Source organism: Bidens hawaiensis, unplaced genomic scaffold, assembly GCF_021521415.1.
Source record: "Bidens hawaiensis isolate Kalapana, Puna unplaced genomic scaffold, B.hawaiensis_p1.1 tig00021501_1, whole genome shotgun sequence".
NCBI lineage: Eukaryota > Viridiplantae > Streptophyta > Magnoliopsida > Asterales > Asteraceae > Bidens > Bidens hawaiensis.
This window is the reverse complement of record NW_027493338.1, coordinates 247,489-319,577: the sequence shown is the minus strand read 5'-3', so window position 1 is coordinate 319,577 and position 72,089 is coordinate 247,489. Positions and strand designations below refer to the sequence as shown.

At 38.8% G+C, this 72,089-nt stretch overlaps 4 protein-coding genes across 5 annotated transcripts; all 4 read right to left on the bottom strand.

Moving 5' to 3' along the window:
- Nucleotides 1–20,301: 20,301 nt before the first annotated feature.
- Nucleotides 20,302–26,580, bottom strand: LOC143563611 (shaggy-related protein kinase eta-like). Its single transcript, XM_077051109.1, has 12 exons — nt 26,510–26,580; nt 24,954–25,136; nt 24,758–24,850; nt 24,618–24,677; nt 23,694–24,041; nt 23,547–23,603; nt 22,755–22,895; nt 22,606–22,656; nt 22,419–22,514; nt 21,446–21,529; nt 21,248–21,350; nt 20,302–20,608 (listed from the first exon to the last, which is right to left on the bottom strand). The coding sequence occupies exons 1-12, from the start codon at nt 26,570–26,572 to the stop codon at nt 20,547–20,549; spliced, it is 1,341 nt and encodes a 446-aa protein (XP_076907224.1). The 5' UTR covers nt 26,573–26,580; the 3' UTR covers nt 20,302–20,546.
- A 12,907-nt stretch (nt 26,581–39,487) lies between these two features.
- Nucleotides 39,488–61,035, bottom strand: LOC143563610 (putative pectin methyltransferase QUA3). 2 transcript variants are annotated; one of them, XR_013140701.1, is made up of 7 exons: nt 60,628–61,035; nt 58,428–58,631; nt 58,134–58,344; nt 57,415–58,051; nt 57,251–57,346; nt 56,229–56,622; nt 39,488–39,590 (listed from the first exon to the last, which is right to left on the bottom strand). XR_013140701.1 is itself a non-coding variant. In XM_077051108.1 (6 exons), exons 1-6 carry the CDS (start codon nt 61,033–61,035, stop codon nt 56,400–56,402), a joined length of 1,779 nt encoding a protein of 592 aa, XP_076907223.1. In that variant the 3' UTR covers nt 56,092–56,399. The 2 variants fall into 2 exon arrangements, 1 of the variants encoding a protein (XP_076907223.1); XM_077051108.1 differs by lacking the exon at nt 39,488–39,590 and having other exon boundaries at nt 56,092–56,622.
- Nucleotides 61,036–65,604: 4,569 nt separating this feature from the next.
- LOC143563618 (zinc finger protein ZAT3-like) lies at nt 65,605–66,453 on the bottom strand. Its single transcript, XM_077051114.1, has one exon. It carries the CDS (start codon nt 66,451–66,453, stop codon nt 65,605–65,607), a length of 849 nt encoding a protein of 282 aa, XP_076907229.1.
- Nucleotides 66,454–68,792: 2,339 nt separating this feature from the next.
- LOC143563608 (uncharacterized) lies at nt 68,793–70,688 on the bottom strand. Its single transcript, XM_077051106.1, has 2 exons — nt 69,691–70,688; nt 68,793–68,945 (listed from the first exon to the last, which is right to left on the bottom strand). Exons 1-2 carry the CDS (start codon nt 70,678–70,680, stop codon nt 68,919–68,921), a joined length of 1,017 nt encoding a protein of 338 aa, XP_076907221.1. The 5' UTR covers nt 70,681–70,688; the 3' UTR covers nt 68,793–68,918.
- Nucleotides 70,689–72,089: the final 1,401 nt, after the last annotated feature.

The window sequence follows — 72,089 nt, the reverse complement described above, 5'->3', positions numbered from 1 at the left end:
GATCTAGTGTTTGGCGAGGGACCCTCGTTCGTTTTTCCAACTGGGCATCAGTGAACCCCAGTGGAATATTTACTGCACTTGCCCCGGCTTGGGTAGCCGGGGTAGTGTTCGTAAGATTTGTATAACCGCCGGTGTTCCCAGTTACTGGGGTTGTGGTCACCGGGGTTTCTTGGTCACTTACTGGTCTTGGGACCGGAGTAACGTTAACCATTTCTTCAGAAACTTTGAAAAAACTAAGAATTGGTTCTAGCTTTTTATGCACGGATGACGCCAATGAAGAAACACTAAGTCACCCTGGGCAGATTAGGAGTAATCTGGGGGTTAACTAGGTATTTCCCACGAGTAAGAGGTTCTACAGAGAAGGTTGTTCTTCTGGATACCTGCAAAATAGACACCGTAAGCTCGTCACTGAGAAGGGGGGGTTCCTCCTTGTGACCACCCTCCGGCGTGAGAATCAGACTAGATTGCTCTGAATATAAGTGTATATTAAGAGATTGCTAGATAAGACTGAGATATCAGATGTCCTTACCATTCCAAGGTGTTGGAGTATTTATAGCCGAAGGTAGGTTTCCAAAGAGGTATAGCCGGCTGAATAGTATTCCTGTTCTACCAACAGTGGGCTGAGCATGAGCCATGCTGGTTGGTGGATAGGCTGCGGCTGACAGCAACAAGGACGGCTGTATACTGTTCCTTTACTGCCAGCTATGCACTGTTCCACCAACTGTTGGCTGCGCACGTCCCACAGTGATGGTTGGTGAGTAGGCAGCGGCTAATAGTGACAAACAGCACTAGAGGGTGCTCCTCCTCGTGCTGTTGTCGGTGAGCTGTCACCCTGTGATTGGTTCATGGGCTGTTCTGGTCAAACCATCTGTTCTGTCCATACCTTAGTAGGTATAGTACAAAAGATCCTCCAGAAGCATGCAGACTGGCTCACTTAGGCGGGATCATTCCCGCCTTGCTCATTCCTTCATGTGACTACTGAAGTAGCTAGTGCCTTGTGCGTGTAGCCTTGCTGTCAATGCGGGTAGCCTTCCCTGATGGCTTGTATCCGCAACTGCGGGAACAGGCGGGGTACTTCACCATTGGGAGGCTTTCCCTGCGTGTACAGCTGGCGTACTGCGCATAAGGTTCTCTGAGCATGGTGGGTCCTGCAGGAGCAGTTAGTCGTTGCGCAGACGTCCCTGTTCAAGGTGAGTCTTGCGGGTCCAACTGAGCTCTGCTGGGACCTATCTCTTCAGTTTCATACGGAGATTATTACCTAATATAATATCTAAAAACACATTAATAAATAGAGGTATAAGCGTCGGAGATGACATTTGTGTTTTTTGTGGTTTATTCTCTGAATCATCAGAACATTTAATGTTACATTGTCGTGTGCCCAGACGGATATGGTCAATTATCCATAGTTAGGTTAAGGTACATGGCCTGACTTTGATTTGGTAATTAAAGGAGCTACTGGATTATCTATGAAACTCAAAAGAAAAAAAAGGATGAATGCATGTTAATACAAGCTATCTATATGGTGACGTGTTGGTTGATTTGGAGAACGGAGAATGACAAAACCTTCAAAAATTTGGAGAACGTGTTAGTTGATCATGTATTCATGTGAAACGATATGTTGAAGTCGTGTCCAAGAGTATCAAGATGTTAAAGAGTCATCCATTCAAATCTAAAATCATCAATTTGGATTAGAATCGTGTGCTAGACTTTGCTTTATGTTATATATTGCCATGCTAGTGTTATAGCACTAAGCAATGGTCAATTGCATATAGTAGCTAAATTGAGCAAGGAAAACAAGTGTCTATGAGAGAAACCCTTTCATAGACCCAAGGCACGTGTGTTGCGGTTCTTGGGTAAAACCAAAACTTCGGTTTTTAGAGTTTTTGAAACCATTAGATTTCGGGTTTTCGGATTTGTTTCAGTTTCGATTTATGCCATTTAAGCTTAAAAATATTTTACCAAAAAAAAAAAGTTGGGCAAAAAATAATTAATACGTGTATAAATAATTTTGTTAACTGTAAAATAATAAACTCTTATACATTTAATCAAAAATATTTTAGTTACATATTTATTAAATTCTTATAAATTATTTAATATAAATCATAAAAAACAAAATTTAGGAATTCGGTTCAGTTCGGTTTGGTTTTTATTAAATGCAAAACCAAAACCGTCGGTTTTTACTTCGGTTCGTTTAAACCGGCATATAAACCTTTTACTTGATGATAAGTTTTAAGCATTTTTCAACTACTATCTTAGTGTACAACGTAGCTGCATATAAACCACAAACACCATTATGGTGAAAGCCAGTACAACCAAAGAAAAACTTAGGTAGAAGTATTAATTTTCTGGCGTAACACATTTATGTATTATCTATTATTAAGTACTATATATATTAGAGATCGGTTTGAAAACGTAAGAGTTTTAATATTTTTAATGCACAAGTGGTTGGACGTAAAACCCTATCTAAATCTCCTCGTCATCATTTGAAGCGGGGCATTTGTGATTCAAAATTCAAACTTACAAGCTGTATTTGTTCACTGAGTTCGCTTTGGAGACCTTGCTTCATTAGTTCTTGGGTGAACCATGTTTCCTTTCCTTCTTGATCTCATAACCTATTTTTAAGTAGGGTGTTAGATTTTGGAAACCTTAAAAGGGCAAAAGCACTCCGCCGCTTTGGGTTGTGTTTTAAGCGTCTATGGTCGGTTAACAGTGATGCGATGTCGATGTAGGTATAATTTGATTATGCTTATTAACCCAAGAATAATATGAATTTGAAATTCTATTTTTGTTTCATATAATTCTGGATTTTGTCTAAATACGTAAATTCATCATGGATATTATTCTCATCATGAAGAGCTGCTTCTACAAACCCTAAAAACTCGAGCCTGGCTCGGTTTTAAACTAATTTGCCTCAGCTCAGTGTTGAAACTAAGCTGAAAGTTTATCTTGAGCTTGGCTCGGTTTTGAACTAACTTGGCGCAGCTCAGTGTTGAAACCTAGCTGAAAGTTTGACTCGGTTTTGAACTAACTTGGCTCAATTTACTGTTCAAAGTGAGCTGAAAGTTTGACTCGACCTAGTTTAGCTTGGTTTTGAACTAAGCTGGCGCGGCTCAGTGTTCAAACTGAGCTGAAAATTTTACTCAAGCTTAGCTCGGTTCTGTACTAAGCTTTGTCGACTTGGTTTGTTCCAGTTTTAAAAAACATAATCAAATAAATTTCAACCAAGTACAAAATAAGTTCCAAACGAGTTCAGCAAATACAAAAGGCTCTAATGATTGGTTGTGCATACTTGCAATGTTCTATTATGATTCTATTCTTGATATTAGAATATTATTCTTCTTTTATTTTTGAAAGTGATAAATTTATGATTGTTATTGGTGAGCCTGGTGTTGGGAAAACGGCAATTGCTGAAGGGTAGGTTAAATGGAACATGATGAACAAGGTATGTACATTTTAACATTTAGGATTTTAGTTTGTATATTAAATGTGCAATATTGTTATGTTTTGATATTTGTAACAGTAAATGGTCAATGGTGGAACAGCCAAGAAACGGGTCTGCATCAACTTTGCACAGAATGTTCAAGATAATATTGCCCAGCGCGTGTAACTTTTGTACCGAGCTTGCAAAAAGGTTTACTACTTCTGGCATGGTATTGTTGACAAGACTTCTTTTACTTTAAAGTCACCTGGTTGTCTTCAAATTTTAATTTATTTATCTAATCTTGCAGGTTGTTGGCGGCGGTAAAAAGAACTGAACGTTTGGTGAACGGTTTGATGGGAACTTTGTTTACATGTGTTCGTTTATTACTATTATTATCATACGTGAAGTCTATAAAGGCGATGATTTATGCTCAAGTTGACACGAAGAGGTACGCATATCTCTTAAATCATTTTACTCAATTCTCTAGACTATAATTGTAATCATGTTTTTGCATAATCAATACACTAATCAATAATTAAACTAACTTAATAATCCTTTGCTAGTAACCCGACTAGAAAAAGACTCAATTTAACACTTGTTCGTTAAGAACTGGATGAGCTTCTTATACAAGGCTCAAGCTCGGGCTCGACAATTAAACCATGTTCATTTGAGGCTCGGGCTTGGCTTGAACTTGAAAGCAGACAAAAAAACAACGGGTTATAAAAACTCATAAAATCAAACCGTTGGTTTTTAATATGGACAAAAACACGTCTCATTGGGTGAAAGCGTTTTTTCTTGCAATTTGTTTGATTGATAAAAAGGTTCTTGCAAGTTGTACCTTGTGTTTCAATTGCAGCATATGGTTCAGTGACTGTGGATTTGCATTTTCCCATTTGAAAAGTGTCTTCGCATATTCCGAAAATTTGTCTACTTTCGATTAAATAAAAACATCTTCATTTGGATGAGGCCTGCAGATGCTCTAATTTATAGACTGTCAAGTGATGGATGCTTAATATGCTGCGGATTTCAGGACTTGATTTGATTGGTGACCTTTGAGGTAATTTATTCAGTGTTTGTTCTCGATTTGTTGTGGCGTTTGTGAAGGTTAATTAGGTCTAAATTGTGTGATTTGAGCCTCAGTTTTTATTGCAAGATGGCAGAAACCGCTCAACTGTTGTTGATCGATGGTGGTCAAGGTTTGGCGAGGGTGGTTCAAGCTGCCTTCTATTATATTGGCGAAGCCATTGAGCACGAGGTTAGTTTTTTGTTTGCATATTCTATATTAATTTGATTTATATATATAGTTTTTAAATAAGCTTTGCTTATTTGTTAAATTTATAAAGATCAAGGAACTTGCTTAAAAGACCAGAGCCAAGAAGCTTTAAGTAAATATATTTTATGCATCATTCAGCTTTAAGTAAATATATTTTTTCGATTTTGCTGGTTGGAACATTTGGGCTGCTATTAACAACCATTCAATGTTGTCCTTTAGGTTTGAAGCTATAGGAACATATCTTTTGCGCTATAAAATTACATTGAAATAATACATATTTTAAAAGAAAATGTTCTACGTTTTTTATCTGATCAGTTACTTTTACTGTATGAACTGATAAAAATACAAAATCGAACCATTAGTTATTGTTTGGGTTAGGTAATGCCCGGTTTGGTTTGGTTCTGTTTTTTGTTTGTGTGCGGTTTATCAATTATTTAATTAATTTGCAAACAGTGAGATTCAAGCCCAAATAAATTATCTTAGGCTATTTTTTCGGCCCAAAGCTTCTAATACCAAATGGTAAATCCGGAACCAAACCAATCACAAACTGAACGGTTTCCAAATACTCAAAAACCAATTTCTATTTTTTGGCCCAAAGTTTCCAATACCAAATGATAAATCCTGACACAATCCAACCCATACACACCCTACGACCTGCTATCTTTACTTATTTATTTACTTGTCTTTATCAGTTTTTAGTTAATGATCACCTATCTTTCTACATGTACAATGTAGCACGTAGTTCAAACTCAGAGCGGAAGCCCAAACAAACATGTCTTTTGCTAATAAAGGTGGAAGACGAACCCGCTGCGCATAATACACCCCCTCTTCCGGTAATGCTTTCGTTTGTTAGGCCAGGTACTTACTATTCCTTTTTGTTGCGTGTACATGTCGGTTTTGGGCTAAATCCAAAAACGCGATTTACAAGTAATTGAAAACTGCTCGCTTGTCTTTTGGTTTGTTTGGCCTCTGTTTTATCATTTGGGCTGAAAATGAAGTTGGCTGCTACAAATAATGAAATTAGTTAATAATTAATTAATTATTATACATATGGGCTAAGTAGAACTAAAAATTGAATTTCTGTTTTTGAAAACAGTTTGATTTTGGTTTTCAGTTCGAGTTCGGTTTTATAGTTTCATCAAGTTTTTGGGTTGAAAAGAAGTTGGCTAAAAATAATGACTTTGGGCCTAAATCTTTTTGTTAGTTGATAATAAATTGATTATTATGTATTTGGTTACAATATTTTTTTAATTCTTATGTTACATAAGTTTTGGACTTTAATATAAAAATTTCCAACTTCAGTTTGTTTTTTTCACGGTGTGGAATTGGAGGATGTCTTTCCTATACAAGGTAGATCTGAAGTGTGAAAATGCAATCAGCAACTTCAATATTCATGAACAGAATGGAAAATGTTATTAAGTTGTAATACAAATGAGAGGGGTAGTGTTGACTTTGTTAACTGTTTGACTTGTTTCTATTAATCAGTTTATAATAAACTGCATATCGTTTGGATAGATTCAATAAATATATGCTTTAAAATTTGGTATTAAAAATACTAATATGTTGAATGTTTTTTGCTTCATTTACTGAATGGTTGAAATTATTTGTACTTAGATTGTTTGATACACATAGAAAACGAACATAAGATATGGAGATGATAAAATAAGAAATTAAAAAAACTATTATACAATATGTCACAAGTGATCCGATAAATAGACAAAATTTGAGTAACGTGTTGTAAATTGTCGTCGCATCGCACGGGTTTTCCACTAGTTATACATATATTTATTTATAAACCGAGCTAGCCTTGCATGGGCTTATTATATATAAACCTAAAGTAATAGATGGTTACCAGTATAATCATCATCGATCAATTCGTATAAGCAAATAATTAAAAATACCTTAAGTTCTTAACGTATTTTCTAATTCTAGCCGAAATCAAACATAATATGTTTCCCACTTGCAGTTAGATCGTCAAGTAGCTCGTGATTTGATATTCGCTAAAAAAGTTATGGCATGTAGGCAGTAAACAAACAAATTGTTCAAGAACTGTCCGGCAGAAAGTTCTTTATGTTTGCTTATTTAGTTAAGCTAACGAATTATAGGTAAAGTCACTTTCAAATTTTTTATTTGAGTCTGTGAACAAATTTTATGAAGCCGGTATCAAACATTTATGTTAGTTTGTAGATGTGGACAATAGGGCACAGTCACACAGTCCAAATTCTAGGTAAGGTCACTTTCGAATCTCTTATGTGCAGAGATACCAACACGACATTCGAGAAATGTGACATTCATTTCATTTAATTAATATATTTGTAAGTGAAAAAATAGCCCAAATTTGATTTTGGTTACTAACTAAAACTAAACGAACCAAAAAATTATCCGAATAAACCGAAAAAGTTAACCGATTGGTTAATTTGGTTGAAACTAATAACCAAACTGAACCGTGCACACCCGTTGGTCAAAGGCAGTGCCTGTTTGGTTACACATCTTAATGGCCCGTGGAGCCTCCTAATTATTAAGTTTTGGAAACATGCTGAATCATTTAGAGATTACCTCTCGAGTAGTCAGACCTCTTATTGATTCAATATTTACCGCCAAACAACCCCAAAGATTTTTGTAACTTGTTACAATTAGACAAATACCAAGAAATAAACACATAGCTTAAAGATTGAAATATCCAAAATCGTACGTAACACTTATATACCGGATATCGGTACTTAATACACAAAATAAAACTACCAAATACCAACAAAAAAAATGCTGGTACTAATACTGATAGTGAAAATATCCAATGCCAAATTTGAGAAAAACTTGAATGGAATAATGTATTGTATATATCGATTCAATATCGATTATGGTACTGGTATTTTGACATTGATGGTCACCGGCTGACCTGTGATCATGGACAGCTAGCATTGATGGTAACCCGCGATCAACCCCAACTTCTGTAAAACATCAACCCGTAGTTGATTTATGTTAACTCAATTTGCATAAAATTAAATATAATTACACTTCAACTTAGGTCAGTGGTCTTGAATTCATATTAGCCATAAATGCATTTCAGGAATAGAAAACCGTTTTTTTCATAAAGTTCAGCACTTTCAATTTTATTTTATTTAGGAATACACACTTTTAATATTATTAACCATATTATATTTAAAACTTTTCAGTTAGTATACTAATTAACTCTTTTTAATAATATATTACCGGGAAAAAGTGACCCGGTAACCGAATTGTTTAAAGTTCGGGTCAAGTAATTAGCTTTTCGGGTTTAGATCTAAAATGAGAAAAATGTTTTTTTTTTCTTTTAACTAAATATTGTCAAAGTTCATCATGTAGCTAAAAAACATTATCAAAAATTAACCATCGTTTGACAAATATGATACTAGAATGTCGAGGACGCCCACGTTGGCGCTCCCTCTCGGCGGGAGGAATTCCTTTCCACAGATTCTCGTGGCATGTATCAGTTTCAGCGAACGTGGAATCACGATGCAATGACCATTGCGGGAGGTATACTGACGGACCCTCATGATGCTGGGAAGTGGATACTTCAGGCCCACGGACAACAGTACTGGGCCCCTCTTGATCCGCCGTGTGCGGAGGGGAATGAGGAGGCGAAGAGATGAGAGGCTCTTTAGAGGCATCATCGAGCACACCTTTACCAAGAGGAGTGTCCTCTATGGTAATGGGGTCCTCAGTGGCCTTTGATGGAGATGTAGGCGGAGTTGTCTCTCCGCGACCAGATGACTCCTTGACATGTTCCTCCGAGAAACCTACAAAACACTCTACTCCCTCAAAAGGATGTATTACTAAGAAAAATAATCAAAGCGTGCAATTATCAAAAATCTCACTAGGTTTAATAGATGTTGGTGCAAGCTGCTGGATGCAGTCCCACAATTTCATTATCTTGCGTTTTTTGGGAATAGAAGGTTTGGACGATTTCGATTTGCCCTTCCCAGCAAACTTAGGGGCATCCGCATCCGCACCCTGATGTTCATCCTCATCAGTTGCAACTTCAATAATGTCTTTCCCCGCATCCGCATCTTTGATAGTACATGGGTTATGCTTTCGTTTGCGGGTTAGACCTGTAATTGCATGCATGATACTCTCGGCGTCAGTAGTATCAACAGATAACTCTTCTTCTTCTTCACGGGGTGATGACTCCTCCCTAGAAGAAAGAAGCACTATCACCCCGCTAGAAGTGAGTGCAGTTAATGGACAATGTTTTAGAATTCCCTCACCTTTAGATAACATTTCCTCGCCTCTCGCAAACATAGCCTCGGACACCATGGGTTCCGGGCTCAAGACGGTGGAAAACAAGAAATTGTTGCGGGTACGCTCGAGGAAGGGCAGATCTTTGGGGTCTATGGGGCGACACACAATGAGCCCTCCCACGCGATCCAAAAGTGTGCTTAGAATGGATCCTTCACCTGCACAATCAACGAGTTAGTACCTAAACAGATTGTTAGTAAAATGAAAGCAAACTCACTTTTGTCAGAATTGTCGTAATATGGCTCCAAATCCGGAGAAGGCCATAAACGACTCATGCTGGCGCATATCAACGCCCCTTCGTGTATCGCACGCATAGGAGTGAGCGCTTGAGTCAATGTCTTGAACCACGGAAGGTCCACCTGGATGGTAGCGCGGACCTCCGGCGGATTTTCGGCGAACTTGCGATAGGTCATCTCGAAAGAGACAACGTCCTCCCGAATCCAAAAGAATTTGGACTTCCACTCATGTAAACTACGATACCATTCGGGACCGATAGGACCTTTTCCGGTGGTCGCCCAGCTATACCATCTACCGCGACCGGATATTTTGTAGAAAACGGCGAATCTGCTAACTGTAGGTTACATGTTGTGGGCGTGACAGCAGAATTCGAAGTGCCGAATCCTCATAAGTCCAAACGGATGGCCCTGTGACAAGTGAATGTCGAATGATGTGAGGACGTTTTCGACGAACTTCGTAAACGGAAATCTAAGATTCCCGGTGGTAAAGTCCTCCGCATGCACGACCATTTTCTTCGCCGGAGGCTGGGAAGCAATAGATCCGACAACGGGATACTCCGGTTCCCACTCCGGTGCTAGGCCAAACAAGTTGACAATATCTTTAAAGTCCCTCCTCTTCCAATTAAAAACAACGATGTCAATAGAAGAGGTGTTCTTCTTTTCTCCAACCACCGCTTCAGGAAGGAACGAATACTAGTAAGTGTTGGTAAACTTAGATCTGGAGATTCGAGAACACAATCGGAAAAAGAGAGAAATTGGGAAGAGATAAGGATGAAAAGAAGATGGAAACACCCTATTTATACACATCGGAATTAATGTGATGGATGGGTTGCCAGCGAAGAGAGAAAATGTGGCCCAATCAAAGGGTGACATGTCAGGCGGGAAAGACGAAAAAACAAAAAGGATTGCAGAAAGACGTCATACACGTCTTGTCAACTTCCCTGTGGTAGTTTCTTTTTTCCGCCACGTCACTGCTTCCTTCCCACTTGCAAAATTCAAATATCTCAAAAGAAAATATCATAGGTATAAAATAATACAAGATTCACAAAATGACAAAAATACTTCTTTTAGAAGGACAAAAATGACAAAATTCAAAATTTCAAATTTTAGACTGAAATGGTAAAAGCAGCAAAGCACATGGACGAAAATCATCATTAACTCTTTTTAATAATATATTTAGCTTCTTGTACTATATAGTAGCTTTTTAAATCAACTAAGGTTCTCCTGGTCTACTCTACTCTTTCACTTCACCTTAGGCTGAGGGGTGCGGAGCGCGAGAAGGGGCGCGAAAGCCCTTCCGCTCGCGCCCCGGGGCGCGAGCACCACACCACCGAGGCGCGAGAGGGGCGCGAGAGGGGCGCGAGCACGCAGACCAAGGCAGGCGCAAGGGGGATCACGCCTGAAAAAGGGCGTAAAGTGGCTTGGGAATTCGTGCATAGCCGTTGGGTGTGGATAAATAGAGCCGTTGGCTCTTTAAAGTTTATTAAAAAAAAAAAACTTTTTCTCTATATAAACCAATATCAACCCAATACCACATATCACATACCAATATCATATACCATCAACCCATTTTAACCATATCAAACACAACTTCAATCTCCAAACTCATATATAATATCCCAAAACCAATTTTTTTTTTTAAAATAATGTCGTCGTACTCGTCTGATTCCGACTCCTCCGAAGAGGATGATTTGCTTCTTCATGTAGGGGGGTTTTGACCGCAACCGTGGTCAATCTCTTGCAAAATCAAGCCCATCAACCCCGACTCCCGAGGGTTAGAGCACCACCTCGTGATCGTGATCGATCGGGTGCTAACGATACTTTGATGAGGCATTATTTTAGCCCTCAACCGGTATACGCGGAGTCGGATTTTCGAACTCGTTTTCGAATGAGCAGGCAATTGTTCACGCGTATAGCGAGTGATTTAGAGGCACGGTATCCCTTTTTTCAACAAAGGGAGGATGCTAGGGGTCTTCCCGGTTTTACCCCTCTTCAAAAATGCACGGCTGCTATCCGTCAATTAGCGTACGGCATCTCGTCGGACGCTTTGGATGAGTATTTACAGATGTCGAAAAGGGTTGCACGTGAATCCCTTCATTTTTTCTGCCAAGGTAAAAAACATTAATTTTACTTTTTATTAAATATTTATTACATTTTGTAATATATATTGTACGTAGGAGTCATATCGACTTACGCTCGGAGATATCTGCGTAAACCTACAACGTATGACATCCAACGCATATATGAGGTGCACGCAGAAAAACATGGTTTTCCTGGGATGCTAGGTAGCATCGATTGTACGCATGTTGGATGGGCTATGTGTCCAACGGCCTGGCGAGGTCAGTTCCACCGTGGTGATCATGAAGGGCCGACCCTCATACTTGAGGAGGCGGTGTCACAGGATCTTTGGTTTTGGCATGCTTTTTTTGGTGTTGCTGGGTCAAATAACGACCTTAATGTTATCGATCAGTCACATTTGATCAACGACCTTATCGACGGGGTTGAACCACCTCAATCTTTTCTTGCAAATGAAGAACTCTTCAAGTACGGGTACTATCTGGTCGATGGTATTTACAACGAATGGGCTGTGTTAGTTCAAGCTTTTACAGATCCAGTCGCCGACAAACGGAAGTATTTTACGAAGAAGCAAGAGTCTGCTAGAAAAGATATTGAAAGAGCTTTTGGAGCTATAAAAAAACAATATTATGTTCTGGCGAACCCGATACGTTATTGGACTCGGGAGAGGATAATGGACGTCGTCTACACGTGTCTTATCCTACACAACATGACGTTAGAAGACGAGGGCAAAGCTATATGCCAAAACTACCAAGGTGACATTCCGCCACAACCGTCCACAATCAGTGATCAACAAAAACTTCATAACATAGCAAATATCAAGAGCCGTGAGATACACGGGGATCTTCGACATGAGTTGGTTGAACATTTGTGGGCGAGGCGACCAGATGATCTTGTATTAGATTAGTTTTATTATTAAATATTATTGTTTGTTTAATTTTTAGTATGTTTTTTTTTATTATGAATTTTCAAAAAAATGTGTGTTTTTTTAAATAATTTTTGAGTTTTTTTAATAATACGTTTTTTTAATACATTTATAAAAAAATAAAAAAAAAACCGCTCGCGCCCCTCGCGCCCCTCCACACCATGTCCCGGGGCGCGAGCACCACTACCAACACCCATCTTATCAAGTTTCTCTCTCTGCCACACGTCACAATATTATTGGCTGGCGCCCCCACTCGCGCCTAGAGGTGGTCAAAAAAACCGGTTACGGAACCGGTTTGGCCGGTTTAACCGAAAACCGGTTTTTTAAAAACCGGTTTTTTTAAAAACCGGTTTGACCGGTTTACGTAACCGGTTTACGTATCGGTTATAAGTTTTGGACCCAAAACCGGTTTTATAACCGGTTATAAAAAAAACCGGTTTTTTTTAATAACCGGTTATTAAAAAACCGGTTAACCGGTTTTTAAAATAACCGGTTATTACCGTTATAAAAAAAACCGGTTAACCGGTTTTTTAATAACCGGTTAACCGGTTTAACCGGTTTTCGAACGTTACCAAACGGCCTTATAGCCGTTTTTTTTGTGTTTTTGACCGTTTTTTAGCCGTTTTTTTTTTGTTTTTTTACCATTTTACCCCCACAAACATCTATATATAGTTTAGGTTGGGTATTGGTTAGATCACACTTGATTATACAACTCCAAAAGCTCTAAACGTTTATTTCATACGCGATTATACAACTCCAAACGCTCTTCTTTCGTAGTCGTTTATTTCATACTCGAGTATACCACTCTTAATTCGTAGTCGATTATCATGGCCTCCCAAAGTGCTGCTTCATCGGTCAACATGGGTGCCTCGAACACGGGAGAAACCGTCGTTCGGGTCATCCCCACGAAACGAAACCAAGATATTTGGCAACATTTCGACCTATGCGAAATGTCTAACGGAACCCAAAAAGCTAGATGCAAACATTGTTTGAAGTTTTATAACAAAGAAGCAAACTCCAGTTTAAGAGCTCATGTAGAAAAGCCCTCTTGCAAGGTCTTGAAGGACGAATCCGGAAGTAGTTCGCAGCCGGAGATGACGAATCAAGGAACGGTGTTTACGTACGACCTTGAAGCGGTACGTCAACAGTTTGGCAACTTTGTGATTCAACAATCACTTCCTTTCAACCACTTCGACAACCCTCAATTCACGCAGATGATGCAAACGTATGTTCAACCACGCTACCAACACGTAAGTCGTTCGACCCTTAGAAGAGATATGCTTAAAGCATGGAAAAACGCTAAATCCGAACTAATTTCATACTTTTCAAACTTACAAACTGGTGTGAACTTAACCACGGATGTGTGGTCGGTACCTAATGGTTCGCCCGACTCATACATTTGTGTGACGGCTCATTGGGTTGACCCCCGGTCGTGGCAAATGATGAAACGAACCGTTGCGTTTCAATTGTTTGATTACCCGCACACGGGTAGAAATATTTTTAAACTCTTGGATAAAGTCATTCGACAATACAAGATTGAAGATAAAATCTTTTCAATATCGTTTGATAACGCGTCCAACAATACGGCCGCGGTTGGCCATTTAAAATTAAAGTATAAACCTATCTGTGATGGAGCGTTTTTTCATAGCCGATGCATTGCACATATTATCAACTTGGCCGTGCAAGATGGGTTAAACGTGATCGAAACGCAAAGAAACAATTTTAAAAGAATGTTACGAGATGTTTTTAGCAACAATTCAACATTTTCAAGATACAAAAAATTTTGTGAAGAAGCTAACTGTCAATGGTTGGGGCCTAACTGGGATTGTCCAACAAGATGGAACTCGACTTGTGAAATGTTTGAGAAAGCCATCCAACAAAAACAATCGTTAATTGCGTTTCATCAAATTTTGTCAAATAGGGGTAAATGTGCACCGTACGATCCTAGAAACTGGTTATTGATTGAGATCGTTACGGAGGTTCTTCAAATTTTTAAATCTTGCACAAGTAGTTTATCCGGGGTTTACTATCCAACAAGCCCCATTGCTTTACCAAAAATTGCTGTCATGTGCACAAAGTTGAGTGACCTTCATTGTAGGGGTGCACCTTATTTTGATATGGGTGTAAAAATGAAAGAAAAATTTAAAAAATATTTTCAAGAACTACCCGCTGTTTTGACCTGTGCTGCTGCGTTAAACCCTTGCATCAATGTTGGTGGTGTTGAAGCTTTAATAGAAAAAATTTGTGATGAGCTAGGGTTAAACGACGATCAAAACCCCTATTATAGCCAAACTTTAAAGAATGATTTCAACACCACCTTGGCAAACATGTATGATGTTTACCTTACAAGATACGGGTCGTCTTCCCAAATTCATGACTCGTTAAGAGCTGTTGCCCAATCCCAATCCCAAACCGACCTTGAAATGGGGATGTACTACATGATTTGGGAAGACGCCGGTAAACGTCAAAGGGTAAACACCCCAAGCAGTGAACTTGGAAGGTATGGTGGTACCAACTTTGTGAAACACATGACTCCGGATGAATTTAGAAGTCTTGATTTGCTGGCTTGGTGGAGAGGTAAGGAGGATGAGTTTCCGATCCTCGCCGCCATGGCCAAAGATTTACTAACGGTCCAAGCTTCCACGGTAGCTTCGGAGTCTGCTTTTTCTGTTTCTGGCAGGGTTATATCGATTAGGAGGACTCGACTCACTCCACCAGCTGTAGAGATGTCGATTTGCTACAAGGATTACTTGGACTCTTTAGACAGGGCACAACATCAACGCTCACTCGAGGGGGAAATGGACTATGAGGCGGCCTTGTATGAAGACGAGGTCAATCAAGGACACACTCAACCAATGACCGATGAAGAAGCCGCGTACGACGATTACCTAAGGAATAGCTCGGGATCGGGTAGCGAAGAAAATGAGTAACAAACATCAACTTGTTAATGTAATCGTGTCTAAACATTCTTTAATGTTTGTATTTTTGAGTTACGAATATGCGATAACGATTTAATGTTTGTATTTTTAATGTAAAAGCTATAAATGAAAGTTATGTGTTTTTAATCTTCCAAGCAAAGAATGCTAACAACGAAACCCTAAACCCTAAAGCAAAAAAAAAAAAAAAAAAAAAAAAAAAAAAAAAAAAAAAAACCGGTTAACCGGTTAGACCGGTTTTTAAAAACCGGTTATAAAAAAACCGGTTTAATAACCGGTTCTAACCGGTTTCTAAACCGGTCCAAACCGGTTTGGCCGGTTTGAGTTTTCAGCAATAATAACCGGTTAATAACCGGTCCGGTTATTAACCGAACCGGTTTTTTTCTGGATAAAAAAAACCGGTCCGGTTAAAAACCGAACCGGTTTTTTCAAAAAAACCGATTTGTGCACCTCTACTCGCGCCCCCTCTCGCGCCCCCCACACCCCTCAGCCTTATTGTAAAGCAACTTTCAAACTGCTTCACTTTCATTAACGTGTAAAAGAAAGAAAAAGACTTCACCCAGTGTCAATGCTCAGTCACTTTCAAGCTTTAACCATAAACACTCAAGATAAATTTAACCCTTCTTCAACTACTTCACTAACTCCCTTTAAATCATCTTCTTTATCTTCACTTATATTATTACTTTTACTTACTTTTTACTTCATATTTTTCGAAGAAACCAAACCATCTTCAACAGGAAGGTAAAACCTCATTACTTTTGTTTTAACTTCAAGACATGTGTTAATTGTTTAGGATCATTTCACTTTAAACTTAATATTTACTATGTTGAGAATTAAGTAAAGCTGATTTGTGTATTTGGTTTTACATATTACACATTTTGAGTAGCCATGGTTCTAAAGAGTAAAGAATTTGTCTTAAAAGAAGCTTGGTACATGTAGGGGTGTTTGTCAGGTTCTTTAATTTTCGGATTTTTTTGGGTTCTTGGGTTCGGGTGGTATAGAGGTAGGGTAATAAAAAGACCCAAATACCCTTAATTATCACCTGTGGGTTAGAAGACAACCCCTAATATACCAACCGCGGAACAAATGGATCACCCGCATAACTCAATAAAGGAAGAACGATGATATGTCCTAGAGACTATGCTCGAGAAGACCTAGACGCCCCTATGAGTCACCCGCAGGGAAGTATCATCACTCGCAAAGATGGCCTGAATGTGACGTCATAGGACAACTGTAATTAACCAAATACCTTCTAGAAAGATGTACCAAGATCCTTTCTTGAAGAATACGTGGCCCATTAGCCAATGAATGGAGGACAATTGGCTAGGCTGTTATAACCGTGCACATGGTCAGGGTTATTTCGTCCTATTATAGAGAGACACGTGTCTAGGTTGTTATAACCATGCACATAGGACGTATAGCTCAACCTATTGTATAATGGCACGTGCCCAGGCGGTTATGAGGCAACTTTTAAAAAGGGACAGCTGGCCCAATCATATTCCCACATCCTTCGGCTATAAATACCATCACAATCTCCATGAGGTATTCATTCACTCCCAACTATATACTCTAAATACTTAAGTGTAACAGTATAAGTAACCGAAAACAAAAACCGTAACGAAGTAACAGAATATAATTTATACTATGAGTGACAGAAAACAAAAACCGTACTACGAAGTAACGGAACATAATTAATACTATGAGTGAAAGAAACCAGAAACCGTACCTTAATTTAGCAAGGCAAAGTAACACAATGGCAACGTCCTTAAACTGTATTAACACCTACACTTTAGTCATCTTGATTAGGATTTACCGTGATCCAATTCGTTTGTTGATTGATGTTCCGGCGACGAATACTTTATACTTAAACATATATATATTTTACTATTGTTTAGAATTCATAATTACTTAGTAACTTGCAATAACTTTTAACAATACCAATTATTTTTGTTGCTAGTTAGACAAGTTGGCTTAAAAGAAAACTAGAAAATATGTTTTTATGGGTTTGATGACTTTAACAGTAATAAATAATAGATACTTTATTGAATAAAGGTTACATGATTTATTGATTATTATATTTGAACATGTATGCATGAAACCAAACTGAGTTTTCATCTAAAATTATATATAGGTTACTTAGCTTATGCAGTACCAACTTCATTACTTCTTTGTAATACAATCACATGAATTATCATGTTGTATTCATCGTAATTTACTCTTAAGCTGCTTGTCAACTTTACATATTAATTATGTATAAGCATTAATCAAAGGGCTCCATATGTGCCGAACAGAAGAAAAACTGGACAAAAACATTCTTATACATATATCGATAATCGGTTTTTCGTGTGGTATGTTTGGTTAGTCGCCGGAAACGAATCAAAAGTCAGTGGCCAAATTCAAAGATAACATATTAAAACTCATAACATGGTTATTACCTCAATATATATAAATATATATAGCCGAACCGAACGTATCAAAGATCGAGCAAGAGCGGTGAGAGAATACGGATGCGTGATGGCGGCCAAAAAGCGGAACGCGACGTCAAACGGTGAGCAATAGTGACAGTACGCAACGACCGTAGTGGCTTGACAAGCGGCTGCGGCGGAAGAAGATGGTGGCGGTAGAGGTTATGGTATGGGTCTTTGAACGGGGACGATGGGTGGCGTGAGTGATTTAGGGTTTTCCAAAGAAAATGGTTCAATGTATGATATATAAAGGAATAATAATAAAGACCACAAGTTTCGGTTTAATCGTTTAACTTTGAGATTAGGATATAATCATTAGTTATGGATACGTAGATGACTAGATGATGTGCATGTCTCAAATTTGGTTTTTAAGAAACAGCAACTATGGTCCTTAGTTTATTTCCATATTTACACAACAAACCTTTTACTTTATTATTTGTTTTAACTAACCCCTGAACTCATAACTACTATTACTAAGTTATATATTAAAATAATATATATATGAAAACATTAGGTTATTTACCATTAACGTTCTACCAGTTTAACAAGACGCTAATACTTTTAATTATTTCCGTACTCGACAAATATTATTTTATTGTTTAAGAAAATTTCGAGTATTACAGTTCATTTAGTAAATAAACGAACTTCCCGCCAAACTTGAACAGTTCACCGAGCGTTCGGTTCGTTTACAGGCCTACCTGGGTGGCTTTTATATTCTATAATATTGTTTTTGTAATTATGCATTTCCGAACACTTGTTAGTCATATCTTTCTGAGATCTTTTCATGTGCATACTGCAGTTGCTTGGTTGCTCCATATTCTTAACTGCAGTTTGATGTTGCAGGTGTCATAATCATTGACTTTTGGATGTATGATAAGAGGGGACGCTGTGTTTATCAGCAAAGGACATGTGTTTTTTTCTGGAATATTGAACTTGGTCTAGTAACTTCGTATGATTTAAGTCGTCTTATGTTGGTAGCGTGACTTCGTATGTTTTTTTTCACTCGTGTTTGTTCTATGGTGGATTTATGTGTCATTTTCATTTGGAAATTCGAATGTTTTTAATCCAAGTAAAGCTTTAGCAATTTATGTCCAAGATTGAAGAGTGTGTCCAAATCGAGCCAAGTTCATGCTATTAAGCGACCCCTGAATAAAATCAAGCCTTGTGGAGCTTTATATTCACTTGACCATAGGCTTGAACCGAGCTTATGCTTCAGGATATTCTAATCAAGCTTGAGTAATGTGAGACTCGGGCTCGGCTTGTTTACACCCCTATTTGCCACCTACATATTTACTGAATGTAATTCAAGTAATACACCACAAAAAAGTTTTGAATGGGTTAGCCTTAAAGAGTTGGTGAGAAGAACATTATCTGTACAAATTCTCAAATAAAAGATAAATGTAATTTCTTTTTCTCAAAAGACATAATATATAACTTAGTTAAAAGATAAAGTGACTTAACTCACTTATTACATATATTACATAAAGTTACTCTTAAGAACATTCATAGTACTTTCTTATTCATTATGGGTATTGGTACCAAGATTTTACCATTTCAATATTTGGAGCTTACGGGTACCGGTTTTCAATGTATTAACTTAGAAAACAAAGAAAACGCATTATAGGAAACCAAATAATTAATATTATTCTTACCATACTAAATGAACTTACTAAAATACTTTCACTTATACCCTTCAACTTTCTCAATAACACGTTTAAAGATTAACTTTCAATAAATATCATGTGTTAATTGGCGAGCATATAATACACTATGTCATGTAAACCTAAAAACACCATGATAAGAATATAAAACACCATGGCATGTATACTCCAGTTTGTTTTAAAAGCACTCTTTACATAAATTAAAAAAAATACAAATTCTATACTCATGTTAAAGATAAAAAATATTTATTTTTATGATGATCAATTTTTATATATTAATTTATGAAATATTTATGGACTTTTAGGATGATGGGAAAAAATGTATGTGACTTATATGTATTTATACCCCTCCCAAACTCATCTCAACTTTTCAATTCTAAAATCAATTCTTTATAGGATTTTAAACCTTTATATTTTAACCCTACACTACATACATATATATGTAATAAAATAAGTAATTTGTGTCAGTTTATTCGGGTATATAATCAAGTGAACATGCTTTATCTTATCGGGAAAAATAATCGTGTGTTACAAATCCATATCCATCGCAAAACCCGCAAAATAAAAAAAATAAAGAAAAAATCAACAACAATTTCAACATGTTCAATACCTTAATGGAATGAGTATTGCCACAAACTTTTCATGTTTTCTCATCAGGTTTGGAATTTATTACCATCCCTAGAGATGGCAAGTCCGAAAATTGGGGGGGGGGAACTAGAAACTTTAAAGATTTGAACTATTTATTATTTTTCTAGAACTATGAAAAATGGAAATATGAAAAATGAAAATAGATGAATCGTGGGAGAAAAAAAACAAAACCTTTTGTAGTTTGAAATTATAATATAACCTATGTTAACAAGAGAAATCTAACTATATCCATGACCTTTATTTAGTTGTCGGTGCTGTATAATTTATTATTAAATAAGTTGATGGTAAACTAACATTTTTAAGGGTTAGATGTTTTTTTCCATAAAGGGTTGGACATCTTTTAACATGTATAATGTGCATACTAGAAAATAAATAACATAAAATATAAAACAAATAAATTCATTTTTAAACTTTTCATGTTGTAAGCAACCCGTCAAATCGTTTAGTTACACCATATCTGTACTCGAAAGATATAAAATAATCTCCAGATTCGTTACAGTTAATCATAAACCAGTCATCATTCCACCACCACACAAAATGCCAGAAAGCGCAAGCATGATAATATGACTGTTATGGGCAAGCATGCAAAAACCCGAATTCTAAAACGCCTATGGACAGGACGTGTCACATTTACTGTCGAGCGTGTTCGGGTATCAACCGTTGAAGTAGGTCTGGAGTTGCATGAGCAATTTCTGTAAAAAAAACAAAAAAAAGGTAAATTTTATTTTCATGACTACAAAAAATATAGAGGCAATTTCATATATACACTTACAGTTATTGAAAATATCATATATACCCATGCAAAACTAAAAATATCATATACGCCCTTGCAAAGTTATAAATATATCATATATACCCAACTCATTAAAAAATTAAAAAAATGACCATATTACTCTAGTTTAATTAGATGCGATAAAAGGTTTATAATGTAGACCATTCGATGCGAAAAATCTTGGAATAGTTTGCAATTTTGAAAAAGTGACGAGAGACGATATGGTTGCAATTAACGGTGTGAAAAGTTTATTAAAATTAAAATAATAACATAGGGTATAAACATATTATATAATTGGAAGGGGTAGAATGATCTATTCGTTAAAAATGAGCATATATGAAAGTTTTTTTTTGGAAATGAACGATAAAATGGTCATTTATTAAATCATTATTAATAAATAGGGGTATATATGATACTATAACTATTTTATAAGGACATATATGATATTTTAGTTACATTGTAAGGGCATATATGATATTTAAGTTGTTTGTAAGGGCATATATGAAATTAATACAAAATATAATCCAGGAATTTGTACAATATGCAAAACCAGTTGTACCTTGTGATGTGAAGTTGAATAAAGCAGGAAGTGGTTTGCCATCTGGCAGAGTTGTGGTTGGGTCTCTTAACTCATCAAAGAATGGGTGAGTGCAAGCTTCCAACTGCATAATAAAATGTATAAACATAAACTAAGTATTTGTTTGATTATTGTAAGAATTATAATTTGCAATATAAAAAATAATAAGTGTTCGCTTACAGCGCTGCATCGCAGTTTTGGCGAGTATTGTAGCATTCGTGATACAAGATCGATTGCTTCTGATGGCATGTGCTTTTGAAATATCTGAAACCGAAATCCAAAAGTAAATTTCTTGAATAATCTACAAAGTTATTCGGTATAAGCAACTGTAATTAAACAAGTTGTGAAATAGGGTGGGTTGGATAGCAGGTCAGGTTGGCTTGAACCTATGCAGTTAGTGTCGGCGATATACCAGTTGGATATCAGTGATATATTGGTTATTGGTCCCCAAACAAAATATCGTTTCATATATCAGTCAAAATACCGGTACTGATATTATCGGCGATATGGACAGATATTTAACCACGATATTTTGGATACTTTGGTTGATTTGAACTCGGAGGAAGATTTCATGGCTAACGATTAGATTAGATCAAATTTCAAGTATTGACACTCGTGAAAATTTTGACTTTTGATATTACTACTAATATTATATATGTTTACGTTTTTATACATGTATATCATAAACAAAATATATAAACTTTGCATGATATTGAAATTAACGATATCCCACCATGATAAATGATATATCGGTCCTTGCCCGATATACGACTTTTGTTTCAATAATAATAACAATGGCTGACATAAAAGGTGTTTCAGTAATAGTAACTTAGTAAGTCATTTGTGAACAAACGGATGAGATTGACATTTGACACCTCTAAATCAAAATTTGTGAGTTAAATCGATTTTGCTTCCTAAGGTTTGACAAAAATAACCGTTTTCTCCAAAAGATTATAAACATTAATTTACCTCCAAAAGTTTTATAAGTTGTTTCAATTTTAGTGCCAAAAAATTGAAGATTTTGGACTGAAATTCAAACAGATAATGAAAGTTTTGGAGAAAAATGGTTATGTATGTCAAACCACATGGAACAAAATCGAATTTAACTCAAACATAAATTATTAAAAAAACCTTGGAATGAATATGAACAAACCTTGTGCCATGGATGAGCCTTGATCTGTGGGAACTTAAAGTCTGTGTAATGAGGATTCATGCATTTTATTTCCTCACGTGTCGGTGTTCCCAAAATCTAAAAAACAAAAAATATTTTTGTTAGAACGACATTCAGATATAAAAAAACTCGATAAACAAAATAAGATAAACATGTCGAGATTATGTACCTTGATTATCTCCACAAGTTGATCTACACCACTTTCACCGGGGAAAAGAGGCTGCATTTAGAAATATCATAAATAATTAAATATAATTATAATATACAACATAAATTTTTTTTAGTAAAATCTAAAACATTCAATAATTAAGTACCAACCTGCCCAAGAAGAAGTTCAGCTAAAACACAACCAGCAGACCACATATCAATCGCATTGGTGTATTCTGTCGCTCCAAATATCAACTCGGGAGCTCTATAATATCTTGAACAAATATATGAAATATTTGGTTCCCCTGGTACCTGCAATCACACACAAAATACAAATATTAACACTCAGGTCTCAAATGTGGGAGTGTGAATGAGCCATGCTGCTCACACGCTACTCAAGATCGAATCAATAAAAAGCTCAAAATGAGCCAAAAGCCTAATCGAGCTCGAGCCGATCCCGACCCTCAAACAAAGCTCATTTAGTTATCGAGCCTGCGCTCGAGCCTTGTATGAGAAGATCGTTTGCTCGAGCCTTGTATGAGCAGCAGATCGTTTAGGCTCGTCAAGCCTTAACGAGTCTAGTGTATTTTTTTTTTATTTTAACTTTTTGAACTTCAATGTATTTATTTCACCCTGCGCAACCGAGCTTGCTGAGCTTTGGCCCGTTTATGATTTTTCTCAAAATAGAAAAATAATTAAAAATGTATACAATAAATAATTAATAGGGGCAATTTCATATATACCCCTACAAACTTTGAAAAATAATAAACAAGCCAAGCTCGAATTAAAAATTTTTAAAAAAACGATTAACAAGCCGTGCCCAAGCTTTAAAAAAAGAGTTCAAAACGAGCCAAACTCGAGTCCGAGTCCTTGTAAATCAAAACGGGCCGAGCTCGGACTCGGCTCGTTCACATCTCTACTCAATTGCATAAAAAATTCAATTATAGAAAGTTAGAAACTTACCAACATCTTTGCACTTCCAAAATCACATAGTTTTAGCTGCTGAGTTCGTGGATTAACCTGCACTCGACAATTTCATTAAGTCATTCACATATTAATATTTAATACACCACACACATGGTCGATTTTAAGTAAGTTATTAGATCTTACCAATAAATTGTGTGGCTTGATATCACGATGGCATACACCAATTACATTGTGAATGTAATTAAGCCCGCGACATATTTGATACGTGTACAATTTTACATATAGCATAGGCACGTGCTGGTTCATCTTAACATAGTTCCTTGACACCCTGTAGACGGTTTCAGGTACATATTCCAAGACAACGTTCAAGTAAACTTCGTTTCTGTCGGTTGTTGAATAGAAACAGTTTTTCATTGGAACAACGTTCGGATGGTCTAGCAAACGCATGATTTGAAGTTCTCGGTTCTTGTATCGTTTGTCTTGTAAAACCTTCTTTATAGCAACAGATTCACCTGTTTCAAGGCATTTTGCCTAAAAAAACAAAAAAATTGTTATATAGTTAGCACTGATATACAATTATACATGTATATATATATATAGGGTAAGGATCCTAAGAGAACCTTTTGAAAATTGAGAATTTTGAGAACCATTTTAGACCACTAAAAAAACCTCTAAAAAACATTTATATTTCATTCCAGTTTAATATATTAAAAAAAAAACTTCGTATTATACACATGTGTATAATTTCATTTAATCTCTAATTACATAATGTACACATATGTACATTATCATTTACCTTAAATTGTACATATGTGTATAAAAAAAACATGTATGTACATATATGTACATACTATACATATATGTATAATTTAGCTAAACCGAGACGGTTTTTTTTTATGAAATCAGGATGATAAATAAGAATTTTGGTTTTTTTACATTTTTTATTTTTGCGCTTTTTTTTGTTTTATGATTTTTTTTATTTTTGCGTTTTTGTGGTCCAAAATGGTTCTCAAGGTTCTCAATTTCAAAATAGTTCTCATATGATATATATATACACATATGTGTGTGTGTGTGTGTTTAAAATGATGAAAATCAAATGCTAATTACCTGAAAGACCACACCAAATGAACCAGTACCAACAACACGCTCTGCCATGTAAGAGAATGTCTGGATCACAATGTATTATACATGTCAGAAATACATCTTTATATAGTTACTATAAAAACCGAAAGTAAAACAATTATTACCTGCTTTGGTTTACCATTTCGACCACCTATTGAAGTCACGAGTACTTGACCTGCTTCAGTACTATTACCATTTACAAGAGTCGCCTCAAAATCCTGCATTTGAAAAACCATACATAAGTATCAAAACATTTCACGATACGTATATAAACTATAATCTTACGATTAAGATATGGTAATAGTTAAATGAAATTATCACCTTGTCATCAGAAATATCTTCTTTAATTTTCATTCCATGCATTTCTTTGTGCAGATTTTCAAAGTCATATTTTCCAAGTTTAGCAGCAGCGTTGGACGTGCTTACAGACATCTTCGGAGCCCTGGCAGTCCCGGGCTGACTGTCGAATTCTTCTTTTACCCTTTTAAAGCTTGAATCTCCATTCTACAAAACCAACAAAGTTAAATTACATATAAAAAAATACACATTATATAAAACAGGTTTTTAGTGTTTTAAAAGATTGCTTGTGACACAGGTTCTTGTAAACAAAATAATGATGTTGATAATTATTAAAATAAAAAAAACATAGAAATCTAGGCAATCATAAGATATTGACATGTTCATAAACAAAATAATGATGTTGGTGATTATTAAAATGCTAATCAATTATTACTATTATTATAGATATATAGCCAGATATATCAAACAACAGCTCAATCAAAGTCAAATAATACATAATAAACAAATAACTTTTTCCTCAAAAAATTATTTAAATATGAACTAATACATGGATCAATCACCAGCAAATATTCATAAAATTATGTAGCATCAGGACTACCAAATATAATCAAAACATTATTGTAAATAAGCATTTTTTTTACCAAATACCGCGGTACTGGTACTCATTTTCATGTTTTCGGTATCGGTATTTTCAATGAATCGGAACCGAACCGAAAAACTCAGTATGGTATATGGGATATGGTTTCACTCATTTTTGCTATTTTTTCATTTTTTGGGACTGTACCGGTACCAAATATACACGAGACAAACATTATCGTAAATACAGGTAAGCATTTGTTACCAAATCCTGGTACCAGTACTTGTTTTTCATGTTATCGGTTTCGGTATTCTCAATGATACCGTAACCAAACCAAAAAAATCAGTATGGTATTTCGAATATGTTTTCACTCGTTCTCGGTATTTTTCAATTTTTGGGACCATACCACTACCAACCGAACGTCTTTCATGTTTTCGGTATCAGTACCATTCAATTTCGATATTTTCAATTGAACCAATACCGGTATCGAACTGAAAAAATCGGTACGTTATTCACTTTATAGTTTAACTCATTTTCATTATCTGTATTTTTCGGTAGCATACCGGTGCCAACCGAACACAATCGGCACCTGTATTCATTTTTTCATTTTTCAAGTTTTCGGTGTCGTTACCATTCCGTTTCGATATTTTCCATGGTACCAAAACCGATACCGATCAAAATTTCATATATGCATTCACTCATTTTCGGTATTTACAGTACCGGTACCAACCGAATGAACACAATCGGCACCGGTACTTATTTTACACATTTTCGGTATCGGTACCGTTCGGTTTCGGTATTTTCAATCGTACCGATACCGAATCAAACATTTTGAAAGCATATTAACAAAACATATAAATATACATACATATACATATACATATACATATACATATACATATATACACACACACGCAATTAGCAATCGAACACAAACTCAATCACAATAACATTTATCACATCAAATTAAATCAAATAAAATAATAATAAGAAAGCTTACGGTGGCATCAGAAACGGATGTACGGCCAGAGGCAATACTCTTCAATCTACGCATCACATTCATCGTGCTCAACAAACAATAATATCTCGCCTCTCTTTGTTTTGGTTTTCAAATTATCTCTCTACAATGGAATGCAATAATAATATTAATAAAATGGAGGAGGAAACTGCGACACGACACGCAATCAATCCTCCTCCATCTTTATATTTTCTCTTTCTCTAAATACAATTTTGCTTATTATTGCTTTCTTTCTCTCTCTAAAACATCAAAACAAACATTAAATAACGTCTTTCTCTCTCTATATCTACACTCCTTTCTGTTTTTTTCTGGTCAATGGTCAAACTTTAAAAATAACACAATCATTCATTATTTTTTGAATTGTTTCCTACACCAGTCAAACTTTTATTATCGGCCGTCGGATCTTTGTTAGGTGTGAGTTGATCTACATATGGAAATGAAAGGTGGTTTGAATGCTAAAAACATTATTTTGAATACAAAGTTTATAAAGTTAAAATTATACCAAACCCAATACATCTAAGGGGTGTACTTGACAGCGTGAAACGGTTCGTTGCGGTTAGGCTAAAACTAAACCGAAAACTAGTACTTCGGTTTTTGGATTTTAAAATCGTTCGCTTTCAGTTTTTTCGGTTTTTACCATTTGAGCATTGGAAACTTTAAGCCAAAAAGAAAGTTTGTCGAAAATAATGAATCTCGAAAGAAAATAATTTTGTTAATTGTTAACTAATAGACTATTATACATTTGGCCAAAGGTATCTGAGTTACATATATAGAGAAAAGATGGAATACAATAATTCCTTAACGTACAATAGGTACGCGAATACCCTATATTCACGAAATCGATCCATGAAATCACATCCCAACATCTCGGAATCGTCAATACATATCCAATTAATCATTGGTTCACCGAAAAAAACAGTTTTGGATTGTTAATCGATCATTTTTTTACTTTTTTTCACGAAAACCGTTTTTGAGCGATTTTTTTAGCGTTTTAGGTTTTTGGCTAAGCGTTTTAGAACTTTTTGCCTTTGAACGTTTTTGTTTATGCCTTTGAGTGTCTCGCCTACCTATTGTACGTTAAGCAATTATTGTATAGTAACTTCACCCTACACACACGCGCGCACGCACACACACACACATATATATATATTAAATTCTTATAAATTACTTCAAATAAAAACTAATAATAAAAATCTAGAAATTTGGTTCGGTTCGTGTTCTTCGGTTTTTGTTACATGGAAATCCAAAACCGAACAATTAGTTCGGCTTTTACAAAAACAGAAAATTAAACCGTCAGTTTTTGTTTCGGTTCGGTTTTTTGGATTTTTTTTAATTTCTTGCACACCCCTAATATTATCTATCATAGCATAAAGCTAAACAGTCACGTAATATATACTAATAATCATGCAACGGATATGATAAATCACGCAACTTATAAAAATAGTTATGTAAAATGTTTTCATAATCACGCGTGTACATAATCACGCAAATTATAGTGTCATACAACACATTTGAGTCTTTTTATTTGAGTTGTGTAACGATTATGCAATAGGCCAAGAAGCTTAGTTAGTGGTTAATTGGTAAAAATGGGTTCTTGATTTTGCTCATTTAGAACTTATCTTTTCAAAATTTACCGTTGTTTGTAAATAGTATTGTTGAACATATTGTACAAATCAGTTTTAATGGTTTAAAGTGTTTAATCATTCATGTTTTGTTTAAATTTAAAATGTTTTAACTCCCTATACAAGTAGAATATGTGATATTTGTATCGTGGACTCGTGGTAAGTAAAAACATCTAAATTTGGCCAAAAAGGTGTGCCACATTAGTGGCCTAATGTATTAAAGAGACGGACGGATGTTGGTTAACATAAAGTACCGGCACGTCATTATTACGTAGGTGAAGAGACATTAACTAAAACAAGCATTATGACGGGGTGTAGTTAATCAAGGTATTAAAAAAATGATTGGTTAAAATATATAGAGGCAGACCCCACATATTTGTGCCCTCTTGGACGTTAAATGTTTGCCTAAGAAGAGGGGAAATAAATGGGGTGTGGTGGGGGGGGGGGGTATAGTCTTTGTGCTAAGGTGGAACCCACTAAGGCATAAAAACGTCCTTTTTAAGACCATACTAGACAATGTTCCATTTCGGTTGTAGGTGTAACCAACCCGCTATTAAAGATATGGCAGAAATAAATAATAGAAAAAAAGCTCCAGTATAAAGATCTTCATTAGTTCGTAAACCGATTGTATACCACCATTGATAAACACCAGAATAGGCGATATTCACTGGCCCAGGAGCACCCCCTCAAGTAAAAGCTTCTACAGTGTGACATCTGACCCGATCCGACCCGACCCAGGTACCCGTTTCTCTGACCCGATCTCTTTCTTTTATGATTTAATATATATTTATACTTATATTTTACTTTTAATAATAATAATATATATTTTCCTTCCCGCCTCTTTCTCTCTCTTTCTTTCCGCCGTCCCGTCCCTCTCCTTCTCTCTTTCCGCCTTCTTTTCCCTCTTGTCGCCGTCCCGCCCTTACGCCTTGTTTCCCTCTTTTTCTTCTAACTCTTTGCTTGTCCTTTGTTCCTTTCCGCCTAAGGTTGTCTGCGCAGCTCCACGCGCCAGACCCCTTACAAGGAATCCTGCGTGAAGACCACCTGTTTCAGCGATACGCGAGACGAACTCTTCTCGCAGCGCGCTAAGAATTGTAATTCTTCTCGCAGCGCGCTAAGAACGGTAGTTCTTCCCGCGACGCGCTAAGGATTTGTAGTTCTTCCCGCAGCGCGCTAAGGATCGTAGTTCATCCCTCGACGCGCGAAGAATTATAGTTCTTCCCGCGGCGCGCTAGGAATTTTAGTTCCTCCCGCGGCGCGCTAAGAAATGTGATTCTTCCCGCGGCGCGCTTAGAAATGGTAGTTCTTTCCGCGACGCGTTAAGGTTGTTTCTGTCTGCCTTCGCGCTCGCGCTCTCTTGACCTTTTGTGTCAGCCCTCTCGCGCTAAACCCTTTTGAGTTTTCTTCTGTTTAATCTAGCCGTTGCTTTTGAGTTGTCTTATCTTTTGAGCTGTTGACCTAATCTGCTTTATGTCTGAAAAGTTACTTTCGGCGCAGCATGCGCGCCAACCCCATTGGTTGGCAGATAAAGTGACTGACAATCTTTTGAGAATCTGCTTTTTCCATGCTTGACCAGTAACTTTATCTGTCCTCTCCCATGCCTTTTTTCTGAATCCTGTCAGCCTTTTTCCCTTTTTCCCTGCTACCATATCTTTTGATATCTTTACTTTTCAGAACTTTTTACTGTTGATATCTTTTCTTTTACTTTTGGAGATCTTTTCTAGGGTTTGTGTCCCCTAGGGTTTGCCTATATATAGTATTATTTTTCTTAACACTACACACACAAACACTTACTCTCTCCTGTTTTCCTTGCTCTCTGCCGCCTCCCTCTCTGCCTCCGTCTTCCCCTCCGTTCTGCCCTGCTTTTCCGGTAATGTATATATGTTATATATAATAATTTACTTATTAATTATGCTAACTTATAATCAAGACTTAAAACAAATCATTAAAACAATAATCTTATTTATAGGTTAACTTGTGCTTGTTTAAAGTTGGTTCTTGCTTTATCTTACACCGCATCGTTTATCAAGTGAGTAATCTCGTACCTAATCCCTTTTTGCTTTTAATGTTTTGGGATGTTCATGTGTTCATACAAACTTAGAGTCTTAAACTTGTTTATGAGCTTTAGTCGCGCAGTATCCCATGTGTTGAGGACGTTTACTTGGCTGTTTATTTGTATGTGTGTATCATTAACCGCTTTGTTCGGCCTATTCCGCAGTTTTCATGGATCCATTAGATGAACACGGGAGACCTATCGTTTACGGTTTTCTTTGTTTACACTTGCACAGATGTTTTCTCGTTTTTGTGCTCAATTGGGAGCACGGATTGAACTATGAACTATGAGCTATGATCTATCTAGGCTTGATCACAATCTGATTGCACCCTTGTTAAACACCAGACATACACGTGTTGCGCGCAGATTTATTGTTATCTATGTATTGTATTAAACTTGATTTCTCACCAACACGCAAGTGTTTGACGTTTATTTTAACACATGTTCAGGTTTGCAGTAGCTGTTTTGGAGCTTGTGGACACGTAGGAAGTTTTCTTTATTTTTGACCTAGATTAAAATGTATCAAGACAAGTTATTGTTGTTCGAATATTTTGCCTTATAATATATTGATTTATGTTGATTTATGTTATCTTTTGTTTACCTTGCGCGTGCGCGAATGAATGTATTTATTAAATATTGACACCCAATAGTGTCACGAGTAATGAAACAATATGTGGCGCCCCGATGTATAATCCGCCTTTGGTCGGGGTGTTACAGATTGGTATCAGAGCTCGTTGACTTTAGGATAGGTGGTTAGACGTAACGGCCTAGAATACCTAAGAGTCCCTTCTCGCGCATGAGAGAAATCTCATGTTTGCGCGCTTATTGTTAATTACTCGTTATTTATGAATATGCTCGCGCTTGCGCAGTATATGATTTTATGTTTTATTTCGCGATATTTCGATTTTTGTTGAATTTCGATTTTTATTGATTTTACTTACATATTCGTTTGTTGGACTTGAAAATCCGAAAAGTCATGGTGATACATGAATAGTTGATTTTCAATTTCCATTTGCGATTATGTTCTGAGGTTGGAGACTTGAAAAGTCATGGTGATACATGAATTGTCAACCTCCAATACTCATTTTCTTGTACGTTTTATATTGAAGATTGAAAAGTCATGGTGATACATGAATCGTCAATCTCCAATACTCGTTTGCTCGTATATTTTAAATTGAGGACTCGGAAAGTCACGGTGATACGTGAATTGTCGGTTCTTGATTCGAATTTGTTACCCTTATTAAGTCTGCATTTAAAGTCATTTATTTTACTTTAACTTTTGATAGTATCTAACTCTGCGAAACCAAGCTTTATAAGATTAAAACTTTGCGCTAAAACCAAGATATTAACTAAAATTTAAAACTTTTATAGAATGCCTCCGCTATCTCGCCGATTTCAGAGAAGAGAAGCCTCGCGCATGCGTAGACAGCAACGTTCCCAGGAAATGGCCGCCGCAATAGCCCAAGCTTTGAGCCAAAACAATGCTAATACCTCCAGTTATAACATTAAGTCCTTTAATGCGGGTAACCCTCCGAAGTTCACAGGTCTTGAAGGAGCCACCGTGATGCTCCAATGGCTTGAGAAGATTGAAAACACTTTCCTCCATACCCAATGCCCCTCAGAAAGACGAACCCTATATGCTTCCAGTGTCCTGGAATCCAGAGCGCTTACATGGTGGAATGGAGTAGCTCATGCGCGTGGCGCAGAGGCTGCTTCTAGCATGACATGGGAGGAATTCAAGGAAATTCTTACGCGAGAATTCTGCCCTCCCAACGAAGTTAAGCGCCTGGAGGAAGAATTCTGGAACTTGAAGCAATACAGCGGTGAAGCGCGCGAGTACGCGACGCGCTTCCACGAGCTAAGCTTACTGGTCCCTCACCTTGTTACCCCTTCCCGCCGAGCCATCGAGAAATTCCTTGGGGGTCTCCCCATGGAAATTCAAGATTCTGTATGGGCCAGAAACCCAGTTACCCTCTCTGACGCCATTGAGTTGGCCGCTGTGCTCAGCGACAACCATGTCAGAGCAGGAACCCTGTTCCTGCGGGGAACTGAGAAGACCAAACTCACCAAGACTGCCCCTGAACCAACAGAAACCAAACCTGAACCCTCAAACCGTAACAACCTCAAGCGCAGGCGCAAGGCCTATGCGCTTACCAACCCGCCCATTGTCCAGCAACCCATTTATCAACCTCCAGTTTACGCGCCTAACCCACTGACAGCCTACCCAACACCTCCTGTAGTCCACAACTATGCCTTAACCAATCCCGCACTCCCTGCCCCGCCACCTAAGAAACCTTACACAGGAAATCAACCCTTTTGCCCAACCTGTAGACTTCACCACCCAACCCAAACCCCGTGTCGTCAATGTAACCGATGTGGCCGCGTTGGTCACTCTGCTGAGTTCTGTAAAATCCTTCCCGCCAATCCAATTGCGCCAACACCACCAGTCTACCCGCAGAATCCACAACCAACATACCAAAACCCACGACCCAGGTCGTGCTATAACTGTGGTGATCCCAGTCATTTCCGGAACGCGTGCCCGAGACTACAAGTGCAAATCACACAAGCGAATCCGGTGAACCAGATTTCAAACCAAGTGACGCGTGGACGAGCTTTTAACATAACCGCGCACCAAGCGCAAGCGAATAATGACGTAGTTAATGGTACATTTTTGCTTAACGGATTTTATGCTTCTATACTTTTTGATACTGGCGCCGATCGAAGTTTTATCTCTCGCGCCTTCGAGCAGAAGCTTGCGCGACCGCGCAACGATTTAAAAGAAAATTTTTCAGTTGAATTGGCTAATGGTGAAACTGTTTTAATAAACTCAGTGATTAAAGATTGTACGCTTAACCTTAACGAAAACGATTTTCTGATCGACCTCATCCCCATGCCTCTTGGAAGCTTTGATGTTATCATTGGTATGGACTGGCTCTCGAAGAATCGCGCCGAAGTTATTTGCGCCAAGAAAATGATTCGCATACCTCGAGAAAATGGTGATCTTCATATCTACGGCGAGAAACCCTCCCGCGGTCTTAAACTTATGTCTTGCGCCGAAGCCGAAGACTCATGCGGAAGAAGTGTGTTGCATTCTTAGCCCATGTGGTTAAACCTGCTGAAGAAAAGAAGCTTCGCGATATCCCTGTTGTGCGCGATTTCCCTGAAGTTTTTCCTGATGATCTTCCTGGTATCCCTCCCGCTCGTGAAGTCGAGTTTCGTATTGATCTTGTCCCTGGTGCTTCCCCCGTAGCTAAATCTCCTTATCGTCTTGCACCCGCTGAGATGCAAGAATTGGCAAGCCAACTTCAAGAGTTGACCGCTAAAGGATTCATTCGCCCTAGCTCTTCGCCCTGGGGTGCTCCGGTGTTGTTCGTTAAAAAGAAAGATGGATCGTTTCGCATGTGCATTGATTACCGCGAGTTGAACAAACTCACCATTAAAAACCGGTATCCCTTACCGCGTATTGACGACCTCTTTGATCAACTCCAAGGTGCCTCTTGTTTCTCGAAGATTGATCTCCGCTCTGGCTATCACCAGTTGCGCATCCGCGATGAAGATGTTCCGAAGACTGCTTTTCGAACTCGTTATGGCCATTTTGAATTCTTGGTCATGTCCTTCGGTTTAACCAACGCACCCGCCGTTTTCATGGATCTAATGAATCGGGTGTGTAGGCCTTTCTTGGATAAATTCGTGATCGTGTTTATCGATGATGTTCTGGTGTATTCTAAGACCAAGGCCGAGCATGAGCAACATCTCCGATTGGTATTGCAAAAGCTTAGAGCCGAGCAACTCTATGCTAAGCTTTCCAAGTGTGAATTTTGGTCTGATGAAGTACAGTTTCTTGGTCATGTTGTAAACAAGATGGGTATTCATGTCGACCCATCCAAGATTGAAGCAATCAAGAACTGGATTACGCCATCCACTCCTTCTGAGATCCGTTCCTTTCTGGGCTTAGCTGGTTACTACCGGCGATTCATTTCGAACTTCTCGAAGATCGCTTTGCCTTTAACAGCTCTAACGCACAAAGGTAAACCATATATTTGGGGCTCGAAGCAAGAAGAAGCCTTTCTAACGCTCAAGTGTTTGTTGTGTGAAGCTCCTGTTCTTGCGCTACCTGAGGGTAATGATGATTTTGTCGTGTATTGCGATGCATCCAACCAAGGTCTCGGTTGTGTTCTTATGCAACGAGGCAAGGTTATCGCTTACGCATCAAGGCAACTTAAGGTTCATGAAAAGAATTATACAACTCACGATCTCGAACTTGGTGCAGTTGTTTTTGCCTTGAAGATCTGGAGACACTACCTTTATGGTACTAAGTGTATCCTCTACACTGACCATAAAAGCCTTCAGCATATCTTTGATCAAAAGGAACTTAACATGAGGCAACGCCGATGGAACGAACTCATCAGCGATTACGATTGTGAGATCCGGTATCATCCTGGTAAGGCTAATGTGGTAGCCGATGCGCTCAGCCGAAAACCCTGCCAGCTTAACTGTATTTTGCCGCGCACGCAGCTTCACTTTGCGCCGATTCAGAGCAATCTTGAATCACGCATTCGTGACGCGCAGCGCGCATCCATCAGTAATGGTAACCTTCGCGCCGAGTTAGCGTGTGGCGCGGAAGCGCATTTTGTCCCTAATCTGAGTGGAATTCTCTGCTATCTCAATCGCATCTGGATTCCCTTTGATGAGAATCTTCGCGCTGATATCCTGAGTGAAGCGCATATATCTCGGTATTCTATTCATCCTGGCGCTGATAAGATGTACAAGGATTTGCGCATAACTTATTGGTGGCCCGGTATGAAAAAGGATATTGCTGTGTTCGTAGCTAAATGTCTGACTTGTTCTAAAGTAAAAGCTGAACACCAACGCCCATCTGGTTTGCTCGAACAACCAGAAATTCCTACGTGGAAATGGGAATGTGTAGCGATGGACTTTATTACCAAGTTACCTTTGACAGCAAGCAAACATGATAGCATTTGGGTAATAGTGGATCGTTTGACTAAGTCTGCTCACTTTCTGCCCATTCGTGAAAACTACCGTGTTGAGCAACTCGCGCAGCTTTATGTCAAGGAAATTGTCTGCCGCCATGGTACTCCTTTGAGCATCATATCCGATCGCGATGGCCGTTTTATATCTCGTTTTTGGAAATCTCTCCAATCTGCGCTAGGAACTCGCTTGGACATGAGTACGGCATATCATCCTCAGACTGACGGTCAGTCTGAGCGAACTATTCAAACTCTTGAGGATATGCTCCGATCTTGTGTTCTTGATTTTGGAGGTAATTGGGATTCACACCTGCCTTTGATCGAGTTCTCTTATAACAACAGCTATCATTCCAGTATTGGTATGGCCCCATTTGAAGCACTTTACGGTCGTAAGTGCCGCTCCCCGATTTGTTGGAGCGAAGTGGGTGAAACTCAAATCACAGGACCCGAACTTGTTCAAGAGACAACCGATAAAATCGCCAAGATCCGTGATCATCTGCTGACTGCCAGAAGCCGACAGAAGAGTTACGCAGATCGTAGGCGAAAGCCTCTCGAATTTCAAGTTGGTGATCTTGTTCTCCTCAAAGTGTCGCCTTGGAAAGGTGTTGTCCGCTTTGGGAAGAAGGGTAAGCTTGCTCCTCGTTATGTTGGTCCATTCAAGATTCTCGCGCGTGTAGGAAAAGTTGCCTACAGACTTGACCTGCCGCCCGCGCTCAGTAATGTGCATCCAACGTTCCATGTATCCAATCTCAAGAAGTGTTTAGCTGACGAGAACCTTCACATTCCACTTGATGAAGTTCAAGTTGATGAATCTATGCATTTCGTTGAGAAGCCTGTTGAGATTATGGATCGCGAGGTTAAGCAAACCAAGCGCAGTCGTATCCCTATCGTGAAAGTTCGTTGGGAGTCCAAGCGCGGAGCCGAGTTTACATGGGAAAGGGAAGATCAAATGAAGATCAAGTACCCGCACCTGTTCTCTGCGCAACCTACTTCGAGATAAATTTCGGGACGAAATTTCTTAAAGTAGGGGAGACTGTGACATCTGACCCGATCCGACCCGACCCAGGTACCCGTTTCTCTGACCCGATCTCTTTCTTTTATGATTTAATATATATTTATACTTATATTTTACTTTTAATAATAATAATATATATTTTCCTTCCCGCCTCTTTCTCTCTCTTTCTTTCCGCCGTCCCGTCCCTCTCCTTCTCTCTTTCCGCCTTCTTTTCCCTCTTGTCGCCGTCCCGCCCTTACGCCTTGTTTCCCTCTTTTTCTTCTAACTCTTTGCTTGTCCTTTGTTCCTTTCCGCCTAAGGTTGTCTGCGCAGCTCCACGCGCCAGACCCCTTACAAGGAATCCTGCGTGAAGACCACCTGTTTCAGCGATACGCGAGACGAACTCTTCTCGCAGCGCGCTAAGAATTGTAATTCTTCTCGCAGCGCGCTAAGAACGGTAGTTCTTCCCGCGACGCGCTAAGGATTTGTAGTTCTTCCCGCAGCGCGCTAAGGATCGTAGTTCATCCCTCGACGCGCGAAGAATTATAGTTCTTCCCGCGGCGCGCTAGGAATTTTAGTTCCTCCCGCGGCGCGCTAAGAAATGTGATTCTTCCCGCGGCGCGCTTAGAAATGGTAGTTCTTTCCGCGACGCGTTAAGGTTGTTTCTGTCTGCCTTCGCGCTCGCGCTCTCTTGACCTTTTGTGTCAGCCCTCTCGCGCTAAACCCTTTTGAGTTTTCTTCTGTTTAATCTAGCCGTTGCTTTTGAGTTGTCTTATCTTTTGAGCTGTTGACCTAATCTGCTTTATGTCTGAAAAGTTACTTTCGGCGCAGCATGCGCGCCAACCCCATTGGTTGGCAGATAAAGTGACTGACAATCTTTTGAGAATCTGCTTTTTCCATGCTTGACCAGTAACTTTATCTGTCCTCTCCCATGCCTTTTTTCTGAATCCTGTCAGCCTTTTTCCCTTTTTCCCTGCTACCATATCTTTTGATATCTTTACTTTTCAGAACTTTTTACTGTTGATATCTTTTCTTTTACTTTTGGAGATCTTTTCTAGGGTTTGTGTCCCCTAGGGTTTGCCTATATATAGTATTATTTTTCTTAACACTACACACACAAACACTTACTCTCTCCTGTTTTCCTTGCTCTCTGCCGCCTCCCTCTCTGCCTCCGTCTTCCCCTCCGTTCTGCCCTGCTTTTCCGGTAATGTATATATGTTATATATAATAATTTACTTATTAATTATGCTAACTTATAATCAAGACTTAAAACAAATCATTAAAACAATAATCTTATTTATAGGTTAACTTGTGCTTGTTTAAAGTTGGTTCTTGCTTTATCTTACACCGCATCGTTTATCAAGTGAGTAATCTCGTACCTAATCCCTTTTTGCTTTTAATGTTTTGGGATGTTCATGTGTTCATACAAACTTAGAGTCTTAAACTTGTTTATGAGCTTTAGTCGCGCAGTATCCCATGTGTTGAGGACGTTTACTTGGCTGTTTATTTGTATGTGTGTATCATTAACCGCTTTGTTCGGCCTATTCCGCAGTTTTCATGGATCCATTAGATGAACACGGGAGACCTATCGTTTACGGTTTTCTTTGTTTACACTTGCACAGATGTTTTCTCGTTTTTGTGCTCAATTGGGAGCACGGATTGAACTATGAACTATGAGCTATGATCTATCTAGGCTTGATCACAATCTGATTGCACCCTTGTTAAACACCAGACATACACGTGTTGCGCGCAGATTTATTGTTATCTATGTATTGTATTAAACTTGATTTCTCACCAACACGCAAGTGTTTGACGTTTATTTTAACACATGTTCAGGTTTGCAGTAGCTGTTTTGGAGCTTGTGGACACGTAGGAAGTTTTCTTTATTTTTGACCTAGATTAAAATGTATCAAGACAAGTTATTGTTGTTCGAATATTTTGCCTTATAATATATTGATTTATGTTGATTTATGTTATCTTTTGTTTACCTTGCGCGTGCGCGAATGAATGTATTTATTAAATATTGACACCCAATAGTGTCACGAGTAATGAAACAATATGTGGCGCCCCGATGTATAATCCGCCTTTGGTCGGGGTGTTACATACAGCTGGTTGACCAAAATGAGGATCCCAAATTGCATGAGCAATAGGTCTTACATGTAAAGGGTCCTGTATAGGGAGAAGTCATTTGACTTATTCACATCCAGATCATGAATGTTTGGAATCCATATTATGCAAGGAGACATTGCTTTTGCTAATTCAAAATGAAGGGTGATATAAAGTAGGTCTTCATCTTCCGGCATCATATTCATAGTTAGCGCATTCATGCTAGTTAGCAGTTCCGGCTCCATATCAAGGATATCGTCACTAGCATCAATATCGTCAAAACCTTGAAACTTTTTATCCAGGAACTTGTTCAGAAATACCGTAATGAAAGGAAGATAGGAGTTTTTCGCTAGGTATTTGACCAAATAAGATCGTCCAGTTCCTATAGAAATCCAGATCATGAATGTTTGGAATCCATATTATGCAAGGAGACATTGCTTTTGCTAATTCGAAATGAAGGGTGATATAAAGTAGGTCTTCATCTTCAGGCATCATATTCATAGTTAGCGCATTCATGCTAGTTAGCAGTTCCGGCTCCATATCAAGGATATCGTCACTAGCGTCAATATCGTCACTAGCATCAATATCGTCAAAACCTTGAAACTTTTTATCCAGGAACTTGTTCAGAAATACCGTAATGAAAGGAAGTTAGGAGTTTGTCACCGGCCACGTCAGCACCTAAGGCGTTAAACACCATGTTGTGGGCGCCAAGGGTAGACCGATGAATGTGCTAAGAGTGGAGTCTAAAGTTCTACGTGTAAAACAATTGATTAGCTAATGAAAACCCTTCATTTTGAGAGGAAGCCAAAAGCACTACATACAACCTTAGTTTGGTTTTAAACTTGTTTTCAGGGAGTTACGTGTTTACATAAGGCTATCTCATTAACATTTCAATAAAAAAAACGCATAATAATTTAGTTATTTAACTAACACCCAAAGAGTCTAAATTAGTGACAAAAGATATGGAGTGTGATGTTAATTTTTTTTTACTATTTGTTAATTTACCAAAACACATCCTTTAGTTTCAAATAGGTTATTTCTTGCCCCTAAGAGCCTAAGAAGCTAAATTGCTAAAAATGATTGGAAACAAAAACTAAAAAAACAAGTAGATAAAGAAAAAGTGTCATCAAAACATTTGTAAATCAAAAACCAGATGAAAATACAACTCGATAAAGCTACAACTTTTTAATGAATGCAAAAAAGAATCGGTTACATAACTTACACATCAAGAAACTTGAATCATTTGATACATGTAACAAGTTTCTAACATATAACTTATACATCAAGAAAGTCAGCCACCCTTTATGCAAAAGGACTCCATAACATGATGCGATTCGTCGGCTGCCCAATGTTGTAACGTGCAAATCAAGTAATAAAGTCGTACTCGCACCCTTTGAGGCATGAAACAAGTTTCTAATGTATAACTTACAGATTAAACATATATGATTATATCATAATGGATTGGTGTGTCTTCGGGAAGATGTAGATATTGTCCAAAGAAATTTTGTAGCGACTAGAATTTCTTCCCATCTTATGGAACTAGCATCATCAACTTTTTTAATCATTTCAGGTGAATCGCGAACCTCTGGGCCTTAATAACCGGTCTATTTCAACCATCACATCTACAATACCGCATATGTAGAAAAAGACATGAAATTTCACACAAATCTTTGTTTAAAAGTAGTAACCATGTTTCAAACATTCAACTCCATTTCTCCCAGTAGGGGTGTCAGGTGTGCATGGATCGTTTGAGCCGGTTTTGAGCTCAACCGAACCAACAAAAAACTCGATTTTTGGGATTTTGAAAACTGTCCGATTTATTTTTTTAATTTTTTTTACCATTTGGACCAGTAAACACATAAATTAATGAGTTTGACCATGAACCTTTGGGCCTAAAATTTTCTTCTAGGTATTTAATTAATAACAAATTGATTCTCACACATTTGGACCTAAATTTTTTTTGCTACACCATTTGCTAATTTATTATAAATTACTTAGAATTGAGTTTTTCTATTCGATTTATGAAAAACCGATACCGAACAAAAAATCGGTTAAGAAAACACAAAACCATACTGTCATGTTTCTTTTGGGTTCGCTTATTTGAGTTCGGGTAAGTCGCTTATTCTAGTTACGGTTCGGTTATTTCATATTTATCCCATGAAGATTGAAACAATTTTCCTTTATAGGACAAGATTAAAATGATATAATTTAAGAATCAAAACAGATAATCATTTAGAAACAGATAATCGCTTATTCTAGTTACGGTTCAGTTAGTTCAGTATTAATTTTAATTTTTTTTAAGTTCTCTACGTTTTTTTATTGTTGTATTTTTTAATTAGTAGAATGTTATTTTTTTATATAGTATATATGTTTTGTAATTTAGAAATAATTTAGTTGATTTAATTAAATGAAAAAAAAACTTGTTGAAAGTTGCAAGGGGTTCATGGAGAATTGGGATGATTATGGGAAGAAATGACGAGACGCTAACGCGGATAAAAGAGAGCGTGAAAAAGTGATGAAAATTGGTTTGGGATGTGGGATGGCTTTGAGACTCATCAATAATATATATACATGATATTCATATAAAATAGCAATAAATGCATGTTATTAATATTACGCTTTTTTTAACAACTACGAAAAAAATAATATATTAAAAAGATTAACAAATTAATTCAACAAGTATTATTAAGTGACGAAAAATTTAATGATAATATTTATTTTCTCATAAATGTTAAATAGATATATTATATTACTAGTGAAAAGATCCAATACACTAATCCTTAACGTATGTGAATCCATTTTTTTAAGAATCGATCCATGAAATCACATCCAAACATCTCGGAATCGTCAATACATATTCAATAAATCATTTGTTCTCTGGAAAAAACAGTTTTTGATGGTTAATCGATCAATTTTTCACTTTTTTCACGAAAACCGTTTTTTGAGCGTTTAAGTTTTCTGAGCGTTTTAGGTTTTTGCCTTTGAACGTCTCGCATACCTACCGTACGTTAAGACATTAACATACAGTAACTACACCCTATATTACTAAACTGTGAAATGATATAAAATAAATACAATATTACTGTTCAGCATACACTTGTACTAGAGTGTATTATTTGTTGATAAACTGATAAAAACGTTGTCTAGAATGTTAACATGCAATTATTGTGGTTTTAAAATAGCATATATATTTATTTTGTCAGTGTTACAAAACTGATTTTCACTTTCTAAAAACCAATGGTGATAACGTATATCTCACAAACACAAATTTCAACATTAAGCTATTTTTTAGATTGTCATGTGTAATTACAAATGAATCTTTGAAGATCTCAACAACAATAACTGAAGTTACATGTTTCATTAACATCACATAAGGCCGTCATTGTAATAATTTTAATATAACATAACTTAAGGCCATTGTTGTATAAAAATTTATATGCATCAATATAACTATCAATTTGTAAAGTTGAAGAGGTAGGTCCCAGCAGAGTCCGGTTGGACCCGCAAGACTCACCTTGAAGAGGAACGTCTGCGCAGAAACCAACTGGATCCGCAGGACCAACCATGCTCAGAGACGTGACGTCCTTACGCGCAGTACGCAAGCTGGTCCCGCAGGAAATGCCTCCCAATGGTGAAGGACTTCGCCTGTCCCCGCAGCCTCGGATACAAGCCATCAGGGAAGGCCACCCGCGCAGCAAGGCTACACGCACAAAGCACTTAGCTCTCAATCACTCAGTGTCACCTGAGGGAATGAGCAAAGCCGGGAACAATCCCGCACAAGGGCGGGAGGGGGAATACTCCCGCCCAAATAAGCCAGTCCGTACGATACGGGAAGATCTTCTGTACTGTACATGACGAGGTATGGGAAAAAGATCTGACTAAAGATACGACAGCTTATTGACACAGTATGGCGAGCAGCATGCTCCTGTACTGTGTCACTATTAGCCGCTGCCTACTCACCAACTACTGCCATACCACGTGCGTAGCCGGCAGTTGGTGGAAAAGGAATAGTACACAGCAGGCCTGGTCACTATCAGCCGCTGCCTACCCACCAACTACCAGCAGGGCATGTGCATAGGCCACTGTTGGTGGAACAGGAACACTGTTGCAGCCGGCCACACCTCCTTGGAAACCTACCTTCGGCTATAAATACCACAAATGGTATGACCATCTCATCTTATCTTGTATCATCATATTATACCTGATATCTGCTATAGCAATCTCTTAATATACACTTATATTTAAAGAGCAATCTAGTCTGATTCTCACGCCGGAGGGTGGTCACAAGGAGGAACCCCCCCCCCCTTCTCAGTGACAAGCTCACGGTGTCTGTTTTGCAGGTTATCAGAAGAACCATCTTCTCAGGGTCTAACCCCTCGTGGGAAACATCTATCTAATCCCCAGGTTACCAGTAATCTGTCCGGGGTCCGGTTAGTGTTTCTTCATTGGCGCCATCCGTGGGACAAAGCTAGAACACTTTTCTCCAGTTTTTTCAAACTTCCAAGATGGTTAAAGAAACTCCGGTAACCACAACCCCATCTACTGGGGGGAATACCGGCAACACAGTTTTTACAAACACTACCCCGGCTACCCAAGCCGGGGCAAGTGAAGTAAATTTTACGAACACTACCCCAGCTACCCAAGCTGGGGCAAGTGCAGTAAATAATCGCTCACTGGGATTCACCGATACCCAGTTAGAACGAACAAGACTCCCCCGCCAAACACTCAATGAAGTTAAGGCATGGGCGGAGGCACGTCAGAGGGAATTCCAAGCCGAGTTGGACGAACGCTTACGTTCCGTCCAACAGGCTGACGAATTCGAAGATTACTTGGATGACTCGGAGGAGTCCGACTCCGACGCGAACCCTCGCCACAGGGCAAAAGGGAAGCGTAAGGAAACGGACTCCCAACCGAGAAGGCATTTTGGACAAGCCTTCAAACCAAAAAGCACAGGTGGAAGTCCACGAGACTTCTCCAAAACATTCAGACCGAACGTTGCAAATGCGGGAACGTCCAAATTTGCAAGGGACATTGCGGAAGCAATTGCCCCAAAAAGTGCCAAACAAATGTCCAGCATAGGCACATATGATGGTATATCCGACCCAGATGACCATTTGAACAGATTCATAGCGGGGGCAACCGTCAGTAGTTGGACGGAACCCACATGGTGTTACATGTTCCAAATGACACTGGTCGGGGCTGCTAGAGCGTGGTTCGATCGTCTACCGGTTAACCACATCTACGACTGGGCTGACTTCCAACAGAAGTTTAGCCAACACTTCAGCCAGCAAAGAAAGTATACTGAGGAGCAATGGACAATCCTCAAGTGCATTCGAGAAAAAGATGAATCTTTGCTAGACTTCATCACTCGCTTCAACTCGAAGAAGCTAAGTCTGGGTAACATTAGCGAAGATCTTGTTCGCGCTGCCTTTATCCAGGGCGCGAACGACCCAGAGCTCATCCGCACCTTAACGGGTAAAGATGGCATGTCATCCACATGGGATGCCATCATGACAGCAGCTAAACGCTTTGCGGAAACGGAGAAGCAACTGGGTAGAGATCTCCCACAGAGCACAAACCTCTACACCCAGAAAACAAGAGAGGACAACGTTCTCACCGCCCGATTAAACAAAAAGCGGAAGCTAGGCATTTGGCAGTCAAGGGTAAACTTTGACACCTCATCCGGCTTGCAGCATCGGTTAGGCGGAAGGGATAGCGTACAGTCCAACAAGAACTCCAGATGGACGCCGCTCACCAAAAGCGTCACCGAGATATTCGCCACCGAGGAGCTCCCATGGCCAAAGCCTCAAATAATCCGACATCGTCACAATGCTGATCGGAGCAAATACTGTGACTTTCACAGGACAAAAGGCCACAACACCGAAGAATGCATAGACGTGAAGGACATGGTCGAAGCATTCGTCAGAGATGGGACGCTCGCGCACCTCGTGGCGCAATGAACGCTGAGCAGGCTGATGCGTGTGGAATCCCAGCTGGGGAAAACACGAATAAAATTCCAGCTTCAATGTGGAGACTACATGCTGCGTAAAGAACGAGATCCCGAACCAGGTGCGTATCGGCTCGATGGCACTCCCATCCCAACAACATGGAAGGGAGCTCATTTACACAGTTTGCATGTAAATCAATTCCAAATTTGTAAAGAAAAGGCCAAGAGCCACTTCTAATGGAAATGATTCTCCCTAAAACATTGACGCTGATGATTTTACATTTACATTTTTAATCTATTCAACACGGATATGCCGGTTTTCACCGCATAATTACGTGAAGTCGTTGCGTGGGGAAGGCGGCAAAACCCGCATAAACCCAAAAAACGACAAACCTTCACGCAGGTCAGTTGAAGGGGAAAAGTTCAGTTATCCCATTAAATGAAAGTGCCGGTCTATCCGCATGAATCATGAAAGAGGGAACTGAACACTAACCTATTGACAACCGCGCGTCGAACGGTTAATTTATTCAACACGGATATGCTGGTTTTCACCGCATAATTACGTGAAGTCGTTGCGTGGGGAAGGCGGCAAAACCCGCATAAACCCAAAAAACGACAAACCTTCACGCAGGTCAGTTGAAGGGGAAAAGTTCAGTTATCCCATTAAATGAAAGTGCCGGTCTATCCGCATGAATCATGAAAAAGGGAACTGAACACTAACCTATTGACAACCGCGCGTCGAACGGTTAATTTATTCAACACGGATATGCCGGTTTTCACCGCATAATTACGTGAAGTCGTTGCGTGGGGAAGGCGGCAAAACCCGCATAAACCCAAAAAACGACAAACCTTCACGCAGGTCAGTTGAAGGGGAAAAGTTCAGTTATCCCATTAAATGAAAGTGCCGGTCTATCCGCATGAATCATGAAAAAGGGAACTGAACACTAACCTATTGACAACCGCGCGTCGAACGGCTCAAAACAGAATTTCTAACAAAGGGATGAGGAAAACCTACACGCAGGTCAGATATGGGTAAAGTTTAGCCATCCTACTACGTGCAAGTGACGGTCCTACCCGCACAATCACGAAAGAGGAAGCAAAACTTCACACCTATTATCTACCACGTTCAAAGGTTAACTTATCCTCAAAAGGATGAGGAAAACCTACACGCAGGTCAGATATAGGTAAAGTTTAGCCATCCTACTACGTGCAAGTGACGGTCCTACCCGCACAATCACGGAAGAGGAAGCAAAACTTCACACCTATCTACCACGTTCAAAGGTTAACTTATTCTAAACACTTGGAAAATTGCTAATTTAAACTAAAGTATGCAAGTCATACAACGTTTACAAAGTAAGGAATCCAATAAAAGAAGCGGTCTTACCCGCACAAAGATTTATATTTCACAAAGATTCATTACAAGAATGGCCGGGTAACTACCCGCCTACAAGAAAATAAATCTATACAAGCTAAATCTATCCTAGCAGTGGGAAGGGATCTTCAGGATCAGGCTTCAGGGCCACTTCCACTTGGACCAGCCCCATCAGTAGAGCGTGGCAGTTCAAGGAAAGCTTTGAGGATAGCTAGCCCATCATCAGCAGCAGCAACTTCGTTTACCTTCTCCACCACCGGATGCGGGAAGGCGGCGTATTGATTTACTGCTTGGTCATATACAGCTTCAGTAACTACATCGAATAAAGGGAAGTTGGAAGGCGGGATGCCTATCTCAACGAACCCTAGACCAAGCAGGAAGCCGGCCTTTTCCCCATCCTCGTGAGAAGCGTTGAGGGCTGCGCTCATAGCATCATCGTAAGAGGTCTCAGCAAAGACCCGATGCACAACCTACAAAGAAAAAATACAAGTATAAAAACCTTTTCTATTTACAAAGAAAAGCGTAAAGACAAGGAAAGCTTACCTGAGACAACGCTTCTCGAAGAAGCCATTCCTTGGCAACCAGAGCTTCTTGGAGGGCAGCTTGAGCTTCGTTACGGGCGCGTTCGGCTGCACTCTTGTTGAGGTTGGCAAGCAACACTTCTTTAGCCGCAGCCTCTTCGACGCCCTTTAGCTTCCGCTCAGTATGGTCAAGCACCCCCCTCTGGTCCAAGATCTCCTGGAGCTTTTTGGCGTCTTCCATCGCCAAGGCATCATGAGCTTGCTGGAGAGCCTCTAATTTGGCTTTAAGTTCTTCATTCTCCACGCGTAGAGGCTCAGCAACAGCTTCAGCCTTGGTGGCCCTCTCGGTTGCGTTCCTCGCAGTTTCCTTAGCCAGCCGAAGCTGTTCATTAACAGCTTGGGCAGCCTTGGAACGGGCCTCGAGTCGAGCCTGAACTTCAACCTCGAGGGCCTTGAAGGCCTTCTCCTTCTCCGCAGCCACTGCGGTAAGTTTTTGGTTCTCCTCCCGGACAGCCCGCGCCTGAGCTTGTTCTTTAACGCGAGCTGCTTTTAACTTGTCGTTTTCACGACAAAGCAGCTCGACGCGCGGCTGCATCCGGGCCAGGAGAACCCGAAGCTCATTGCTTAGCCTACCCTCCTGGTAGCTAGCCATGGCTTCCCCCAACGCACCACTAGGAGCAGCGTGACGAGCCCATTCCACGCACTCCACAGGGGTGCGAAGGGTTGTTCCTCGGCGAATGTTCCATCGTGGAACATACACTTCATTGGAATCCGACACTGCAAAAAACACAAAGCAGTTAGGAAAAGATGATAAAATATATATATAAAAAAGGGCCAAAGGAACCCTACGCACCTGTAGGGTCAATAACAGGCCGATAGCCGCTGAACCCATCACCTGAACCCAAAGGAAAACCATCCAAGAGGTCAGACAGATGGGAAGGTGGCAAAGATTGGCGAGAAGCACCATGCGTACCTGATGGATCGGCCGTCGTTGCCGATGGCGGGGGCATGGTAGCAGCCGCCGCGGTCGCCGCCGCGGAATCCGCAGCAAGAGTGACCGCCGGCCTAGTGTAAGATGCTGTAAAAATCGCACTCACAGCCGGCGGTGACGTCATCTCAGCTGGAACAGTCGGCTCAAAGGAGTGAGCAACTGAACCAGCGGAAGCAGGCGCAGGCGCCTGGGTCGACGCCTCAGGTAGGCTGACCAAGCCTACCGTCATTGGCGGAGAGGTACTACTCGGCGCTTCACCCTGGAATGCGTCAACATCCACGCCTGCGTAAAGAAGAAAAGTGTTAAAAGATTAAGCTATGAAGATAAAAGCTAAAAGAAAGTTGTACTTACGGGTTTTCTTGAGCCTAAAGGTACGGAGAGGCGGGGACGAACCCGATGGAGCCGGCCTCTTTGCGCCGGTCACCGTCGTCTTCTTGGGCTCTCCGGAGGTGACAGTCGAAACCTCCGGAGCAGTGGTCTTATCACCACCGGGATTCCCCGCCACCTCTTCGCTCTCGGTCTCCGAATCAGACCGAGGCGCTGGATCGGCAGTGGAGGCCTTCGCCTTCCCCTTCCCGCCGGCAGCCTTCTTCTTCCGCACCAACGGAGGACCATCTGCGGATTCCTCATCAGAACATACGATTAAAGGAATTCCAGCAGAGGTTGTGGGTCGAGGGTCGAATAGCGCCTTACCTGGCCGACGGGCGCTAAGGATCTCATGGCCTAGCGGATATACCTCCACGAACCGATCCGCAGTTTGTTCAAGGATGGGCAACTCGTTCTCGTCTAGAGCGCGAGTACCCATCCATGCGGGACCGTCAGCCTCCCACGGGTTAAGGAGCGACTGCAGGTCGTTCCCCTCTGAAATAAACAGGAAAAAAGTTAGAAGACATTCAAAATCAACAAAAAGAAAGAGAGCATACCGTAAGGAACAGAGTTCGAACCGTATTCGAGGACGATCGGAATCTTGCGCGCATCAGCCTCCTTCCACACCCGGCTCATCCCCAGCATCACCATCCCGGACTCCGCAAACCGGTAAACCGGAGATTGGACCCGAGATATCTTCGCAAACCATTCCGCCTCCTGGTAGTTGGAGGCGTGAAGGCTGGGACGTGCTTGCCCGTTCTTGAATTTCATAGCAATGGGGATGGCGCAAGCGGATATGAAGAAGAACTCCCGCTTCCACGAGCGAAGACTGCGCTCGGTCGCGCAGATCTTTAAACCCTTAATCCGGGTTGTCAACGTGTACCACCCCTGGATGCACCTCCAAGTATAGAAGGTCATCAGGCGGTCAACATAGGGCTCAACGCCCAGTATCCGGCACACCCACTCAAAGTGGCGAATCTTGGCGATCGCCATGGGGTGCAACTCGGTCAAATGAACACCGTGCCTCTCAAGGACACGGTAAACAAACTTTGTCAATGGGAAACTAAGATTCTCATAAACAAAGAATGCAGCATAAACCCCGATCTTGCCTCTGGGGGCATCGTACACAGTCTGATGGGGTTCAGGAAACTCAGGCTCGAGAGACTCGAGCATGAACTTCCTGACAACATACCGGTACAGATCGCCAGGCAGAGCACACTGGCACTCGCCAGCAGTACTCTTGTCATCGGCTGTAGATTCAACATCACGAGACGACATCTTGTGAAGGAAAGAAGAAAGCGATTTCGAGAGAATTCTTGCCTGAAAAAGGGGAGTATTCGCCGGAAATCGCTTAAAAGATGAAGAGAAGAGTGAAAGTGTGGATTACAAAGAACCCTCTCCCCCTTTATATACTAATCGCAATTAATGCGATGAAATTAATGCGGAAGAGAGAGAAAACAAAGGTGTAATGAAACTATGACACGTGGCAAAAAGCAAGCTGGCAACAGCTGTTGACAGGACGCGTACCATTAATTTCGCGGCCACGCGCCCGAAAAATCGCGCCCACGCGCCTGAAAAAGCGTCTGGAATGACCATGTACTGTCACGTCACCATAACTTCCTGCACGTCCTGACACAGTCAGAAGAAACCGTCGCACGACGTTTCAGAGTTTTGGACTGTTCTTATCTTTCCACCAACTCTTCGAATTTCAAAATTCAAAATTCAAAAAGATTAAAAAGTAAGCTGGAAAATACCCCTTACCTTGGCAAACAAGTAACCGTAAGACGGCTGCGGGTACAGTGTTAAGGCAAAACCCTTCACATACCTAGCACCCGCAGGGAATTGAAGCCAAGTAAACCTTGGCAAACAAGTAACCGTAAGACGGCTGCGGGTACAGTGTAAAGGCAAAACCCTTCACATACCTAGCACCCGCAGGGAATTGAAGCGAAGTATACCTCGGCAACCAAGTAACTATAAGACGGGTGCGGGTACAGTGTAAAGGCAAAACCCTTCACATACCTAGCACCCGCAGGGAATTGACGCCAGGAATACCTTGGAAGTAAAGTAACCGTAAGACGAGCGTTGGTACAGTGTTAAGGCAAAACCCTTCACATACCTAGCGCTCCGCTGGGAATTGAAACCAAGAAGGATCTTCTGGGCAATGCTTGCGGAAACGGAAATAACATCCCCGCATAGCGGGAACGTCGAGTACTACGTTGTTTGAAGCTCCAGGATGGAATTGGTGGTTTTAACATAATTGATCACTATGTTCAAAACCACAAAAAACTCACGGAGAATCCACACAAGTGGGACTCAACGCTCCTGACTTGCGAGGAGGTTACAGCCTACCCGCATCATACCCAAAGACCAAGCAGGAAACTCGGGCATTTCTGCAAGTGACAAGGACTTCCGCGGGAGGAATCCCTATGGAAAACCTTAAAAAACCTTTTTCAAAAACCCTTTGCTTAAGTCCAAAAGTTCACCTCACTTTATTAAACACTCGTGAGAAGAACATTGGACTGGGGGGACTTGAAGAGGTAGGTCCCAGCAGAGTCCGGTTGGACCCGCAAGACTCACCTTGAAGAGGAACGTCTGCGCAGAAACCAACTGGATCCGCAGGACCAACCATGCTCAGAGACGTGACGTCCTTACGCGCAGTACGCAAGCTGGTCCCGCAGGAAATGCCTCCCAATGGTGAAGGACTTCGCCTGTCCCCGCAGCCTCGGATACAAGCCATCAGGGAAGGCCACCCGCGCAGCAAGGCTACACGCACAAAGCACTTAGCTCTCAATCACTCAGTGTCACCTGAGGGAATGAGCAAAGCCGGGAACAATCCCGCACAAGGGCGGGAGGGGGAATACTCCCGCCCAAATAAGCCAGTCCGTACAATACGGGAAGATCTTCTGTACTGTACCTGACGAGGTATGGGAAAAAGATCTGACTAAAGATACGACAGCTTATTGACACAGTATGGCGAGCAGCATGCTCCTGTACTGTGTCACTATTAGCCGCTGCCTACTCACCAACTACTGCCATACCACGTGCGTAGCCGGCAGTTGGTGGAAAAGGAATAGTACACAGCAGGCCTGGTCACTATCAGCCGCTGCCTACCCACCAACTACCAGCAGGGCATGTGCGTAGGCCACTGTTGGTGGAACAGGAACACTGTTGCAGCCGGCCACACCTCCTTGGAAACCTACCTTCGGCTATAAATACCACAAATGGTATGACCATCTCATCTTATCTTGTATCATCATATTATACCTGATATCTGCTCTAGCAATCTCTTAATATACACTTATATTTAAAGAGCAATCTAGTCTGATTCTCACGCCGGAGGGTGGTCACAAGGAGGAACCCCCCCCCCTTCTCAGTGACAAGCTCACGGTGTCTGTTTTGCAGGTTATCAGAAGAACCATCTTCTCAGGGTCTAACCCCTCGTGGGAAACATCTATCTAATCCCCAGGTTACCAGTAATCTGTCCGGGGTCCGGTTAGTGTTTCTTCAAAAGTATAAAAAAGTCTTTTGTTAAACGTTTATACTAAATGTACCCTTAGTATAAACGGTTTAAAGTTTATGTTAGATCTCTAGATCTAATTTGAAATACTATATGTCACACATCTAGCTTTGAAGGTCAAACCTTGTTTTAGACGTTTATTATGTTTAAAGCCTTTAAACATTCTTTATGATAGATTATCATAACAACTAGACCATTTGCCTATTTGTTTGACTACTCTTTATTCTTTTATATTCATTAAAAAACATTATTTTGTCAAAACCTTTATAAAACTATTATGTATAGTTTAATTTGATATAACCAAGATTTGACTATAACCTTGTCTAAGATCATATATATATAATAGATATAAGATCATTGTTTGGCAACACTAGAAACTTTAGGCTTTCACCACCAAAATTAACTCTAATGCTTTCTTACACTGGTAAATTTAATACCATGTCCAAAAAGATTTACTTTGTTATTTGATTTTCAAAGCGTAAAACCTTAGACCATGTGTAGTCGTAAAGCTCCACATCCAGGGGTTATGCGTCACGTGGCGCCCAGTCAGAGTTATGGTTTTGTACAGAAACAGGTTGTAGTCATACCTCTCCACATCCAGGGGTTATGCGCCACGTGGCGCCCAGTCATTATAATTTTATTTGTTTTTTTTTAAATAATAATTCATTTAAATAAATTAACATAAAATTAAAAATTACATTAAACTTCCAAATAAAATTACATTAAACTAAATTAAAAAAAATACATCAAATTAAAATAAAAAAACATAAATAATACTAATAAAACTAAAACTCATTTATATTTTTCTAAAATTTTCGCTCGTCGATTGGCTTTTAGAGATTGGACTATCGGGCCGTCTTCGGATAGCTCGTTTGATAAATTCTCGATGTCTTTGTCATTCCTTCGAAGTAGGTCGACGGCCTCTAAATTTACTTGAAGTCGTTGGGTTCCAAGTTGGTGTAAATCTTGGAGTCGAGAGTTCATTAATTGGAATTGGCTTTCCAATTCGGGTTCGAACCCGTTGCCGACGACGAACCGGCCCCTTTCCCCTTTCCTTTGCCTTTGGTTCTTCTAACCCCCGGCCGAGGCATGTCGGTAGTATTCACGGGGTCATTATCGCTTAAGTTGAAGTTTCGAGCGTCGGAACGGGGCGTGTCTGGATCAACCGAAGTTGATGTTTTAGACTTTTTTTTACGCGGACCACCTTCGCCTTCGCCTTCGGCTTCGGCATCCAACACCAAGCCCCATTTTGGGTGAAACCTCAAGAGGTCTTTCCAAATGCCAAAGTAGTTGAAGGTCCCGCCGACCTTATGTTGAAACTCAACCAACGCGTTATCCATGACTTCCGCGTCCGAGACACCGCTACTCCTAGTTCGATTCATCCGAGAGAAAACCGTATGGAAAGCCATGCATTTGGTGTTTATGTCGCCCCATTTCGACAGTAACGAATCTTTTTCTCGACGCGAGTCCCCGCCAAGGTTGTGAAACCTCTCTATAATTTTGTGCCAAAATACCTCCATTTTTTGATAGTTCGCTAAAAAAATAAAAACATTACAAGTTTAATGTTTGTTATAAGAAATTAAAAAAATATATATATGCATTTTAAAAACCTACCGCATTTGGCATCTTCCGATATTTGGCACCAAGCACGAGCACATAGTACGCACTCGTCGATACTCCACGATACCACCGTCTTTTTAACCCGAGGTTCGCCGGCGGGCTTCTTTGCGTGTTTTTTCGAACGTCCGCGTTGGCTCAAACCGCCCTCGGGTTGTGTCTCCGGCACGAACTCGACCTCGGGTTGGGTCTCCGGGGCGGGTTGGGAACCCGAACCCGCAAAAATGTTTGTCAATGGGTTTTGGAAACCGGGCACCGCATTTGGCATAGAGTTTTGTAGAAGTGCAAAGTACGCGGCCATTTGCGGGTCATGCATTTGCGGGACGGGTACGGTTGGCGTCGGGGCGGTAGATTGGTTCGGTTGTGGATTTTGGTTGGCTTGACGGGCATATTGACCGAAACCGAGAATATTTTGGTTGTTGTTTGGAAACATGATGGTAGAAATTTTAGTGTAAAAGATATAAATATTTGTGTAAATTGGTAGATTGGAAGGAATGTGTTAAAAAATATGAGTTTGGTTTGTTTATATAGTATAAATATAATTATTATTTTTTTTAAAGTCCAACGGCTCCAAACCAACGGTTACTTTTTTTGATTCCTGTGTCATTCGCGTTTTAGATACAACGCGCAAAAAAAATTTCAACATAACGCAGGGGGGCGGTGTACCCCTGCGTTTTCACCCAAAACGCTAGCCACAACGCACCATTACACATGGTCTTATATGTGTTCATCTTTGATAATCAAATGCAGATACCTGAATTTTTAAAATAATAAAACACAAAAAAGAAAAAAACCACATCGATATTACAAGTGAAATCTAATAGTTTTCTTACCGTCGTAAATTTAAAAAACAGGTCTAAAAAGATTTACTTTGCTAATTAATTGTTAATGCTTCAAACCTTATTTATGTTATTTTTAAAATTCAAATGCAGATATCTAAATATACAAAAAAAAAAATTAAAAATAAAAAAATAAATGAATAAATAAAAAATACCACAACGATAACAAACTTCAAGAAGAAGGTGCATAAGATAACTATTAATCATTTTATTTATTAAAAATCACAATCCCAAACACATAAACAAATAAACCTAGATATGCACTTTCCCGTCATCACCCCTCTTCTTACACTACATTGCTTCTTACAACTATAAGGACGACATGGATTAAGCGTCCAATGTTCAGAACACGCTTCGCCCATCATCAGTGTGCTCCCTAAATTAGTTAGACATATACAAAGCAATATAAATAAGTAATATGTCAACACAAGTGTTTTACTCATATGTAAGAAGGTTTGTAGTAAAAAACATGAATGAACGATAAACAAAAGGTAATATGTAACTTACCGACAATTGTGACTATGAGTAAGACTACAAAACAAAAGTTTATGAAAGACATGTTCATGATATTTTGTAGTATTGAAATAAAAAAAATATGTAATGAAATGTTATTTTATACTTAATTTATTGATCATGTTTAATTTTAATATTAAATAACAATAAATACATGATATTAATGATATTAATTAGCAAATTTGTAGATATTGGATTTAAATAGCAAACAAAAAATTTGTCCACACAGTAACTCCATATGTTTTTTAAGGGATTAATCTATATAATAGTAACTAAGTTTTGAAATTGTTTCAATTAGGTCACTCATAAAATCTTTTGTTTCAATTAGGTTATTAAAGTTTTTTAGTTTATTTTTTGTTCTAATCCTATATATTTTACCTGAATAGCAGGTTTTGTAGTTTTTTTTTAAATAGTTTAACATTGCAAAAAAAAAAATTAAGTGAAAAAATTAGTAAAAATTGAGAAAAAAAAGTTAATTGTGAAAAATGCAATTTTTTTTAAATAATTTCCACTTTTTTTGTTGTTGCAATTTTCCATATTATTATTATTTTTGCAAAAAAAAAATAATAATAACTAAAACCATGAAAAATTGCCAAAAAAAAAATAAAAATAAGATATATTTTTTTAATTTTCTAGCTTTTTTTTTTGCAATTTTTCAGTATTTTTTTTTTTGCAATCTTCCAGATTATTATTGCTATTATTATTATTTTTTTTTTTTGCAATTTTTCACAATTTAACATTTATTTTTCTCATTTTTTTAAAAAATGTTTTGCAATGTCAAACTATTTAAAAATAAAAAAAATCTTCATTACCTGCTATCCAGGTAAAATATCTAAAATTAAAATAAAAATAAAACTTTAGTGACCTGATTAGAACAAAAGTTTTTTTGAGTGACCTAATTGAAAAATTTTAAAACTTGGTTACTAGTCTATAGAGTTGTCCATTTTTTTAATGACCAAACCTCCTTGTATAAAACTTGAAACATGTGACCTAGTGGTAAAGTTGTATGATGCTTGTATTCATAAAAATGTTGAGTTTAAATTCTACTAATTAAAGTTATGTGATATTTAGGTTTTAAAAATTGTTATAAAAATACTAGCTTAAAATCGATTAGTTTGTAAACAGTTGGTTTAGCATGGCTCAATTTTTAATAAAAAACCTGAATCTAAAACGTAATTTATTTGATTTTGACAATGTTTAAAACTATATATTCTAATAGATTTAAGTGGGTAAACATACCTAAATAATGATATATATATATATACACACACACATAAGAGAGTGAGTTATTGTACAAAAGATACTAATGCTTGCATCACATAGCGTGTGGAAGAGGGGTAATTTCATCTACACCATAGTTACACATAAAGTGATATAATCACGCAACTTATATCATCATTATATGACTATGCGTCCTATTTGCATAATTATGCATGTACTTAATCACACACGTTACGCGCACATCACACTAAGTTTTTTTTAATAAATATAGTCGATATTACTAAACAAAATATAACAATAGGGTATTCAATTTTTAAGTGTTAAAGCTTAAACACCACACCAAGGGCCACCTTGTGAATGTGCTAGCGGGTGCGAAACTGAAGTGTACAATTTTAAGTGTAAACCCCATTGCTCGGCCAATAAGAACCTTTTATTTGGAAGGGGCGCCAAAACCACTACACACAACCTTAGTTTTTGATTTTGACTCGTTTTAAGAGAGTTAAGCGTTGAACTAAAACTATGTGTAGTGTTTTGCTAAAGAATGAGTAACACCCGGCTATTTCACTGCCACACAGGCATGAGGGCTCCCGCAAACTTTTCAATAGGTTATTTTCTTACCCTTAAAGTTTTTAATAAGGAAAAACTGAAAAACAAACATATAAAAAATGTTATCAAGACATTTGTTAATAATAATAACAATAACAATAATAATAATAATAATACCTTAACAATAATAACAATAACAATGACAATAACAAGTAATAGTAGTAATAGTAATAATAAGTAATAGTAGTAATAGTAATAATAAGAAATGGTAGTGGTAGTGTGGTAGTGGTACTAATAATAATAATAATAATAATAACAACACAACAACAACAACAATAATAATAATAATAATACAAGCAATAAAGCTACAACCTTTAATGAATACAAGAAAATTCTGTTACATAACTTACATATCAAGAAACCTAATCCTTTGATACATGTAACAAGTTTCCAACATATAACTTACACATCAAGAAAGCCAGCCACACCTTTTTTGCCAAATGACTCCATAACATTATGCAAATTGTCGGCTGCCCGCTGCCCGATGATGTAACTTGTGGATCAAGTTATAAAGTCGCACCCTTTGACGCACGAAACAAGTTTCTAATGTATAACTTACACATGTAACATATATGACTATATCATAACGAATTGGCGCGTCATCGGGAAGATGAAGATATTGTCCAAAGTAATTTTGTAGCAACTAGAATTTGTTCGTTGCCATTTGATTCTGGTTCTGTATCGTGTATTGTAGATTCCCATCTTACGGAACTAGCAACATGATTAACCTTTTTAATCATTTCGGGTGAATCACGAATCACAACTGTTCCTTCGGGCCGTAATAACCGGTCTATCTCAACCATCATGTCTACAATACTACATCTGCAGAAAGAGAAATGAAATTACACACAAATATATGTCGAATAGTAGTAAGCAAGTTACAAACATCCAACTCCATTTCTCCCGTTAGGGGTGTGAATGGGTCGTTTGAGTCAGTTTTGGGCTCAACCGAACCAACCAAAAAACCAAAAATTCGGTTTTGGGTTTTTGAAAACTGTTCTGTTTGTTTGTTTTTCGATTTTACCATTTGGGCCGAAAAAAACACTTAAAATATTTAATATGGGCCTAAATGTCTCATTTAACTAATAACAAATTAATTATCACACATTTAAACCTTAACTTTTTGGGCTTACACCATTTATTAATTTCTTATAAATTACTTAAAATCAAGTTTTTCTATTCGGTTTTTGGTTACTAAAAAATCGGTTTAAAAAAATACAAAACCATACTGTCAGGATTCTTTTGGGTTCGCTTATTTTGATTCGATTACGTCGATTATTCTGGTTACGGTTCGGTTATTTCATATTCATGCACATCCCTACCTCCCATGAAGATTGAAACAATTTTCCTTTCTTGGACAGAATTAAAATGATATAATTTAAGAATCATAAACATATAATCATTTAATACGAGTAAAGATAAATACAAAGTGATCAAGACTATATAATACCTATACTTTCGCGTGATTGGATCCTGTACGAGTGACTCAACCGAATTCACATGAATAAAGTCATAAGTCCGAGGGTAACTTGAAAAAGGCTCACACCTACATGAACAATAAAACCAAAGTCAATAAAAAAAAGTCAAAAGTCAAAAAGTCAATGAAAAACATACCAATCATGATAAACACCGATAAGCCCCCTATCGAACATCACACCTAACGTTGACTGCTTATTATACGCAACAACATTCATCACCCACACAGGATCAGAAATCAATGCAGCTGCAAATCCACCAAAATGTGCATTCATATCCATCACATTTCTAACCGCTTCAGTCCCGAGTTTCAAATTCAATGTTTTTTTGTAGTAAGAAACCCTCCTTTCCCATACCCGCGTATCCATTTCAAACCCATCATTTTCATTTTGAATTAACGCAGCCCGTGATGGCGATTTTGTTAATCTCAGGGGCCATTTTGGAATTTCACCAACCGCAAGTTTCCCATTTACAGAAGACGGTCGAGTTACACATTTCTTTAACTTAACATACCATGCGGAACTCGGGTCATCAGACTTATGACATAGCTTGGGCCCGATTTGATTTCCGGCCTCGAGACATGAATCATCAACGGGCTTTTTCCAAATGGCGGTGCTCCCGTCAACAACAACCGTCTCGTAGCATAATGCTTTCGCCACTGCTTGTAATTCTTGCCATTCTTTATCGAGCCCTTTCCATTGAACTGGTGGGCCCGATATTACTAGGTACCCTCCGGGCCGAAGTAATCTATCGACCTCTATAAAATATGTAGCATCTGCAAAGTTAAATGCTCATTAAATAATATCAATATTAAAATTCTACAAGAAGTTAAGATTAAATTATTTAAATGCGCTTACTGTATGCGGTATACGGTATCAAACAACGAGAACAATGGATTAAGTCGAATGAGAAAGCGGGAAACGGAAGGCGACGAGTCCCGAGCATTAAAACAAATGCAGGTATTCCTCTTTCCAAAGCAAATTGAATTTGTGATTTGTGTGAATCTCGTGGAGCAAACGAGAGCGTTAAAATGTCTTTAGCTAGTAAATACCCGCCAAAACTAGCAACCTGGAAATATATTAATCGATTTTCCAAATCAGTATAACTTATAAAAGTTTTGTTAATTTGGAAAATAATATTCGAAAACTTACCCCGCATCCCATATCAAGAGCGGTTCTGATAGCGCCACCAGAAATAGGAATATATTGTTCGAGTTGCTCGATATATTTTACAGCTCCGTCGGGAAACATAGTGCCACCACCGGGAAATATGAAGTGTGGGCCCTCTTTTTTCATCCAACCCTGATGACCCTTTCGGTCAGCTAATTTATTATACGGCATATTTTCATGCCATATCTGCAAGTAAAAGAGAAAATCACCTGTATAATAAATAAGCCAATCTTTTGTAACACAATTTTAAAGCAATGATTTAGTTTTTGCATCATTGTAATTAAAGGTTTCTCTTTAACTAGTAATGTAATGTTTGGTCTTATATATGAACGCATGTATGCATAATTGCATACACTGTGTGTATAAAATCATTATCTTCAAATTCTTTCTGAAAATTTACTAAAAACCAGTTCAAACTTCAAATTAGGGGTGCAAACAAGCCAAGCCACTCGCAAGCTGCTCGAGACAGAATCGATAAAAAGCTCAAAAAGCGCCGAGCCCGAGCCTCAAATAAAGCTTGTTTAGTTATCTAGCCCGAGCTCGAGTGTTGTATGGGAAGATAGCTTAGGCTCGTCGAGCTTAACAAGCCTAGTGGTTTTTTAGTTCTCTTTTGGACTTATATGTATCAATTTAACACTAAATAGCCGATCTATGGCTCGCTTAAATTACTACACACGAGCTCGAGCTGGACTTAGGCATGTTTAAGCTTTTTATCAAAATATATAAAATAACTAAAAACATATATTAATTAAATAAATGATAAAATACGAGCCAAGCTCGAGCTTTAGAAAAAGAGATCGAGACGAGCTCGAGCTCTCGTAAGTCAAATTTAGCCGATATCAAGCTCAAGCTCTCATAGGTCAATGCAAGCCGAGCTCTAGTCAAGCCTAAATTAGCCTAGTGTATTATTAGGTTGTAACTCTATGGCTCGTTTGAGGCACTGCACAAGAGCTTGAACCGAGCTTAGGTTTGTTTGTGGTTTTCCTCAAAATATATAAATTAATTAATAAATTATAAACAAGCTGAGCCCAAGCCGAGCTCAAGCTTGAACTAACAACTAACGAGCCGAGCTCAAGCCTTCTATGAGAAGATCGTTTATACTTATCAAGCCTTAACAAAGCTAGTGTAATTTTAATTCTCAACTCTTATAGACTTCCATGAATCAATTTCATACTATACAAGCGAGCTCGAGTTGAGCGGCTTTAGCTCGTGTAAGGTCTTGCACCCAAGCTCAGTTCAGCTTGTTTACACCCCAAACTAAACATTAAACTAAATCACAACTTAAGTCCAAGACACCATAACATTAACCGGAATAACATCACACATTAAATGAGCTCGACCTCTCATTAGTCAAAACGAGCCAAGCTCAAGCTCCGCTCGTTTACACCCCTAATTAAACTAAATCACAACTTAAATCCAAGGCACCATAACATTAACCGGAATAACATCACACGTAACAAGCACATTAAACGAGCTCGACCTCTCATAAGTCGAAACGAGCCAAGCTCAAGCTCAGCTCATTTACACCCCTAATTAAACTAAATCACAACTTAAACACAACCATTACTACCTTATACAAACTATCTGGCCACTTAATAGGAACATGACAACCTATTCCGATTCGGAGCCTTAACGAACCTAGTGTACTTTTAAGTTTTAACTCTTTTAGACTTCTATGTATCAATTTCACATTACACGGTCAGACTAGATCCGGGCTTTGGATTGTTTATGGTATTGCATACAAGCTCGAGCCAAGCTTAGGCTCGTTATAGGGTTAACTCCAAGTCTCCAACTAATATAATTAAAATGATCCAAGCTCGAGCTCACATAAGTCAAAAACGTGCCGAGCTTGAAAGAACAACTAACGAGTCATGTTCGAACTTTTGAAAAAGAGCTTGAATCGAGCCGAGCTCAAGCTCCCGTTAGTCAAAACGAGCCGAGCTCAAGCTTGAAAGAACAACTAACGAGTCATGTTCGAACCTTTGAAAAAGAGCTCGAATCAAGCCGAGCCGAGTTCAAGCTCTCATTAGTCAACACAAGCCAAACTCAAAATCCCGTAAATCAAAACGAGCTGAGCTCAAGCTCGAGCTCTCAAACTAAACCACCATAACACTAACTGCATAGCATCACATAAAAACCACATACATCACAGTCACAACACAAACCAAACCACCATTACTACCTTATACAAACTATCCGGCCACTTAATCGGAACATTATACCCTTGCGGCGGAGGCACCAAGCACAACGCCCGCTCTTCGGGCGTTGGGCAATGCCTCTCGCGATAATAATTCATCTCCCTACTCAACAGCCTATTCCTATTGGGATCCTCACACGGCATAAAATCCACCGTATCCGAATTACACAACGGAACGGTTACGTTAAGTCCGGCATCAATAAGTGCAATGATGTGGTGCCGTCGGGTGGCGCCAACGGTGGTTGTGACAAGCGCCTGACTCCCCGAGGCGGCGAATGAGTCGCCGAAGGGAGTGAGGACGAGAATGAGGAAGCTGAAGATGATGGTGAAGAGGAGGAGTGATACGATGTCGAGAAATCGACATTGGCGGAAGTTGGGTTTGTTGAGATCCATTGCTTGAACCTAAATTAAATTATTATTATTATTATTATTATTATGAAGTTGTACATTTAAATGTAATCGATTAAGATCTGGTGGAACAAAGAGGTGGGATATGGGTGTTGGAAGTTGGAGTAGAGTGAATATTATTATTACAGTGTCATGTGAGTGTCACCGTGTATGACTGTGGTTTAAGTTATTTTAGTTTTTAATATTAGTATAATTCTTCTTGTCTAATAAAATAAAATAATAAGTTTAACACCGCATTCTCGAGTATTCAGTATATATAACATCGGGAATTTTTAAAAAGTTTGTGTCTGTACAAAAGTGCCCTGGCTAGACGTCACACCCTTAGAGCCGGCCATGATAACTATGTTACTTCTTGGACCTTTTTTTTAAGAAAAACAGGTCACTCGCTATGTGATGACTTTTTGAACCAAGTTTCTTTTAGTTGATTTGGGTATAGAACCCGGTTCCAGGCCCGACCCATGAATGGACCTGTTATACCTGACTTGTTGGTACAAACTATGTTCTATTTCTCTGCGGAGCTATACTAGATTCAGAATCGAACCCGGAATTGGTTCTACCTCCACCCACTCAAAACCCGGGTGGCCGGACCCAACCATGATGAAAACGATATCCAGAACTAGTTCATACCCGGCTCGATTCTTAGCTTTGTTGACCAAACCTGAAACCGGATTAAAAAACCAACTTATGCACATTATGGGTGTGTTTTTTTAACCATACCCGAATAAAGAAACCGAACCGAAGCGGCCCAAGACCCGAATAACCCGACCCAAATTCACCCAAACCAATTAAACTCGTAACCCGAACCCGAGATAAAATATTTGGGTCTGTATTTGGGTTGAAAGACCCAAATTCAGGTTCACCCGTATAACCCGAAGTATAATACATCGATGCATGCATCCCTAATTTTTATATGGTAGTTTAGCGGTGAAGTAACATAGTGACTTTATGTATTCTTGTTCGGTTGTTCGCAAGACTCCGATTAATATTGCGTATGGACTGATATAGTCGGATTGAGCATGGTACACAATAATTATTTTGATAAGAAGGGGGATAAGTTGGATGTCATTAGTAATACTTTTATCAAAATTTTACTCTTAAAGTTCATATAATCACAGTTTACAGTGATGATGTACACATCATCGAGAGAAACTGCAGAACTTTTAGAAGGAGAATTTTTGAAATACCTTGACACGATGTGATTATTGCTCAACTTGCGGTTTGAGTATATGTGTAATTATATGTTTATCAATCTATCAAAGTACATATGAAAATGTTGAGACAATTTACCAAAGACAAGATTCATTCTTTGAGTACGTTTAAAGATGTCCAACAATGCACTCTATATCATTTCCTATCACAATATGAAATATTCCGGGTTCAAAAGTATCACAATTAAATGCATATGCACATTATTATTTATTGTTAACTTACATGATTTCTATATCTTTTATTTATATTTATCAGCATGTGTATAGCTAGGAGACATCAGAATGGGTTAAAATATATATATTTCAGGTATGAAAGATATGTACTTATACTTTACTAACTCATCAAAACAAGTTTGGCTAGTATTGTCGATGCAGAAAAACACAACAGGGTTATCAATACAGTGGTATATGTTTACGAGATGATGCAATAGAAGTTTTCAAATGAAGATCAAGAAACGTTATTCAACCTAAGGATTCGCAAGTAAATGGGTGAAGATGCAAATGATTGACTACAAAAGATTTTGACAATTTTCACAGAAGATCAATATTTATCATTTGAACGGATATCTAAATCAGGGGGAGATAATACGCGTTGCACTCTTTTTCCCTTATGTAACAACCCGAAGTTTCTAAGAATATTATAATTAAATTAATTAATATCTGTGGGAAAGTTTACTCGGGTTAGTCGGGAAATAATTAATAGAGTAGAAGCTAGTATGGGTCGGGCTAGTGTTGGGTAATGGATATGGGTTATGGACTTGGGAAGGAAGGAAGAGACCATGGGCTTAAGCCCATGATCCATAATTATATAAACCTTAATCCCCATTTTCCATTCATTTCACACATATTCCATACACCACCAAAACACACACTTAGCTCTCTCTCATCCTACTCTCTCTCTAGCCGAAATCAAGAGGAAGAAGAAGGATAAACGATTTCCGACCCGAGGTAATGATAGTTTGATGTTATTTATACTCAAACCCGTTAGATTTAGTCACGAAACGACGAGCCGACACCGTTAAACCGTTTAAATCACAAGATCCGGGTGGAATCGGGTATAAACCGGACCTAAGATGAGTTTAGGGATCACCCTAGCTCAAATCTGGATCAAACGGGACGAAAAACGATGAAAACGGTGGAAGAATGAGTGAGATCTCGTTTTTCCGGCGAAAACGCGGTTTTCCGGCGATGACGGCGCCGGAAAATATAAAGGTGTCAGGGAATGTTCCCTGACCTAACCCTAGTTCGCTAAGGAAACTTAGAGAACTAGAGGGTGATTCTTTAGCTAGTTCGCGAAGGAAACTTAGAGAACTAGAGGGTGATTCTTTAGCTAGTTCGTTATGGGAGCTTAGCGAATCAGAGGGTGATTCGTTAGCTAGTTTGTTATGGGAGCTTAGCGAATCAGAGGGTGATTCGTTAGCTAGTTCGTTATGGGAGCTTAGCGAATCAGAGGATGATTCTTTACCCAAATCGTTAAGGGCAAAGTAACGAACTAGGAGTTTAATATAAAGACAGAATGGTCCCTGGACTTAGAAAAGAATTATTTAATTACATATTAGCCCTTGGACTTTGATAAATTATGAAAGATACCTTTAAAAGGTTAACGAGTAACGATTAACTAACCGGTAATGATTCAATGAAGTAAAACCAGCTTAGACACGTAAGACTAATTAAGTAGCAATGAGATTGGCTAGAGTAGTATTTGATGTGGTATTTATTAAACAGTCAGTCGTGCACAATCAAGAAGGATTAACCGTTAGCAGAAGAAATAACCGAGTTCAGGTGAGTCTCTAGCCCCACTTCCTTGTTATGTTTTCGGGGCTGTGTGCATACTCGATGTGATCAGTCAATACACTTATCCTAAGTGATAAGTGTATGCCCTATGTGATATATGTGTACGATATGAATGATTGTTTGTCGGTACGTGAACGATCTTCGGATATTGCATGTACCGTTAGGTTATAAATAAAGATATGGATATTGTATGTAATGCATGGATGATTACTTGTCGATACGTGAACGATCTTCGGATATTGCACGTATTGCCAAGAATAGCTATGATTGTCTCCTTATATGGATATTAAATGATAACTTATATTTAGAGTTCCCTATACGGATAATATGTATAGTGTTCCTTTAATGGAAAGCCCCGTATTCCTTTGATGGAAAGCCTAATGTTCCTTTAATGGAAAGCCTAGTGTCCCTTTAATGGGAAGCATAGTGTCCCTTTAATGGAAAACATGGTGTTCCTTCTTTGGAAGTAAATAGGATGCCCCTTCTATGGAGAATATATATATAGAGTGTTCTTCTATGAAGAATATAAATAGTAGGGTAATAGTAATAGTTCTTTTAATGGATAATATGTGACGTCCTCTTATGGATAATTATACATGGTTAAGATATGTATGTATGTAAGGTATGTGTATGTATTGTATGTCGCATGATTAACTATAACTCACTCAGCGTAGCTGACTTTTAGTATGCACGCAGGTACATGTTTATTGAGAGAGCATGAGGAGGACACATGGCATGGATCGAACGGCTGGCATCTGAAGATGGAAGAAAAGATGTTTTAAATATAATGATTTGTTTTATGGTATCAAAGAAGAGATTGAATGTTTTGTAACGAATGCTTCAAGTAAACGTTTCCGCGAAAGTTTAAAATAAACTCTGATTTGTAAGAACTGTGTTTATGAGTAAATCCGATGCTAAAGTAGGGCTACCGGGAACGGGGCCTTACACCTTAGCTATGGTTTTGTCCCACTGGGTTTTCCTAGCAAGGTTTTTAATGAGGCAACATCTCCAAGCGTATGAAGTTGATAACCAAGGGGGAGTATTATGAATAATTATAATTATGGTTATCAACACCTAAAATAGGTTTGGCTTATTCTCCAAGTTTTCTCATCCTTATATAATATCATATTGTATCTCATTGTAATACATCTAATTAATGAAATCTCTCTATTTCTACCTACATGTTCATCTATATTGGTTTGCTATTAAGCTTGTTTCACAATAATTCAACCATTTGTCTACTTGAAATATATTAAGATCATTTTAAATTGAAATGGGCTTGGGCTTGGGCCTGACATTAACTTCTTGTGAACTACATTGATTTTTTTTTATAACTTCATATATAATTTAGTATAAAACGATTACATTGATTTTGATGTATTAAACCGATAACCAAAGTACCAAACCATGATCCCGTACGTATTTGGTTTAGGAGTTTGGTGGTTCGTCTTCTTCCAAGGCCACTTAATATAAGATACTGGCTATTAGTAACAAACATAATAACAACACAATTACTTACACACATTATATAATATATTACTAGTGTATTGTATCAAAGTCCTAATCTTAAATCCAACCCCACATTTGAACATCTTGAGTAATCCTGATCCTGAGGCGCAGGCAAATTCAAATCGAACATATGCGAGAGTACAAACGTTGAAGCCGCCTCGTCTTCTTTCTCCCAATGGCACCTCTTGTGTCCACCAAGTGCCTGCCCACTCGAAAACACCCTCGAACAGATACTACACTTGTGCTCACCAATGCTCATCATCGTATTCATATTTTCAAAATGATGACCCTCCACATCTTCACTCCCGTCATTTCTCGTTATTGCGAAACAGCCCTTCACGTTCTTGTGACTCGCCCTGTGCCCCCCTAACGCTTGGTGCGAACCAAACACCTTCTTGCAACTGGTGCACTCGAACCACCCCGGTGGTTGACTCAACTCTTCATAATCATAATCAGTGTCTCGGGGCGCCCCGTTGGCTAGCATCAACAAGCAAGACGCCACATACCGCTCTTCATTGGTTGATGTTAAACCACCACGATCCACCACCATGGGCCCACCACGATCAACCGGCGGATTGATCCCCCGCCATGGCCTCTCCGGGTGGCACCGCATGTGACCAAACAGCGCTTTCCATGACCAAAACTTCTTCCCGCATTCAGTACACGGGCGTGTGATCTTCGGAGCACTAGGGTCTGGTTTTTTCGCGTATTTGGGTTTCGTTGCTTGGCTGCTGCTGCTGCTACTACCACCAACAATGGCCGTCATGTTCTGGAGTCTCATCATCTTCGTTCGCTTCTTTCTCGGGTTCGGTTGTTGCGCGGAGATTGGACGAGCATCCGGAGAAGCACCAACACCAACAGCACTGCTTATGATCATCAAGTCTTTGTTCATCTTTTAACCGGATATATACAAACAGTTTGGAAAAGAAAAAAGTTGAATGAATGGCTGATTGGGGTTCTTATGGTGGTGGTGGGAACGGTTATGGTGGCGGGAACGGTTACAAGTATGTGAGAGAGGATGTGAATAAGTAAGTTTTTTTCGGTTACGTGCATGTGCATGTGATTTCCAGAATAGATACTCGATTCATAACTACTTATATATACACACTCATAATAATTATATTATTATGGCAAAACCTAGTACGTACCAACACAACACCACCTAGGTTAAAGCTCTTTGGATTCAACGTACTTGTGGGGCCTACCATACCAGTGGCGAAGCTTGGACAATTTTTTTTTTGTGGCTCAAATTTTTGGCCAAAAACGGGTAATGTATTGTGAAAATCATAAACTCGGGGGGGGGGGGGGGGGGGCCCTCAAATTTTCGGCAAAAAACGGGTAAATTTACACTACGTATACAAATTTTCGGCCAAATATCGGAAAATATACACTACTAAGCGGAAAAACGGGTGGGGCACCCCTGGCCCTAGAGAAGCTGCGCCCCTGACCAAACCACCATCCGTCTGTCGAAAATACGAGTGTCAGTACTGTCGTCGTGGGTTTGCGAACTCACAAGCTCTAGGGGGCCACCAAAATGCTCATAAGAAAGAACGTCAGCAGCTAAAGCGCGCTCAAATTCAAGCTAGCCAACACGCTGCCTTCAATCCACCTCATCATGGCGCCCGATCATGGTTCTTTGATCCTCGGGTCGGATATGTCTTACCAACTTCTTCATATGCTGGTGAGCCTTCGGCTAATCAGCCGAATATTGGAGCTAGTCGTGGGTTAGCCGGTTCGGATGGTGGAGCCGGGTTTGATGATTCGTTAGCTGAGCCGAGCCATGGTTAGGAGAAATTTTGAGTTTTAATTTACTGGCTTGGATCTTGTAAATGGGATTTGTTAATTTCCTTAAAATATGGAGGCACTTGTTTAGCATTAGTGTATGTTTTATTTAATAAAGGGAGATGATTAAGATTGAAATTTTTGTACATGTTTGCTATATATTGATGTATAACAATAACAATTAGATAACTCGGATTTTGTTAAGTTATTATTTATGGTGTATATGGAAGGCGTGAAACTATAAAGTCGAACATATTTTTTTTTGGAAATAATAGGACATAATGCAAAATTTAGGTTAAAATATATACCGACGTAATTTCATTTTCTAAAATATATAGTGGCCTAAGGGCCGTCCAAGTGGAGTCGGGACAACCAAGGACGGGATGAAAATGGTTTGGTACAGAAGAAGAATACCACCACGTGTATGCGGTACCAAATATTTATTGGATAGATGATGAAACCATGTTAGTTATCCTTAATTTTGATGTTAATAAGAAAAATAAACTCAAAACATAAAAAAATGTGTGATAACAATTATTTAAATTATTATTATTATTATTATTCAATTTTAATTATTATTTGAATTAAATAAGTGAAATGGTTTTGAGGCGATGAAACAAGCATGTACTCTACAGATTTTCCACAATGACGTCTTATTAGTTTTTTGTTTCAAATTTTCCATCTGGCATGCTCAAGGCATCCCCCCTCAACCAACATAGCGTTCAATGCTATGCCGCTCCACCACGTCAACATATTTCCATGCTGCATCTCCCGCCACCTCTAATTTCTTCTTGGGCTAGCCTCTAGGTTGACATACCGTATGTCCTTAGGCTATGTGTAATGGAGGGGTTACAAAATGGGACGTTTTGTGTCATGTGACGCCCAGTCAGCAAATGGTAGGAACTTGTTTTTGGGGTGTAATGGTGTAGGAGCTATAAATAATAATATATGTACGTATATATATATATATATTTGTATATACAACAGACACATAATAATATAATAATAATAAAATCTTTCCCCTTCCGGCGATAAATACCCCACGCCCCCGCCCCATTTCACCCACGGGAGCGGTGTTCCACCCTAATTTCGCCCCACTACGTTTGGCCTTAGGCTTAGGCGTAAAGAGCATTCATGGTACTACACATGCATCAGCCAATCCATCCTAAGTCTTTTTTTTATTATTTATTTATTTAATTTGGTTGTTAGAAATTGAGAAGAATGGTGGGGGTTTATGTGACAAAGGTTTACCACGTGGGTTCGAAGATATGTATGGGTAGCGATGGTGTTACCACATGAGTTGAAACTCTAGATTTTAGATGTCGCTTACAAAAACCATCATAAACCCAAAAATCAAACTAAATTACGATAATAAACCTGAACTATTTATTAATAGGATGCGATAAAGCGCTTCAAGTTGACTATATGCAACTCTACTGCATCCAAGCTTAGATAAAACAGAATCATCTCGACATCTAAATGAGCATACAAAGATGAAAGAAACAACGACGATATCCAACACAATTTCAGATTCCAAAACGAACGATAAGAATCTTCCATACACAAACAGAATCATCAATCTTGTTCACCATCTGCTTTTTCCTGCAACACATGAACCATAAACTGTCAAAACCATTCAAATCAACAGAGATCGCGATTACATCCCGTATATGGTTCAAGTTAGATTGTGTTAGAATTAACGTGCAGTTCAAAAGAAATTAGCTATAAAAAGAAACAGATCAAACCGGTTAAATGTCGCCCAAAATGGAATGGTATATTTTTGAACTTTCTGTTATTTGTAATCTAGGACGCCTCGTGCCTTTTGAAACTAAGAAAACGACCCATTCAAACTGAATGAACACACGCGAAGCTGTTCGTGTTCATTCATTTAACTTTGACCAAACAACGATCGAACAAGAACAATTAAACGGACGGGATTTGCTTGTTTGTGTTCGTTTGTAAAGACGATTAAACATGTTTTATTCGTTAAAAGTATAAACAAACGGTTCACGCAAGAACACAATCGAACATAGATGAGTAAACTAAAAAGTTACTAAAACCATACTAAGTTGTAATGGGCCTAAAAGTTCTAAATGAATATGTGAACATATTCTATTTCTTTGTAATTGTTGTTTTGTCGTGTTTTAATCAAAGTTTTCGTTCAATAAAAAAAACAAACGATTATGTTAGCAAACATGCTTTTTAATCAAATGAAACAAACGAATTTTAATAAATGAACGTAAATGAACGTAATATTAATTAAAAAATAAACAATTATAATGTTCAAACATCTTATAGGAATAAATAAATTAAACTAAAGAAAACCAATGATCAAGAATGTTCATACCTCTGGTTCACCAGCATCAGGAAGAACACCATCCATGCTAACATCATTCTCGGTGATTTCATTCGGTGCATCCTGATTCTTTTCGGCCTCAACCAAAGATTCATCTACATCCATTGATTTTTCAGGCTCAACCAAAGATTCATCCTCAACCATTGATTTCTGAATCTTTTCAGGCTCAACATATAATTCATCTTCATTCACTAATTTCTGATTCTCTTCAGGCTCAACAGATGGTGCCAGCTCAGCACTCGGCTCGACCTGAGCCTCTTTCGCTTTTGCAGATAATTCTTTAAGCATGTGCACTTCATTCTCAATAACCACCAGCTTATCAAACATTGGTGAAAGCCTATTACTATGCATTTGCAACCGATAAACACATTCTTCTTCAAAATTCTTTGCAATAATCTGAACCTTCATCATCTCCTCTTCCTGCTTCAATCGCTGCTTCTCTATTTCCCGTACGCTCAAAACCAAACCACCGGGGCCCGCATCTCTATAAAGCGGTTCTTCTTTAAGTTGAGCCCGCTTTCTGTACTCAGAAAACTTAGAGCGCGTGTCGCTCAAAGCCTTTCTATACCCGGATAGCAGATCACTCATCAGATAAAGCTCCCGTTCAAGACGAAACACCTCATTATGCTTCTTCGCCAACTCTTCATCTCTTGATTTTATAATCATTTCCAATATTTGGTGGCGTTCTTGAAGCTGATCCACTGCTATTTGCTGACTGTATTGCACGTTTTCATAGCTTCGTTCTTTTGACTCGTGGATCATCTTGGCCTTTTGCATTAACTGCTGGATTTGGTCAAAGCAGAATCCAATGTCGTTTTGTTTTTCATCCCACATTTCTTCCGTTTTTATTCTTTTACTGTTTTGCATTTGGATGTCTTCTTCAGGCTCCATTACTCGTTTCCCGCCATTGTTGTAGAACGACGACCCGCCATGTGACATGAACGACCCGTCACGCGAACCGAATAGGTCCATTGACGACATCCCGTGAGAGTTGTCAACTCCTTGAAGGAAGTTGTCAGTTAATCCGTCACGATCAAATGAGTCATCATTCGCCTCCATGTCAAACCCTTCATCCATACGTTCACCGCCTTCGTGCTCCTCCTCTTCATCTTCAACATCATCATCATCCACTTGCTCAATGTTGTGTTCTTCCTCGACTTCTTCGACTTCCTCAACCTTAACCTCTTCAACGTGTTCGTCTTCGACTTCCTCAACCTTAACTTCTTCAAGGTGTTCGTCTTCGACTTGTTCAACCTTAACTTGTTCAACGTGTTCGTCTTCGACTTGTTCACCCTTAACTTCTTCAACGTGTTCGTCTTCGACTTGTTCAACGTTAACCAAACTGCTGTTTCGACAAGGCTGCAAGAAATGATCACCCGATACATCATTGAAGTCCACCTGCTCATCTAGATCAGCATCCGCCATTGTTTCATCATCTTTCGTATGTTGATCAGTTCTTCATGTATGCAATAGAAAACATAAATATTATGATAAACCTAGCTAATATAATTATAAGGGGGTGTTTGGCCTAGCTTTTTTAGCAAAGCTTATAGCTTTTTTTAGCTTTTTTTACAAAATAAGCTTAACTTGGTGTTTGGTTTAGCTTTTTAAGCTTATGCTTATAAGCTAATATGAAGAAGCTTCTTTGAAGATGGTTTTTTAGCTTATTTGAATAAACTTATTTGTTTAAGGGGGCAAGTTACTCATTTGCCCACAAATGATGGTGGATTAATAATATTGAAGCAACTTACTACTATAACAAATTAAAGAATAGTAGATTTAACAACTTATTAAGACGTACAATCAACTTGTAGAATATAAGCTAATCCAAACACTTAAAAAGAGCTTAACAAATAATAGAAAATAAGCTATAAGCTACTTTAAAATATAAGCATAAGCTAAAAATTAAAAGCTAGGCCAAACACCCCCTAAGATATAATTTAATATTTTGATCTAATTATTATATAAACGATAATGATGGCCATATATAAATATACATATCCATATATATATTCTTACATCGTAACCTCTTCAACCGCCGGTTCTTCAACTTCCGTCTCTAAATTCATACATTCTTCTTCTTTTTCTTCATCCATTAAAAAAAAATCCGGTTTTTGCGAGCGAATCAAGCACAACAAATGCGATGCATAATAACAATCCACAAGCTTATCCCCTAGACTCAACTCCTTCTCAACCCTACTCCAAATCAAACTCGCAACATTCATCTTCTCCGGATGCCCGTCCCGAATACACCTCGCCCAACCGACCACCTCACCGGCCACAACACGCGGCTCATCCCGCAACACAATCCAATTCTGAACAAATTCCTCAAGAAACTCAATCGACTCGTCCGAAAACACCTCCGAATCCAAATCCACCTCTTCGACAGC

What these genes read in the sequence shown, in the direction of transcription:
- LOC143563611 (XM_077051109.1), bottom strand. Translation starts at nt 26,572, where the DNA reads ATGAATGTGATGCGTAGATTGAAGAGTATTGCCTCTGGCCGTACATCC. An exon ending in TCAAGCCACACAATTTATTG is followed by an intron (nt 23,604 to 23,693) that starts GTAAGATCTAAT and finishes TGTCGAGTGCAG; the next exon opens with GTTAATCCACGAACTCAGCA. An exon ending in CTGAACTTCTTCTTGGGCAG is followed by an intron (nt 22,657 to 22,754) that starts GTTGGTACTTAA and finishes TTCTAAATGCAG; the next exon opens with CCTCTTTTCCCCGGTGAAAG.
- LOC143563610 (XM_077051108.1), bottom strand. Translation starts at nt 61,035, where the DNA reads ATGGATCTCAACAAACCCAACTTCCGCCAATGTCGATTTCTCGACATC. An exon ending in GGCCGGATAGTTTGTATAAG is followed by an intron (nt 58,632 to 60,627) that starts GTAGTAATGGTG and finishes TTTTACTTGCAG; the next exon opens with ATATGGCATGAAAATATGCC. An exon ending in ATCGGTGTTTATCATGATTG is followed by an intron (nt 57,347 to 57,414) that starts GTATGTTTTTCA and finishes TTGTTCATGTAG; the next exon opens with GTGTGAGCCTTTTTCAAGTT.
- LOC143563618 (XM_077051114.1), bottom strand. Translation starts at nt 66,453, where the DNA reads ATGAACAAAGACTTGATGATCATAAGCAGTGCTGTTGGTGTTGGTGCT.
- LOC143563608 (XM_077051106.1), bottom strand. Translation starts at nt 70,680, where the DNA reads ATGTCGTCAATGGACCTATTCGGTTCGCGTGACGGGTCGTTCATGTCA. An exon ending in CTGATGCTGGTGAACCAGAG is followed by an intron (nt 68,946 to 69,690) that starts GTATGAACATTC and finishes CATGTGTTGCAG; the next exon opens with GAAAAAGCAGATGGTGAACA.